At 41.2% G+C, this 64,842-nt stretch overlaps 1 protein-coding gene and 5 non-coding genes across 6 annotated transcripts; 3 read left to right on the top strand and 3 right to left on the bottom strand.

The window, feature by feature from the left end:
• Positions 1–42,364: 42,364 nt before the first annotated feature.
• LOC139930543 (gamma-glutamyl hydrolase) lies at positions 42,365–57,469 on the bottom strand. Its single transcript, XM_071923740.2, has 9 exons — positions 57,160–57,469; positions 54,818–54,932; positions 52,218–52,268; positions 51,116–51,200; positions 49,952–50,090; positions 48,609–48,715; positions 45,181–45,271; positions 44,278–44,415; positions 42,365–43,424 (listed from the first exon to the last, which is right to left on the bottom strand). The coding sequence occupies exons 1-9, from the start codon at positions 57,269–57,271 to the stop codon at positions 43,303–43,305; spliced, it is 960 nt and encodes a 319-aa protein (XP_071779841.1). The 5' UTR covers positions 57,272–57,469; the 3' UTR covers positions 42,365–43,302.
• trnat-ugu (transfer RNA threonine (anticodon UGU)) lies at positions 45,696–45,767 on the top strand. The gene has a single exon. It is a non-coding gene; the product is annotated as a tRNA-Thr (tRNA).
• Positions 46,395–46,466, bottom strand: trnat-cgu (transfer RNA threonine (anticodon CGU)). Its single transcript has one exon. It is a non-coding gene; the product is annotated as a tRNA-Thr (tRNA).
• LOC139930544 (U7 small nuclear RNA) lies at positions 47,325–47,379 on the top strand. The gene has a single exon (XR_011785472.1). It is a non-coding gene; the product is annotated as a U7 small nuclear RNA (small nuclear RNA).
• Positions 48,021–48,092, bottom strand: trnat-cgu (transfer RNA threonine (anticodon CGU)). The gene has a single exon. It is a non-coding gene; the product is annotated as a tRNA-Thr (tRNA).
• A 286-nt stretch (positions 57,470–57,755) lies between the features above and the next one.
• On the top strand, positions 57,756–57,837 carry trnas-aga (transfer RNA serine (anticodon AGA)). The gene has a single exon. It is a non-coding gene; the product is annotated as a tRNA-Ser (tRNA).
• Positions 57,838–64,842: the final 7,005 nt, after the last annotated feature.

Here is a 64,842-nt window from a genome sequence, read left to right on the forward strand (position 1 = left end):
ATTAAAACTGCATAGGCGGAATCGGGTGCTTTTGACTGGGGTCCCCCAGGACCCCAATACATTGGTATTTTTAAAAAAGCACCAATTAAAACAGAAACAGAAAACAATGATATGAAGTCATTAGGAACAAATTGATTGACAAAGTCATGAAAAATTGGAATGATAGAATAAAGCACCTGAGATATGACAAAAAGTATACCTCTGGGGTCTGCGAGTACCCCAGTCAGTAGGATGAGGGTTAAGCTGCTAGACCAGGTCTGTTCTTGTTCCGTTTGCAGTCTACTGGTTGTGTTGCTCTTATCTACATTTTACCCACGAACACAGTAAGTGAACACAGTCATCGAGTTTTGCTCTCCCTTCTCTCAGCAACATGTCAGATCAGCTGTCAGTAAAATCAGTCAGAAATGCTATGTGTTGCATTTTCACATCAACAAATTAACCAGAGCATCAGCGGTCAGCCTGTCAGCCTCTATCAGCCTCTACTCTGCATCCTCCATTGTGAGTTTCTGGCAGATGGTGGAAGGAGTGAGACGCTGATGGAAAAATAAATCACTTCACCAACATTCTTCATCCTCTTCAGAAAAGCAAAAGAGAAAAACCTTTGATTGAAACAGCAAAGATGCTCTTTGTGAACAGAAGCAACAGGGTTTATGGGAAGTGTGGTCTTACTTTGGAGAAACACTAGTGCTAACAATACTACTGGCGTGAGACAGAGGCTACCAATCATTTTGAATAGGTCATTTGTTTACAGTAATTATGCCAAGGTATCACAACTAATTTGACAGTGATAAAATGACAGTAAAACATGGGGGGGTGTTCCCAACAGAGATCAATAAAGTATCACATTATTATTACGTAATTATTGTATTGTCGTGTGTGGAGTAACTGTACAGTACAATTAGTGTCGGCAAATATGAGAGGAAGTTGCCTCCTGCTGTGTGTGTGTGTGTGTGTGTGTGTGTGTGTGTGTGTGTGTGTTCATTAGATCACATAGCTGGTGAGGCAGCGCTCTGCAGCTCCGCAAAGAAAAGTAACAAATACAAGGAGCTACAGGAGGGCGGCTGGTAATTGCATGTGTTTATGTTTTATACAGAAGCACAGCATGACGCAAATTGTGTGTGTGTGTGTGTGGGGGTGTGTGTGTGTGTGTGTGTGTGTGTGTGACAACGGGAGAGAGAAAAGAGAAAATTTGCCCGTGAGAGGGAGACACAAAGAGAGATTTTGTTAAGCGAGAGAACAAGAGAGAAAAAGAGAATATGTGCTACAGAGACAATGACTGTGTGTGTGTGTGTGTGTGTGTGCGTGTGTGTGTGGTCATAAAAACAGCCCAAAATGAAGCCAGTGTGTGTTCCCTCCCTTGTGTCAAAAGGCTTCATACTGCAATAATGGATGCCATTAGCCCTGCATTATAGCTGCTACCCTCCAGGCCTACACACACACACACACACACACACGCCCCCCCCCCCCCCACACACACACACACACACACACCCCTCCTTGGTGGATATAGTAATACGTTGCCACCTCTATGTTTTTTTCTTCTTATAACACGAATGGGGGTTTGGAGAGTAGAGGGGAGGGGATGAAAGGAGGAAAGTAAAGGAGAGGAACCAAGTAGAGGGGGAAGGCAATGAGGAGAGGAGAAGAAATGAGAGAGAAACAAGGAAAGAGGAAGAGAGGAAAGGAGGGGAGGAGAAAGGAGAGGAAACAAGAAGTGGGTAGGCTTGGGGAGGAAAGAGGGGGCAAGGAAAGGGAACAAGAAGAGGGAAAAGGAAAGGAAAGGGAACAAGAAGAGGGGAAATGAAAGGGAACAAGAAGAGGGAAAAGGAAAGGAAAGGGAACAAGAAGAGGGGGAAGCAAAGGAAAGGAAAGAGAACAAGAAGAGGGGAAAGGAAAGGAAAGGAGAGCAGATGAGAGGAGAGGAGGAAAGAAGAGAGGAGAGAAAAGAGGAGGAGAGGAAAGGAGATGAGGAGAAGAGAGGAGAGGAAACAAGAAGTGGACAGGTTTGGAGAGGAGATTAAAGGAAAATAGTGAAGGAGAGGAAACAAGATGAGGGGAAAGGAAAGAAAGGGAAAGGAAGGAGAACAGAGGAGAGGAGAACAGAGGAGAGGAGAGGAGAGGAGAGGAGGAAGAAGAGGGGAATATGAGATATCTGCAAAACTGAGACTCTTAAAAAATGGCTGAATAGGATGTTGGGTAACTTAAGTTCTCGACTGACAAAATGAGAACACTGAACAGACTGGATTCTCTGTATTTTCCAAATATGAAATGAATGATTAAATTCATAAATGATTAAATATGAAATTATTCACATTCCATTTTTTTTTCTAAAATGGATATGTAGCGTTTTGGTAATTAAAATGTCAATAATATTTTCAAAATAATATACATTTTTGTTTGTTGAATTTAAATTGTATTTTCATGTAATTTATTTATTTATTTAAATTTTTGTGTAATTTTGTAGCTCACATCAGTCTGATACTATTGACTATACACTAGTATAGTTGATAGTATAATAGTATAATTGACTGACAATATATATATATATATATATAGATATCATAAATATTCATATCAACCTAAAAAAAGATACTACTAAAAAAAAAGTCAAACCACACACTCTACCTGTCACAAATCAAAGAACACACACATAAACAGTAACACACACACACACACACACACACAACAAAGACAACCATTTCACAAAACATACAATAACCAATACACAATTCTACGCTGACACAAATACACACCAAACAGACACACACTAAAGACACACACAAAACAGACTACAAGCACACACTAGCACAAATCCATCTGCACAACACACACACGCCAACACACTTAACACACACAGAAATTCACAAATTTCACCTCCATCTTTGAGAGAAATGACACGTTGGGAGAGGAGGCGTGTTCACTGGTGAGTGTTAATGTTTGTCTCTCCTCATCTTTCCATCCATCCATCTATCTATCTGTCTACCCATCCATCCTTCATTCATTCTCTTTAATGATCTGTGAGCAGGTGGGGTGGTAGGAGGAGGGGAGGAGGAGGGGAGGAGGAGGGGAGGAGGAAGGAAGGAAGGAAGGAAGGAAAGAATAATCTGTTAACGCCAAATTTAAATGTTATATGTTAAATATGAACACAAATACACTATTACAATCATGGCTTATATTTGTTTTTGTTATATATTTGTTATTTATTCAAATTAGCTAATATTTCATTAAAAAAATCATACATTTGCCTATCAGTTATATTGTTTTTATTTTTACTCCTTTTCCCCTTAGTGGAGTCAGAATGCATTTTATTGCTTTATTCGATTTGTAAAAAAAAATGTTTTTTAATTAATTATTTAGAAAATACCATGTATATACCAAAAACGTTTGCTATTCTTTCATGCTAAAATACAGTATAACATAGAAATCACAGAAGATATCAAAAAAGCCTCTGAATTTTTTACCTGCTATTTCTGATAAGAAACAGCAGGTGAAATTTGATGACTATATATTCAAGAGAAGATGGGGGGGAAAAACAACAACAACAACAAAAAACATACAGGGAATATCTCATTTTGAGAAAATGGCCGCTACAGTTTTTTTTTTTTTTTGGTTCTTGGTGCACTTGACACAGCTGAGATACATTAACTAACTTTACTGTAAGTAACTTAACAGTTACTTTTGATGATTGTTTTGTATATTTTAACAAATTACTGTACAGTTAGCAAAATATTAAAATATCTCAAAATTGACTATAGTGCCTTGGCTTAAGAAGAACAGAAAGAAAGAAAGAAAGAAAGCAAGAAAGAGAAAGAAAGAAAGAAAGAAAGAATGAAAACACACACACACACACACACACACACACCTGGGTCATTAGCAGGCAGCATAGGCCATTACCTGCGGTCGGAGAGCGGCAGGCAGCAGGACAGGCAGCAGCAGAAAGGTTGATGGATGACATGAACACACCGCAGCTCTCATGACAGCCGCTTGTAAATGCAAATGTTTGCTTTGTCTTGATGTGATCTTTGTACTGGCAATAAATCAATAAAATGTCTGCTTAATGTTCCTCCTGGAATCACTTAACAGTTCAGTTTCAAAATCATATTTAGCCATCATGGAAATAAAAACAAGGCACTTGAGCTGCTTGGTGTCCCACCATAATCACATACAAACATAACCAATTATGTTAATGAGGGCATTAATTAAGATCATTAATTAAGATAAGAATTAATTAAGAACAAATATTTATGTCAACATGTCTTCACATAATGGTTGGTATTAATACAAACTTAATACGCATTAAGCATTTGAGTTATAGTAGTTGTGAGAAAAACAGTTTTCCCTCATTAATATGCAAACTTAGAGCCAGTTCACATGCCGCAAATCCATTCTTTTCAATGGGGGCACGCGGCAGACGCACGCAAACGCGAGGGCAATGCGGTCGTGACGCACACGTGTCACCATCCAAACGAAGGTCAAGGATCTACCGGTGATATTTCCATACTCTTGTATTTTTGGAGAGACGGATGCATTCATGGCGAGATCTTTTTCTGCTCCATTTCCAAGCGTTTTAGAGCGCTGCATGTGAATCAGCCCTTATGCAACAAGGTGCTCCATCATCTACTCTATACTCTACTCTCACAGCTACATCTATGGTCATTTAGGGGAATAAAAAGTAAACTTTGGTTCATTGCTGGTGAGTTGTCAAACAGCTACATGATCATAGCCTAACGCAAGTCGCAAAAAAATACGTTTGACTCACATCAGCTTAAGACATTTCTTTTAGGTGTTCTGCCTCCATGAGGAAGACGAGGCTCATTAGAGGCAGACAGAGATTAATTACACATTAATCTGAACTTTATGAAACGTTTCTATGTGGATAAAACTAGACAGCTGTCATCCATGGAGGAGAAGGAGATACTGTGGGCGAGGAGCCTCAAACACCACACTTCAAACGTCAATGTGTTGCAGGCGAAGATGTTCCAACTGACAGGACACGGTTCTTCTTCATCTTCTTGTTTCCCCCCGACCTTTAACCAAGGAGTCTTTATCAAGGACTCTTTATCAATATGTGTTCTTGTGCGTTCTTGTGTCCTCCATGACACGTTTTACATAATATCTAACTGCCAAAGCACGATTCCAAAACAAAAGAACGAACGGACGGAGGACAGATAAGGATCCCGGAAGTTTACTTGCCAGTCCAGGATGCATCGGATGGTGACTTGACCGATGAATGAATTGGCATTATTTTTTTTGCATTTTGCCTTTATTGGACAGAGCGGGCATGACATGCGACAAAGGTCCTGGGCCAGATTCGAACCTAGGGCGTCACGGTTACATGGTATACGCCCTAAACCACTGATCCACCAGGACACCCAAAGCCCCAACATTCATTGAGAGAAGTACAGAGCCAGTTAACAGGTGCGAAATTGAACAGCTGTGTCTTACATGTGCGCAATGTGAAGCACACAGTCCATCTCAAACTGCAAGGAAGCATCTCTGTGCTTACTTCCATGAGAAGATCGTTCTCTCCAAGACAAGGGGGGAAGAATGACTTGCCGTTCTTGGAATTGATAATCGGCTCTTGTCTGTATCTACCTGACAGCAGGTGTTGCTCATTAACTAACAGAGAGGAACAAAAACCTGTAGAACACCAGACCTTGAGGACCAGAATTGATTACCTAGGATGTAGAGCAGGAATAGGCAACTGGACCACTACAGGCAACTATAACCACTTCTACTAACTGCGTACAGATGTCAAAGCAGCAGCTTGTAAAAGAGCTCCACCTAGTGGTAGCATGAATGACAACTTAATTCAGCTGCAATGCCAGTTTTCCATTGCTTTGGTCCCATTTGGTCCTTGCTGCAAAACTTCTCGCCTCAGCGACAGCGACTTGCCGTAAGTTGGTCTATCCGTTCAAGTTCTGTGGGACAAACCAATCAGTGAAATCACCTGGTGAATTAGCATTGTGTTACAAAATTTGGACTACACAATACAAGAACTGCCCCTTGCATTGCCATTTGCGTTGTTGCCACCACTGCCACCGTCTTTCGCTTGGAAATGAGCATGTGTGCTGTGTTGATTAAACTGCTGTCCGCCTATCTGGCTCATGTCTGCTGTCTTGGCCTTCAGCTGACTGCTTTCTAACAGCCATTTTCATCACAGTAGTATTAATAAATGAGGAAGGAGGCAAAAACAACAAAGTTCTCAAACTAGCTCTTTGGTTAACACAAAAGCTGGCATATCAACTAATAAAAACATCACAGTTAATATGCATTATCAATACTGCTAGAACTCGTCTTTGACCATCAGATTGCTTGGCTGAATCTGCCCATTGTATAATTTGTGGTACTGTCCATCTCCATTGCCTGCCAACACTGGCCAAGTAGCACAGCTGTAAACAGCTGGCAAATGACAGAGCAGTGGAATCAGTTTAGACAGCAGGAAAATGAAGTGTTGGTGATTACTCCTGCATTTCCGAGGCAGAGAAATGGATTTATCACAGCCAATATTCCTCATTTCATGTTTCTGTGTGTGTGTGTGTGTGTCTCACTTCTCTGTGTGTCTTCTAAGTCTCTCATCTGTTTTTTCTTTTCCTCTATCCATCCCTTTTTCTATTTTTAGTCCCTCTCCTATACCACCCTTTATCTCTTTCTACCTCCCAGTTCTCTCCCTCCTCTGCTATACTTTTTTTTCCTATCTTCTTCCATCTCCCTCCTTATCTTTCTCCTAAATTATCTCTACCTCTTTCCCCTTCCCTTTTTTTGCAGATCCCCTATGGGATGCATGCGTTACTGCAGCTCAGAGGTAGAAAAATGAGAAGAGAAAGAAACTGACTCAAACTGATGGCAAGCATAATCTATATTATCTGATTTTGCATGGTAGCTAGTAGTGTACTACAAGAATAATTTTGCATGGCTGCCCCAATACTTTTGCCACTTCCGTGTTCATACTGTAAAAACCAATTTCACATGAGTACCCTGATACTTTTGCCACTTTGAATGCGTCTGTATTATCCCTTTCACACTGGACTAGTGACTTGGGAAATTAATGAGTCAAACGTCGGTATGAAAGGGTTGAGCCAAGTAAGTCCATCCTGCAAAACGACCCCGATCAAGATGAAGGTTGAGACCCGGGTTGAACTGTGGTCTGCTTGCTGCTTGGCATTCACTTTATGTCAAAAGAAGCAGAAGAACAGGATGAAATCTCATTGCAACAACTAAGATGCCTTTATATGATAAACTCCTTGGTATGCCCAAATCCAAGATGGCGATCGTAAGGTTGTAAGGTGAATTGTAAGTGTTTTAAGTAAGTACAGAGCCTACAAAAAAGAAAAATTCCCACATTCTACTTTTACCACTAGGAGGCTAACGTTAACACTTTTTCCCAGTTGGCAGCTCATATTTACAGTAAGTCCAATATGACGTGAAGGCAGCACTGACCCATCTCCAGAGTGTCATGTTGTCTGCCATGTTGCAAATAGAATCTAAACATGTCTGCTTTTGATGACAATATAAGATGACAGTCCATTCATGTATACAAGGGCCGGTGTGTATTGCCTCCTACACCAGAGTGGTGTGTTGAAAGGGTATTGGTGTGTATTGTGGAGCACCGCTGCTGGAGGTTTCAGCACCATGGAGAGCACCTGTTCTCAGCTAGAGCCAAGCAGGACGAGAATGAGACTGTGCCGTTGTCTCCCTGTGAGGCTGGGGACACACCACACAACTTTTAGGGTGATTATAGCCACGACTGGGTCATCAGGGCAGATTTTTAAGATCGGACCAAGTTGGCGCCAGTTTTACCACTGCTGCCGACTTGGTGATTGTTGTATATTTAGCAACTCTTCAGACCACTGCTGGTGATTTTATTTCTCATAAGTGACTAGCAACAAATGTAGTGACTTTTTGGACCATGTGGAACAATGTTGATGTGTTGACTCCCAAAGCATTTGGTGACAAATGGGTATGGCTGATGCTGATGCACCTACATTTGTACTACTTGCTTGTCTAATCCAAAAAGGCCTGATCACAGAGCTTCATGTACACAGCGTATCTACCTCTGCTAAGAGTGGGGGGATGCAAATTAGCACATGATGTCATCTGGCAAAGTATTTGACCAGCCAATAGCTACTTTCCTTAGAAGAAAGTTGGCAACACTGACAATTACAATGGACAGTCGGTACAGATAATCTTCTAGTGTGTGAGGGTTAAGGACTTTAATCTCTGGCTTCTCGATCCAGAAGCGACCATCACAATCATATCCAAAGTGTTTTATCTTTACAGTGCAAATCTGGACAAGTCTTGGCATCCTCCTGTAGTGTGAGCTGCTCAACTGCTCAAATGTGAATCTGCATGTCTGCAATAGCCCATGAGAGCTGAGAGATGAAAAAAAAAATACATAATGTCAAAAGAAAAATGCTCCACCTTCATGTTTGTAATGGTTGCACATTGTAGTGGCCAGTGTTGGGCGGTAGCGCATTACTCAGTAACGCGTTACAGTAATGTGATTACTTTTTTCAGTAATGAGTAGTGTAAGGGATTACAATTTCAAATTCAGTAATTACATTACAGTTACTAATCCCAGTAATGCTGTGTTACCCCGTCAACCTTTTATTTTCTCTGCTTGAAATTTTCAAAGGTTTTTTTTTCCAAATCCCTGTTTGTTTTTTTCCTCATATGTATCTTAAGGACATGCGCGGGCCGGTTTACGTCAGCTACTAGCTAAAAAAGCAAAACAAAAGATGAAGGGTGAGGGAGAGACGTAGACTTTCAGCAGCTGGAAGTTTTCCCATTACTTTGAATTTATCTCAGTGAAGGATGCAAAGAACATTATCGTCCGTTGTAAATGTTGTGTGGCAGCAAAACTTTTTCCACAGCGAAAAACACAACATCCAATTTATCAAAGCACCTGATACGACAACACAGCAATGCGAAACTCAGGGAAAAATAACCCGACAAGGAGCCTCCACTCCAATGACAAACGCACTCCGACTAAACAACAGAAGCTGGATTTCAGAGCAGGACGCTGGTGGACAAACAGCTGCTCAGCAGAAAAAGAAGTGATGGATTATTTGAGGTCAGGAGGATTTGGGATTGAGACCCTCAACCAGTTCTCAAACATCAAAACATTTACCCCGACCCCATCTAGCGCCTGTGGAGCGGCTGTTCAGTTTAGGAAGTTTGCTGCTCACCTCCAGAAGGAACAGACTGTCTAACAGGTTAAAGAAGCTTCTCCTTATGAGACACAATCGTTGTTTCACTTCTGAACAGGAGGCCTGGCTGTGGTCAGGAGCTCTGCTCTTACTAGTTTTTTCCTCAGTGTTTCAATAAAGGGGATCCGTTTTAAAAAGATTTTAGATTTTTTATTTGGGGAACAGAAAGTAACGAAAAGTAATGTAACTAATTACTGTTCCTGTAGAGTAATAAGTAAAGTAATGTGATTTATTTTTAAATAAGTAATAAGTAAAGAGTAATACATTACATTTTCCAAGTAACTTGCCCAACACTGGTAGTGGCGCACAAACTGTTGAAGTCGATTGATTTCTTTCATGTGGCGTGAGAACTCTGTGATTGTGTGTGTGATCCCATCTTTACCTCGTCATCAAGTGTGCGATCCACAAATCCAACTCATCCTGAAGTTTATGCACCTGCACCGCCATGCAAGAAGAAAAATATCTGCGAATGCCAGTCGTTTACATGGCAGCTGGCCGACACGCACCAGCCAATGGACTGTGCATGAGTCTGCAGCTTGTGGAAACTGATAAAGAGACTAGAAAACCTGCAGGATTAGAGGAAATGGTTTTGGCATTCTGGATGAACGGACAACTGACTCTCTCTACACCTCCCTCCCTAGTTTGTCTCACTTTCCACTCCTTCCTCTCTGAATTTCTGCTCCTCTTCCCTTCTTCTCTCACTCCTCATCTTTCTTACTACCGCCTCTCCACTTAGTCTATTTTTTTCCAACCCCATTCCCTTCCCCTCTCTTCTCCACTCCTCCATCTCCCATTTCCGCTCCTCCTGCTTCCCTCCTCATTTCCATCCCTGTTCTCTTTCCCTATTTCAGTTTCTCCTTCCCTCCCCTTCTTCTTCTCTTCCTCCCTAGTGCATCCTGACTTATCTTCCCTAGCCATCAATTCCTTCTCCTCCATTTTCTCCCCATTTCATCTCCTCCCTCCCTTCTTCCTCTCTCTTCTTACCCACAACCCCACTCCTCTGAAATGAATGATCTACCTGGTTCCCATTCTCATCAGCAGGCCCCCTGTCTGGGATGACATTTAAACAGCAGGCTGTGCTCACACACACACACACACACACACACACACTTGCTGAGTATGCAGACAGCGACCTTTGGTTTCGCACATTTCACATATGATATCAAACACAGAGAGACACCACATACACACACAGAATATTCCTCTGTCGCATTTTCCTGTGCCAGCCCACAGTGAAGAGAAATGGCTAAAGAGAGAAAGTACTCCTCCAGATCATTCTCCCTGCACAGACCTGCAGAGAGGAGAAATGAAGAAAGAGAGAAATACAGAGAGAAAGACAGAGAGAAAGGGGGGAAAAGCAAGAGAATATTCCTGCGTAGCGTTTTTAATGTGCAGGCCCACAGAGAGGAGAATTAGAGAAGAGACACAAGCTTTGTTTCCATCCGACTGTCAAGCAAATTTTACGCAAACTTTTGAAACTTCACAAAAACTAAAATGTGAAGTAAACGTTTCCATCAGCTTGGCTGCGGTGAATAAATCGGCTTCCTGAATGTCTAAAAAACCCCACATCCACGAGAAAGAGTTTTTCAAATATTGATTAGTATTGGGCAAGTTGTTAAGATACTGGATTATTGGCTATATTTCATCTTTCATCTGAAGCTGAAACCAAAGAAAAAAACTAAAACCACAATGGTCTCCTTACACATGTGAGTGACAGCAGGTATGACGTTTCTGGGAAGCAGACATATTTTTTCAGGATGTCTAAAGCCACTTCTGAACTATTTCCGTGTTCATGTCATATGGGAAGAAGTGTCAGAATGGGATGACATCTCGTTGCTACAACTTGGAGGCCTTCTTGTGTGTAACTCATTGGAACGCCCAATTCCAAAATAAATGTATTTATTAATTTAAAGTCCCCATGAAATGAACTCCCATTACTTTTACTTCCTGGGAAACACAATATCTTTCATGGTGACCTCATGCTGCACTAGTACGCGTAAACATTTTTGATCAGTCCTGCCCCTCTACCCCCCCATCAAATAATAATCATAAAACTGTCTTTCTCTCCCTGACTTATATTCCATTGGTTTAGACTTTTGAATGATCCCTCTCTGCGTTATGTCCCGCCCCAACATCCTGTTTCAACAGGAAATACATCAAATCAAGGAAGTAAAGATGCCATGTAGATATTTTTGATTTTTATTGTCTTGGACTGCCGACATCGGTGGATTTGCTGCAGTGTTTACTGCTTGTTTTGACACACTTTGTTATGCCAAGTGGGAGAAATCTGAGCCCAAGTCCCATTTATCCTAATTGTAAGGAGGTTGACATGAACGATTTTTCCCAGTATTTACAGTAAATCCCAATTGACACGAACATATGTACAATGAGTCTGAACCATTCATCCGGTCGATCATGCCAAGCCAACGTCATTATTTATTTGATAAATGTGTTTCCATCACCATTTATTGCACAGTCCTTTATCAACAAAAACAGTCTTTGCTTTGAGTGAGCATAAAAACTTATCTGCAATTATTTATTTGGTCACTTTTTGGTTTACTTGGTTTACTATTTATTTGCCGAATTTTATCCAGTTTTGGTGTTTCCACTCAGATTCTGTTATTTGATACATCATGATTTAAAAAAAAAAAAAAATACTTGGATGGAAACACAAAAATGCAAACAGCCCAGAAATTACAGTTAGCCTTGGTTAGCCAGTTAGCATTTTGTGACCCTCAAACAAATTGTTGTGCAGTCGTCTAACAGCAGAAACAGAAAGATGTGTCAAACACAAAATAAGTGATCACAGAGTCGAGGCCGACAGAAACTTGGCTTCTTAATATTGCTGGCAATGGTGAGAACTGATCTATACCCCATGGAAGTATGTCAGCCATGTTTATGAAAAAAGTCGTATTCCCCTTAGCACTTTTGAAGATAAATAGAGACAGAATGAGAAGCGACAGAGAAGCAGAAAGAGCGGAAGAATAATTTTTTCTTTTGCCAGCCCACAGTGAAGAGAAATGGAGAAAGAAAGAGAGACGAATCATTCTCCCCATGCAGACCTGCAGAGAAAAGGATTGGAGGAAGGCAGAGAGAGAGAGAGAGAGAGAGAGACAATGACGGAGAGAGAGAATATTCCTTCATAGTGTTTTTTGCTGTGCGAACCCACAGAGAGAGGAATTGAAAAGCAGGAGGAGGGAGCTGCGGTAGGAGGATCTCATTCCTCCTCCTCTCATTATCCTGGCTGGACGGGCCTGTAGTTAGAGACACTGTCCTGTAGCTGAAAGGTCACAGGTTAGATCCCTTCAGCAGCCAGTGTGTGTGTCCATCAGCAGACACGTTCTCCTGTTGAAGTGTCCTTGAGCAAAACACCAAACCCCTACCTGGTTGCTGTTTGTCTCTCTGGGGAAGAGCGTCATCTTACAGAAACAATCCATCACATTTTCATATAAACAAATGTCTGTTTTGTTACTCTCAATCACCAACTGATAAAACACAACAGTGATCCAACCTATATCCAGTTCATAAATCTTTTTCATTGGCTGTTCTAAACAGCCGGTGTCTGGTAGCTCTTTCTTGGGAAAAATCCTCTGCAAGTTTTACGATTTGTTTGGAATAAATAAAAGAAGAATTGAGTAGTTAGCATGAGCAGCGATAGCAAAGGGGGAACAAAACAGGTGAAACTTGAGGATTAGCACTTTAATGCCTAAAAATGTAAAATTCTCTTCTGATTTCTACCCCATTCAGCTTAATGTTTTGCCCCCGGTATTAATTCCTTACCTTTGTCTCTTTCTTCTGTTCTAATCTTCTTTGCTCTCTTGTTCTCTGCTCCTTTCTCATCCTCTTACATTTCCTCTCCTCTTTTCCTTCACCTTCTCTTCTCCTCTTATCCCCCCACACTTCCACTCCACTCCTTCCTCCTCTCACCTCCTCTTCTTCTTTTCTCTCCACTCCAACAGTGATCATACTATGAACTATTAAAGGACAAAATGTCATGTCATGCATAACACTGTTCATTGTGGATTATTTTAGGTTCCCAAGGCAGCCAATACCATAGGGTTCCCTCACTAAATAAAATACCCTAGAGGATTCATTAAAGAACCCCTATATGTTAAAAAGGTGCATGGAAGTACTGTCAGAGTTCATAAAAAGTCCCATATCATGTAAAACAGGACTCCCCTTGCCTCTGTGATGGATGGTCTATCTAAACATGGTGAAAGTATCAAAACGCACGGTCGCCAACTAAATCCACACAATCCATATTAGAAAAGCGAGCCTCTAAACGAGCCGTTTGGACTTCCGTAACTTTGTGGCGTCACAAAGGTTCGCTCATTATCATTTCTGTAAGAAATAATAGACTAACAAAGTGTTTTTTTCAAAGCGGCTGAGCGGTTGTCATTGTTTATTACCGGAGAGTTTTCCCTACCTGTAGCCACCGGGCCGCGGCGTCTCACGTTTCACTCTCGAAACGGTTAGCCAATCGGAACAGAGGGGTCGTTAATATTAATGAGCCTTAAAGACACGGCGACAGAAACAGCCTGTTCTTGGTAAGGCTCAGAGAGATGCTGGAAAATGAACGTGTAAAAATGGATTGAGAGTGTTTTTGGTACATGACACCACACACACAGCTTTGAATGGACCTCAAGACACAAAATAAAACACTGGAAAGTGGAGAATATGGGACCATTAACACATTATGAAGGGGTTCCTCAAGGAACCCTCTGAGGTTCCCCTATGTTTGCAACCTGAAGAAACCATAATGGATCCTCAAAGCCCTTCTATTTTTTTAGAGTGTAGGAATCAGAGGTCACAATTCTCAGCCACAAAGATCCCCTCATCTCCATAACTATAAAGGTGTGTTTTGTGCACTGTAAGAACCAATTTCATGTGATTGCCTCATTACATTTGCTATTTTCTTAGGTGTGTGTAAGGTAATTGAATGCCCACTGGTGTGTGAGAATGAACACAGCAATCTGCTGAGTCTAATCATTGAGGTTGAATAGCAACTCAACACCCAGGGGGTTTGACTATTGTCATCATAACCCTTTGCATAAGCACACACATACACACACACATATAGTATACCTATCATTTTTATGCATATACCTGTATACACATGCACACACACACATGTACATAAGCATGCAGGCACACACATACAAAAAAACCACATAGAGGCCAGTGACCCTGAATTGTTATGCCTGATAATGTGTGTGTGTGTGTGTGTGTGTGTGTGTGTGTGTGTGTGTGTGTGTGTGTGTGTGTGTGTGTCCGAGAAAGACTAAAATGAGTCGCAATCTCCATTAACATGCAGATGCTGAGAGTTGTGACAGCTACAAGAAAATTACAGTATTTACACATCTCAGCTGTCTTCCCCAAACACACAGCCACACTGCAGGAAAAAAAAAAAAAATATATATATATATTTTAGCCACTGTGGAGAAAATGTATTATTTGCCTCCTACAGATGCTCTATTTTTAATTTTATTTTAGTTATACTCTTTAATAGCGTCTTCTTTCTCTAAACTACACCTCTGCTGTTTGCTGTAATGAGCCAATATCCTGCAGGAAAACAAGTTTGAAAAGTGATTTTATCTCATTTTCAAGTCAAGCTTCTTCAAAAGATTTTGAGCCAAACTGTCTCAATGTGCTTTCTGATAGCCTAACACATGACACTGAGTGGACCTTTTATCCATCTTGGCTTACAAATGGCATTGTAAGTGTGTTGAGTGCATACATGTTTGTTTTAGCATGGGTGGGCCCAGTGGGAATCAAACTAACCATTGCTGTGTTAGTGTGCGTTCACACCAAGCATGTTTGGACCGGTTCAATCAAACTCTGGTGTGCTTCCTCCTTTAGACCGGTCCGTTTGTCCAGGTGAGAACAAAACCTTTCGAACTCTGGTGGCACCAAATAACGGCACCGAGACGCCTGAAAAAGTGAGTCTCTGCCCGCTTCGAACCGGACTGTGGTACGATTCGTTACAAGTGAGGATGTAGTTGTACCAACTACAGGAAACAACCCCAAAACATCTGGTTTTATGAGTATGTTATTCGTTGTTTGACCGTTGATCCATATGGTTTATGGGTATAAGGATGGATATTGACATCTGTGAAAGACCAGAGAGGGTAAACTATGGCAAAGAGCACAGATAAGTCTGTAGTTAAAGTTTAGGATTTGTTTTGGCTCCCCGGCTGCCAAAATCTTTAATCTCACAGGATAACAGGTCACCAAAACTCTGGCCAATAAACAAGCGACTTGTGACTCCATGTGACTTTTGTTTATCTGGTTAATTTTATTCGGGCAGTGTGAACCTAAACAAACCAAATACAAACATGTTACAAAGTAAATGAAAGACGAAAACGAACCAGTGCCATGTGCCATGCATTGAACTACACAGGACCACTTGAGCAGCAACGAATGTCAGGACTTGTTTAAGGTATAATCATAAAACCAGACAAAAAATATGCAATAACAAACCTGATTGAAGACAATTTCACTTGGTTTAAGGAAAGGTCTTGAAAGAGTTTTGTTACTATGATACAAGTGAAAAGTCTGCACACCGCTCACATGGAACAGAGCATAAGACAGCTGGAGTGGCAGGTCAGCCTAGTGGAGACAGGATATTCCTCTGCAGCAGTTTCCTGTGCCAGCCCACAGTGAAGAGAAATGACAATCATTCTCCCTGTGTGGGCCTGCAGAGAGGAGAATTGAAAAAAAAGAGAGAGGAGAAAGGTTGGTGGGTCACCGTATTAAAAGGAAAAATCCTCCCAAAAACTCTTCAATACTCTTAAAAAAACAGCTATTGGCAACCTATATTGTAGCTTGCACATCTAGGCCCATTTGGTTGTTTGGTGTATTTTTCTTCTTGATGGATAACTGGCCAATCGTAGACGAGGTGACGTCACCTCCAGATGTTTCCAGCAGCTACAACAGAGTTTGATATGAGAAAATGTTTCAGGATGTAAAACATCAGCGGTAAACGTCAGGTTTTGGTGTCAGTCCCTCAGAATCAAAGAGCGAGGGCTTCTTTCTAGAGCCGCCATTTTGCACCAAGAGACGTTCAACAATCATACAGGGAGAAATACATCGTAGAAGAGGAGAGAGACCAGTTTCTCCACCCACAGGAGCAGGAGAGAGACCAGAATGCAATGCAGCAGAGAGACCGGTTGTGTTTGGAGTAAGGGGAGCGACTCTAGCTTTTACTAGAACAGAAAAAACCTCGCTTCACTATCACTCTCTCCACTTACATGTACAGTATAACCAACAGATGAATGAAGTAGTCAATGCCCATTGTGTAGGGGATGTCAAAGGGCATTCTGGGAAATGTAGGAAATCACTAAGTGAAACAGAAGTAGACACGGCAGGTTGAGGGAAAGTAGGTTTACCACAAAAGTAAATTAGTCACAAAATAACTCCTGGAAAGCATTGCACATCACAGATTGATGATATAATTTGTATTCCATAAAATCAGCTTGATATTTGAATATACAGGACAAAAGCACTTGCTGAGCGTGTTATTTCTGCAGTGCACAGCCGTGTTCACCGAGCAGCCGGGAAATTCAGTTCCCACACGGCCGTTTAGTCTGCCTGCCAAGACGGCCGCTTCTTGATTCGATAATATGAGATTACAGAGCAGCTGTGCATTTATGGAAAAGACAAAATAAGTGTGTTTATTCAGACCAAGCATAAACAGATTAGGAGCTCTGACTGACAAATCCGGCACTGCCATGGAAGTAATTTCCCTGTGTACGTTGTGAGGGAATTAAAATTAAGATGTAAATAATCTTCTAAGTAGTTTCATGTTTCTCAGAGTCGCGGGCCTTAGTCAGCATCGGCTCTGCTGTGCTTTGCCTTGTAAACACACAGGATAGAAAGAAGCAAGGATCTGCTGCATCTTAAATTGATATATCCAAAGAACAGCAGGTTGGACCGTGCTGCTGTGTCAGCAGAACTAGGCTTGTAGCATCAGATAAGCCACACTTGTTTCCCTCTAACTTACCACATTTTAGTGCATAAAGCAATGTAAACACTCATAACTGTTCATTCTCACTATTCAGGACATTGTTAAGAGATCAGTGTTAGTCCAAAATCCTCCATAAAAGCTCCAGGAGGATCTGTAGAAGTTTCTGGGAACACCTGCACATTTACCTGATTTAACTACAATATTTACCTGATGTTAGCATATTTGTCTCTTTATTGGCTCAAGCCTCCTATTCTTGATTCTGAATTGACTGCTACCTGAGGCTCAGAGTCTGATTGAGCTCCAAAACCTTGAATACAGCTTCTCTACCCTTCAGGTTTAAAGTATATATCTTGTCTTATGAATTTATTTGCCAGGCATTAGCAACACTGTGGTGAAAAGGTGTCAGCGCTGGCCCTTCACACTTATATATAATAATATATTGGCATCTTGTCCTCTAAGTGGAGGAGCATACACAAACCAAGTCTCAATACGTTCCATTTGCTCTTTTCATCGGACAGAAATGTCATGTCAAACTCCAGGCTGAAAGCTTCGCAGCTTATTGTTGCGTTGCTCTCTGGCAAATATCCATGTCTACTGAACTTGACACCAGACTTTTTCTGAATCATGAGGGTGAACTTGTAAATTTGTCATAATTGATCCACCAAGCAGTGCTTACTTCAATAAAATAGAGCAGTGTTAATCAATTTATCAAATTACCAACATCCACATTCCAAAAACACATCATGCAGTTAGTGTTTCTCCCTTACCTGCCTCTTGATTGAAGGTTGTTGTTAAGAGTGTTTGAGTTCGGTTCAGTAGTTGAATCCCATTCTTTCCCCAAACAAAAAGCTTCACTCAAGCCTCTGAAGTTTAGGAAACAATCCAAGCGGGAAGGCCGAGGCGGACACAGCAAATACAGCGAGCAAAGAAATAATTTTAAACTGAGTTGAAAACTTGGCAATGGGCAGCGCACCGTGCACGTTACATTCAGTATTGGTAACTGGCAGCCATCTTGTTTCTTCTTCTTCTTCTTCTTCTTCTTCTTGTTTTACGGCGGTTGGCATCCAGCTTATTGGTGCATTACCGCCACCTTCTGCTCCGGAGTGTGGATCAGACAATAGACTTACAATCTAAATCCCTTCAAAACACACACACACACATACACACACACCCTAAACTACATTTTATCCTCCATGCTTTACAACCTAGTCCTACTATAAAATCCCTATCCATGTAAGCCACCCTAGCACCCTATCCCTGCTTATCCATCTTATCCTATAAAAAAAACCCTGTATCCCTTAAGAAAGCTAACAGTACCCTGATCTGTGCTCTCTCACCCATGCTCAGTAATCCTTTTAATGTGAATTCTTGCACCCCTAATGCCCTCAGATTAATCCTCATCATCTCTCTCTGTCTCTCATACCCCCTACAACTCAGAACTACATGCTCCACTGACTCCTCCTCCTCCTGACATCCCTCACACAATGCTGTCTGGTGTTTCCCTACCATTTTCAGTGTTTTGTTTAGTGCACAGTGCCCCAACCTTAACCTTGTCAACACAATTTCCTCTCTCCTGTGTCCACTACCTACTCTAGTAACTTTGACACTGTTTTGAATTTGATATAAATGCCTCCCTTTCCCCTCTCTGTCCCACCTTTCTTGCCACATTTGGTTGATTTTTTCCCAGATTACACATTTAACCTCTGCTTTACTGATACTAATTTGCATTTCTACATTTATTTTCTTTAAAGCCCTCTTAGCCAACTCATCCACCCTCTCATTCCCCCTCACCCCTACATGCGCTGGAACCCACAGAAATTTGACCAGCCCTCCCTGATTTGCTATTCTTGTGACTGACTGAAGGACTTCATATAGCACATCTTGACGGCTGTTTGAATGGAAAGAGCTTAAACTTGCTAGGGCTGAGGATGAATCTGAGCATATCAACACCTTATCTAGTCTAGTTTTTTCCACCCATCGTAGTGCAACCAACTCTGCCAACATCTCCACTGTGTAAACCCTTAACTTATTGGATGTTCTTCTGTTGATTCCAATTCCTTTTGCTGGTATTGCCACCCCAAATCCTGTCACTCCTGTCTCAGGTTTTTTAGCACCATCCGTATAAATCTGTGTAAAATCACTATATTCTTTCATTACATGATAGTTAAATGCACTTACCAAATCAATTTTATCTTTTTCTTTCCTTTTTACCTCTAACAAATACCAGTCTATATCAGGCCACACAAGCATCCATGGAGCCACCACCGGATAAACTACTGAAGGGCTTATCCTCAGATCAAACACTCCAAATTCTTTTGCAATGTCATTCCCTACCCGACCAAAGTTATCCCTCTGATACTTCCCAATCTCCCAGCACTCCTGCAACACTCCTTTTGTGGGGTGAGAATCATTGTGCCCCTGCAAATCAGCCCAGTAATTTGCCATCAGTTGCATCCTTCTTAATTCCAACGGCATTTCTCCCATTTCTACCTGTAGGGCAGGTACTGGCGATGATTTAAAAGCCCCACTGCACACTCTCAATGTCTGTGCCTGAATCACATCCAATTTCCTTATAAGAGACCTGGCTGCTGCTCCATATGCTACACTGCCATAATCCAACACAGATCTTATCAAGGCCACATACATTCTTTTCAACGATGCGCAACTTGCTCGTCATTCCCTACCAGTCAAACATCTCATCACATTTATTACTTTTTTGCATTTTTCTTCTATTCTCCTGATATGGTCTGCCCATGTTAACCGTGAATCAAAAATAACTCCCAAAAATTTAAATGTTCCAACCCTTTCTAATTCTTTCCCATACATCCTTAGCTTCATCCCTTCCTCAATTATTTTCCTGGTGAAAAAGACCGATTGAGTTTTTTCTACTGAGAACCTACACCCCCAATCATAACCCCACTCCACCACCTCATCAATTGCTCCTTGTACTTTCCTGATTGCATGCTCCATGTTCCTTCCTCTTTTCCACAAGGCCCCATCATCCGCAAACAATGACCTACCTATATCTACTGGTACCTTTGAGAAAACGTCATTGATCATACTGATGAAGAGTAGCGGGCTTATCACACTGCCTTGAGGTGTGCCATTACCAATCGTATACTGATTTGACAAGTCTGACCCAATCCATACTTGAATTTTTCTTCCAAACAGAAAATCCTTTATCCAGTTAAAAACTCTCCCACCAACACCCATCTTGTGCAGCTTAACTAACAATCCTTCCTTCCACATCATGTCATAGGCTTTTTCTATATCAAAAAACACTGCAATTACTGACTCTTTATTTGCCTGAGCCTTTCTTATTTCAGTCTCTAGCCTTATCACTGAGTCCATGGTATTCCTTCCCTTCCTAAAACCACTCTGATAACTTGCCAGCATTCCTCTCTTCTCAAGCTCATATGATAACCTTTCTGTTATCATCCTTTACATTATCTTGCATGTATTTGATGTTAGTGCTATTGGCCTGTAACTAGTGGGTTTAGACGGATCCTTGCCAGGTTATCGGAATCACTACTGCTTCTTTCCACGCACTTGGTAACCTTCCCTCCTCCCACACTCTGTTATAAAGGTGCAGCAACTTTGATAACGCTCCTTCCCCTAGATGCTTTAGCATAACATAGCATATCTGATCTTTCCCTGGAGAGGTTGGTCTTGATCTTTTTATTGCTCTCATCATCTCTGCCAAACGTAAATGGTTCATCAATTATATCATCTGTTTCTTACCTCCTGTCTAACACACCTGGATGCTGACTCATTGTTCTCTCCCTTCTCCTTCTCCCTTCTTCTGACACATTTTCTGAACTATGTATCTTTGCGAATGACTTGGCCATGATCTTTGCCTTATCCCTGTTGGAGACTGCTGTTTCCTCCTCAGATGTCATAACTGGATAATCCCATCCTCTTTATCATTCCCCATACCTCTCCCACAGGTGTTGTTCTTCCTATTTTGTCGCAAAAATGTCTCCAACTTGCCCTCTTAGCTTGACGTACTATTCTTCTCACCACTGCCTGTGCCTTCTTATACTGAATCAAATGCTGCATGTTATGGGTTCTTTTAACTTGTCTGAATGCTCTATTCCTGTTTCTTACAGCCTGACGACACTCATCTGTCCACCATGGTACCGGTTTTCTATTCATCCTATTTTTACTCCTGGGTATAAATCCATCTGCTGCCATAATAATTGCTGAGGTTACCTGATTGTTTATTTCATCTATATCTCCAGAAATGTCCATCCTTGTCATTGTTTCCTCACTCAACTCCTGGAACTTATCCCACTCTGCTTTTCCAAAGACCCACTTTGGTATTCCACCACCTGGTCTCACTTCCACTCTTTCTCCCACCGAGCATGAGACTGGGTAGTGATCGCTGCCTACTGTTGTATCTGTCCAAACTTCCCAGTTACTAACTCCAGCCAAGGGATTAGACACTAAAGTAATATTTAATGCTGACTCAGTACCTGTTGTTATGTTTACCCTCATTCCTCTACCATCATTCATACAGACCAAATCCCTATCACCCATCAAATCTTCAATTACCTTTCCATTTGAGTCTGTATGAGAGCCCCCCCACATTGTACTGTGAGCATTGAAATCTGCACACCATACTACTTTATGTCTGTTTTGTCCTTCCAACCTTTTGCATGGATTGTAGTAGTTAATTATAACCACCTCCTCCCCTCTTTCCCACACTTCCACCACTATGTATTCCTGATCATCTCCCTTTTCCAGTACCCTATATGGAATATCTTGTTTGATGAACGTAGCACAACCTCCTCCTCCCCCATGATTTCTGTCTTTCCTTATCACTGCATATCCATGCACCACAAAGTCTAAAGTTGGTTTTAACCAGGTTTCCTGAACACATACTACATCCGGTTTTACAGCCATTTCTTTAATGAAATGCTTGAATTCCTGGCCATTAGCCAGTAAGCTCCTGGCATTCCATTGTAAGAGAATTACCATAATTAGTACTAACCAACCCATGGTGCTTCCTGGCTTGACTGATTGGTGAGGTTCTCCCTCACTTCTTCCCATGTCAGTCCCACTAATCCTAAATGATTCACTGCTGCTTTGACAATCAGCTGAATTTTATAATTTTTTGACTTTACTTCAGCCGTACTGTTAATCACCCCTGCAATGAAAGTTACTAAAGCCCTTTTGTCCACATAAATCCTGTCACTTGTTCTTTGTTGTAGCTCTCGAACTCCCATTGCTCCTTGTTCATTAGTAGCATTGTTCTGTTCTCTTGACACTCTTACAGCTTCTGCATAAGTGATCCTTCTTTCCACTCTTACTTTTTGGATATTATTCTCCCTTCTCATAACCTCACACCCACCATATGCCACATTATGGGCTCCCCCAAAGTTACAGCATTTTGGTTGCACCCCTGTTCCAAACTTTCCATACTCATGGTCGCCCCCACATCTAGCACACCTCCTCTTCTCTTTACAGTTTTTGCCTATGTGTCCAAACCTTTGACAATTAAAGCACCTTAATGGCTTTGGCACATACACTCTCATCGGGTAACTCATAAAACCCAGGAATACTTTCTTAGGCACACTCTCTCCTTCAAATTCAATCAATACTGTTTCACTATCCTTTTTCACTCCTTTTGTTGTTTTCAGTCTTTGCACATTCATTATTTTTCCTCCTTTGAGATTCCTCTTTAGCTCCTCCATACCTACACTCATTGGCACCCCGTGATCACTCCTTTACATCCACCACCATTTCAAAATCCCACCCTCCCGGTGCTTGCCACCTTAAGTTTTCCTATCTCTTTTAGTTTGAGAGCTTTCTCAACTTGTTCTTCATTCGCACATCTCACCAATAGGTTACCATCATTAAGGACCTTCGCATATAGTGTCTCCCCTATCTTACTTGCCAGAGTTGTTGTTAGCAAAAGCGGGTTGACTTTCTTCATGTTTTCTTGAGCCTTTTCATTAAACCTTATTATGACAATACATTTCTCAGGTCTCTCCCTCTGAACTTGCTCATGCCCTTCTTCCTCACTTTCAGATCTCTCATCTTTGTCCTTTCTTATTCTTTTATTCCCTTTTGCTTGTTTGCCTCGATTTTCATTCTTCCATCCCCTCATTTCCCCCTCATTCTCTTCACCTCTCCCTTCATCATAATCCATTTCTTCCCAACTGCCTACCTCTGATCCATTCACAGAGCAGTCATGCTCAACTGCCACCAAGAAAGTATCTTCAACTCGAGTTGAATTTCCCGCATTTTGCCGATTATTATTTCCTCGTTCATGTCCTGCTGATGTCGCTGCCATTCCGAGTGTTCTCCTTTTCCGGTTTCCGACCGTCTTGAGCCATCTTGTTTCTTCTTCTTCTTTAGTTTTGAGGCGGTTGACATCCAACTGAAAGGTGTATTACGCCACCTACTGGGCTCGAGTGTGGGTAGAGACTTGGAGGATCTAGACTCTTGAACTCTTACTAGATTCTATTTATTACTGTGATCCTGTTTACCATTAAAAAAAAAACAACAACAACTAAAATGTGCTATGCTACTATTTAGTGGCTCCCCCTGTAACAGATTCTGCAAATTATTTGCTCAATTCCCCTCTTTCTCCTGGTAGCCATCTTCTTTCTTCTTCTTTACTTGGCTTATTCTGTGGGCATACCTTCACATTTTGGCAAAATTTATTTTTTCTATTACAATAGACTGTGGGAACTTAACTTTCATGGTTTGGATTACTGGTTTTACAATACAACACTAAAGCTAGGATGATTGCAACAGATGACTCCCCCTCACTTTCACTGGCATTTGCACAAACCTGGTGCAGAAATAATGATCTTTTGATGAGAAAGCAGATGGCTCTAAAGAGAGCCTTTGGAGCAGAGAGCAGGTTAGATCATCAGAGGTCAAAGGCCAGCGCTGTGTAAAGGTTTACCAGGAATAGCCTATTACTCTTCTAAATGTAGGTGTGTCAAGCCTCTCTCTAGCTGATTGAAGCCAATGTTGGGATGCAGTGATGCGACCCATACCCACGTCTAACATAAAGCAAGACAAAGACCCTGTTTATTCATCGTTTTGTTCTGTCAAACAAGCGAGGATGTCCGAAAACATCCATTCAGTACTGAGAAACAAATACATTTCAGTGATGTATGCCACCCTCCTCTGCCATCCCAGGTGATTTGTCAGTCCAACCCCTGGTTCTGGTTCCTGAATGAGGACGCAACCTCCCGATGGTCCAAACATGCAGGGCTGGCTGGTCAATCCTGCATGTTTGGACCGAGACACAGCAGTGCCAAGACACAGATAGAAAAACATATGGGGCAATTTATGGTACTTATGGTTTAATTATGCAAATGACCTATACCACTCCCTAACTGTAATTGGCTCAATGACATCGATGTTGGTCTACGGTTGGATGGACTATGTATCCTAAAGTTGTGAAGCCAACAGGATTTGATCAGTGTTATTCAGTACCAACACATTTGTCACACAAGAATGACACTGAAGTTGAGAGGGGCTAATTTAAAATAAATAAATAAATAAATAAAACAAACACCCTTTTCAAGCAACCTAACATTTGATTTGTTGTTTATTGATCATATACTATTACCTATGATGAGATATATGAATAAAAAGTGGTCAAAAGTGTTGGAGGCGGTAAATTAAGTTTGACCTTCCTACTATATATATATATATTGCCAGGCTGCTAACTCTTGACAAGAAGGAAGAATAGAGAGGGATTAGGGGGTGAAGGGAAGAGGAAAGGGAAGAGAAAATGGGAGTGTAGGGAGAGAGGAAGGGAGTCAGATGAGAAGGGAGGAAGAGAAGAAGCAGAGGAGAGGGAAGATAGGGACACAGAGGGGAGAGAGCAAGAGAAGAGGAAGAGAAGGAGAGGGACAGGTAGGAGAGAGGGAACAGTGAGGGAAAAAAAGAGGCAGAGTAGCTCTAAAGTAAAACAGAAAAGGAAGGACAAAAGGGAGAGAGGGAGAGTGAACAAGACGGACAGAAAGACAGAGGAGAAAATGCATTTCTCTCATTTAAATGTAATTGTTAGGCAATAAATTTGACAAAAGAGTTGGAGAGGGCAAGAGAGAGTCAAAAAGTGGTAGCAGCAGCAAGAAAAAACTAGAAAGGACGGAGTGACTAAAGAGTATGAGAGAGGGTGAAAAGAGAGTAAGCGAAAGAGGGGGATAAAGAGACAGAGAGAGGGAAAGAGAGCGAGAGGCAGGAGAGCAGCTCGTCTTTAAGCTCCGCATTGATTTGACAGTTCTATTATGAAGAAGGATGAGAGGTAGAAAAGTGGAATTTGAGCAGATCACTTTTCGCTCCCCCTCTCTTAGTTGTCTCTCTCTCTCACCTTTATTTCTTCCTTTCTTCTTTGCCCTCTTACTCTCTGTCTCTCTCCCTTTCCCTCTCTTCTCTCTCTCTCTCTCTCTCTGCCTCCTAAATGAAAAAGGAGAGCCCTAATCTTTCACCCCTTCTGGATGATTACCATTTTATCTTTCAATTACCAACAATCCTCCTCTTCCTCCTCCCTCTCTCTATTTTTATCTCGCCTTTTCTCTCTCCCTTCCCCTCTTTCGCTCTCTCTTTCTCAAACTCACTCTGTCTCTCTCTCTCTCTCTCTCTCTCTAGTTTGACCTCTTCCCTTCCCGCCTCCTCCCCGTTCGCCCCCACGCTGCCTCGGGAGCCCGGTTTTCTGAAAGTTTGTGAAATGAGCGCTCCATCCATCCGTTTCCCCGCCAGGAAAGGATTAAGAGACACAACTAGAAACAGAAAGTAGTTTGACATTGAAATATGTCGGGGGGGGCAGATGGGTGGAGACATTTACCTACCGGGGCTCAATTCCCAACTCCTGTAAAGACGTTTTACTTTTATAGCTTAAGTTTTTCTTATTTAACCATGACCAATCCTAACCCTTACCTCAACCTCGACCAAATGGTATTAGTTGTCTAACCCTAAGCAAAGTTGTTTTACTTGCCTAAACTTAAGCATTAGCTGACCTTTTCATGTTATGAACAGGTGAAAATGGCAAGTTCAGTTTGTGTTATTGTCACATATTCCAGTTTGTGGTGGAGGAACATAATCTTCACATAATTTGTGGAGCTCAATGGCACAAATTTACTCTCCAAGTCAATGGGTAGGCGTACATGCACACTAATAATCCAGTCTCAGATAGATAGATAGATAGATAGATGGATAGATAGATAGATAGATAGATAGATAGATAAAGCTGAAGAGAAACAGACAACAAGACTGAGACTAGCTTTGCTGAGTGTCAGTCGAGCCTTTATGCTCACAGACCCACCTGTTGCCCTGAAAGTTGCTTCCAATAAAAAGCTTTAAGCCAGACTTGAATGTGTCTGCAGCCTTCCTCTTAACACTTCCTGCTCTCCTCCTCTCCTTTCTTCACCTCCTCTGCTGTCTGTCTCAATGAGTCTTAAACCTTCTAAATCTGCCTCCCTCTCAACTCTCTCCTACCTGCTCTCTCCTCTCTCTCAGTAACTAAAAACCTTCCAGATCTGCCCACCCTGTTCACAATTTGCGTAAACAGCTCTGCGTTTTGAAATATGCAAATATGCAAGGTATAAGTTGTTGGTAGGCAACTTGGTTGATGGGTTGCTCTGTTCTTACTGATTGTGGGCAGTGCCAGATGGTCTGCAGTGCAACTTTTAAAAAGGCAAATCATGTATTTTTCACTGCTTTGGTATTGCCTTTCGTGCTAACTAGGTAGCATTGGATGGATGGTGGATTTTTCCTTGAACCTCTCAGTATTCCTATCTGTCAGGCTCCGTCTCTTTCTCTGAATTTCTCTGTCCAGCCCTCATGGTTTAGAAGTTTTTCTCTGTTTGTGTCACTCTTTGGTCTCCTGTCTTGCCCTCTACCTCCCTCCTTCCTCCCTTCATCTCTTTCTCCCTTCCTGTTTCCCTCTTCCTTCCACCTCCCTTCTTCTTCCCTTCTCCCTTCTGTTCCCCTGTCTCTCCCTTTTCTCTTTCCCTGTCTTCTCCTTCCCCTCCGCTCTTTCCCATCCTGTCCCTTCCCTCTCTCATCCTTTCTTCCTACCTCTCTCTTACTCTTTCTCCTTCCTCCCTCTCTTTATCTCCTCCTTTCCCTGTCTCCTTTCTTCTTCCTCTCCTCCTTCCCTCCTCCCTAGCTCTCCTCTCTCTCTTTCCTCCCTCTCTCTCTCTCTCTAAACACCCCCGGCTTCTCCAGTCGGTGTAATTTAGCTGCAGGTGTCAGTCTGGTTCATAGATTAAACTGAACTCAAACTCACAGGCTGACTTTCTCTCTCTTTTCTCTCACTACCCCCACCCCCAACATATATACACACACACACACACACACACACACACATACACACAACCACATCTCCGACCTCAGCTGACCTGTGCTTCACCTCACTTCAGAGGCGAGACGAGCTGCAATTACCTCCCGAACTATCTCGTCTTATCCAGACTTAGAGCCTGGCTGAACCAGGGCCCTTGTGTGTGTGAGTGTGTGTGTGTATGTGTGTGTATAGTGTGGTGGGTTGAGGTGTTTTGAGTGGGTGTAAAAGACAGTAAGAGAAAGACAGTCAAGCGCAGAGACACTGTGTGTGTGTGTGTGTGTGTGTGTGTGTGTGTGTGTGTCTGTTCTTGTATTTCTATACTATTCTATACTGTAGAGCACAGTGTCCTCTGATGCTGACCTTACACTGGACGATATTTGAAGTGATTTCACAGTTTTAGACAAATTTTCAAAGTCGTAGTAAAATCATGTCAGTTGCTGCTCGCTCCCGTCACACCAGTTGTTGGTGAAAAACTTTATGCAGTCTTTTTCTTTTTCTCGTCTTGACCGTTACAACAAAATCAAACATGTTTAATATTATCTTAAGTCTTTAGTCTTGGCTCAAAAGGTGTGTGATGGTCAAGTCCCGGTTCTGCAAGTCCCGGTTCCGCTGGGCCGTTGAACCGGAGGAGAAACTGGTGGAGCTGTGGAGAGAACAAGAGTTTATCTCTCTCTCTCTCTGTGTTGTGTATGTGTGTGTGTGTGTGTGTGTGTGTGTTTATTTAGATTGCAGATTTTGTCGCAATTCGATACTGCATTCATTCTTCCGTTGGAAGGCGTGGCTACCTAGCTGTGCGTGCTCCATGAATGCACGAGCTCGAGCAGGAGGTGGTGTTTCTTCCATAATGTTCTGTTACCCTCTGATTTGTTTTTGTATTTTTAATGGTTGGTGTTGCTCTTAAATGTTTTCCATTTATCCCTAAAGGGTCAATCATTTTTAGCTTGCTAATCCGCTGTCTTTTTTTCTGCCTGTCTTCTTTGGATCTTCAACCGATCTGCATTGCCCTCTAGTCCCATATATTGAAAATTTTGTTCTCTGTCGTCAACAAAGTGAGTACAGGACAGTGGATCTGCTACCTGTTCTGATATGATGTAGACGCTGTGTCAATCTGCATTTGAGTGTTTTATGTCTCTAATTTAGAGCTGAGCGAGAGCGCTCAACAGCACACACTGTATTAGTAATGTCTGGTTGACATTTCTGCCATATGGGTGCCCGCAAACCTGAATACTGTTTCACCACATAGGAAGAATATTTTAATTGCTGACTATCTGTTTCACAGATAGTTTGAAACAGCAACATTACTAAATGGTGTATGTACCAGGATGTCTTGAAGGTTTTTATTCCTGTATTCTGTAATCAAGTGGAAATTCTTCAGAGGGTCGTATTTCTCCTGATTTCACCTGCAGGTTAAGACCCTGCAGCAGGAAGGTGTCCACCAAAGGTTTAACGTCGAGATCGTCCCCGTTTTTCCTGTGAAATATTTGTTTAACTTCAGCTTTAATTTCTTCTAGGAACCGCTTGGAATAATCCCTCATCCTCAAGGCTCTGAAGAGGATTTTAGTACAAATGCTATGGAAACATATCAATTGTGATTTAATTAACCCTCTATAGGTGTGTTTTGTGTGCTACCTGCTTTTGTGGGCTTATCAGTTTACTTAAAATTCACTTTGGTTGCCAGTTGTTTGATTCATCAGGAAAACTTGTGTCCAAACATTCAACTTTCTCCTTTTGTAACTTATGTTTAAGCTTAATGAGCCAATAAAGTCAGAGTTTTACATTTCAGAAAGTCTGCTCCCACTCAGCGAGACAGATATTCCCTCCCCATAACACAGCCGCACATCTTGAAGCTAATGTTTACCATTAAAATAAAAATAATTTCTAGTGAGGGTTAATTATAATAACTTGAGGATCTCTTTACTAGGATGCCCAGTTTCAAGAGATATCTGTAATAAATAATACTTCAAAATGCCTCAATTTACAGGCAAATTCATGTATTCATAACATAACTGGGATGTTTTCTGCAATAAGGGATTCATATAACAATCTATATTCAGCAGTGTGATAGGATTTTGAACGATAATCACTGACTATAAGGCAGCCTGCTGGAACTCAGGAGGGAACCGTCCATGACTCAGGAGATTTATGTATTTTTGGGAGCAAATAAAATAGTCTAGGGCGAAGAGAATCAGGGACTGAATAGGTAAGTCATTTGTTTATTTGACAAATATATCTCTTCATGTAATTGTGCAACCATTTCCCCGACTATGTTCTGTGTTTCTGGTTGCAGGGAATGTGGTAAGGGGACAAAACAGGTTGTATTGCCCAATATTTTCTTCTAAGAGATAATGCAGTCTTGTAAGAATTGACCTCCTTTATCTGCAGGTTTTATAAAAATATCATGTTGTTTACTTAATGCTGCCAGAGCTTGTCTCTGGAGAGAGGTACAGGTGTGGCTCTAAATTGTGTAAAAGCAGCCAAATCTTTCCTTATAAGCTCTTGTATGTCATGAGAAATAGCACTCGAATTTGTAGTAAATGGTATATGAGGAAAATTGGTTGAATAATTATAGAAATCTATGATAGGGTCGATATGGAGGTTCCTTTGGAGTTGCTCGGTGGTCTAGGGGTCGGGATAAAGGTAAATTATTTCTCTAATGCTTCGTTCTCAGTTCGGTTTTATCTTAAGGAGGAACAGAGATTAGTGATGTTTGAACAGAAGGGGAGCAGGCACTTAACATTGCTCACCTCTTACAGGTTTAATTGCTCTAACCGATATTGTAAGATGTTCGATTCGGTATCTCTGGAACGGGGTCTCTAAGCTCCACCTGAAATCCGCCCTTACTGAGGTCCAGCATGCAGTTACATTTTGCCTTAATCCTCCTGTTCAGTTTTTGAATTAAGCTGTGCCGGTCCCTCTCCAGCCTATCTGAATAATGTATGAGGGGTTCATGAATCTGGGCATTGGGGAAAGCCATCTCTGTAGCTCTCAGCAACTTCTGCAACTGTTTGCCCGTTGCTCCTGGGGTTTGATATTGAAGACAACTGTTGATGCCCAGAGACAAAACTTTCTTGCTAACTCCAGAGTTTAGTTCTAGTTTCCCAAACAGCACTGTTATATGATGAAACTTAGCTCCTGGGAAGCGACTCACCTGAACCTGATGGTCTGGAAAATTCTGGGGTGTGTGTCAAATATGAATCATCTACAACGAGTACAGGTTTATTTACTTTAAATCTCCAATCCTGAATCTCTCTACCTGTGTGCTGATGTATGATGCATGGGTTCTTGGTGAGATTTGGCAGCAGACCCTGAAGATGAGTTTGACGGTAAAATATTTATATAGGACTCAGACTGGGAAGATGTTTTTCACAACGATATTTGTTATTAGGGGTGTGCTCCGTTCCCAGCCGGGACCCAGACAAGACTCGATCTGGAAGAGAAGCGGGAGAGATGGAATTATCCTCTGCCACTAAACCTGTCTTTTCTCTGTAGAGGCCCTTTCCTGTCAATCCTTAAATTGTTTGTTCTCCTGTCTGTGTTCATCTCTACGTTCAGAATAACCCTGTTCAGAGGGAGGAGGTCTGGAGGACACTAGGGACTTGAGACCAAGCGCTATCCAATATTGGGCTGAGGGTTAGGATCATCTATCGCCACCTCACTCTATTCTGCTGTGTAACTTCACCTTCTCTCTCTTCTCTCTAATCTAACATCTGTCAGAATAAAACGCTTGGTGTTGGCAAACTTAAAGGAATAATTCACTCATTAACTCATTAACTGCAGTCACACATGAAACCTACAGCCCTCTGGTGAAAGTAGGAAGACTCGCTGTGGTTTTGTATGAACTTCAATGGACTTTCGACTGAAATGGGGATGAGTGTGACTAAATGACTGAATTTTCATTATTGGGATGAATTATTCCTTTAAAATGGATTACTGTGATACGTTGTGCCAAGTCTCTAAACAGCAAGGTGAAGAAGCTGCAGGACATCTAAATTTAAGCTTGTTGAAGACAAAAAAAGCATCTATGTACGCTAACGCAAAGCATAAGTATGGTGCACCATTGCAAATAGGGTTTTCACTGAGGGCAGTAACTGAGATTATGATAGGCCAACATGTAAAGGAAGACATTGTGGAATTTCAAAAGCATTTAAAGTTTAAAGTTCATGGAAATTTCAAAAGCATTTAAAGTTTAAAGTTCATGGAAATTTAAAGTTCATGGAAGAAGAAGCCAAGGACAGACGGCAGGAGGGTGGCAGCCTGACAGCATACAAGAATCTGAGAGAGGCCCTTTTATCACAAATCATCCTTATTAATGGAAGGCAGCAAGCAGAAGCAGTTGCCTCTCCAAAACCACTGAAGTGCCTGGGAACTGGTTTGTTACAGTTCCAAAAGGAGCAAAAAATGACCATAAATTAATCCAAACAGCTTGTGCAGCACAATGTTGCAGCCAAATGATTGCACTGTGGGTCCAAAAGTCCAATATTCACCTCATTATCGCCTAGATTTTCCCCACTCACAAAGCCCTGGTCGCCCTACAGCGATCTGCAGGAAGAGTACTCCAAGTACTTTAGAGTCCAACATAACAAAACAGACCCTGAAACAAAAGTAGCTTTTTTGGTAACTGTTTTAGAAACTAAGTGCTGCAAAGGCAGAACAAAGAGCAGAATATTTGCATCAGTTATGATATGATTGATAAGTTAATACGTTTATTGAGTGAGAATGTCACATATTGGCATCTTGTCATATAAAATTCTTTATAATTCTTTATATAAAATTATTTACCACTTTATTGGGTGAGGGTGAGGGAAAATCTAGGAGATAATGAGGTAAAGGTATTGGTATTGGACATTTGGACCCACAGTGTGGTCGTTTGACTTCAGAACACTTGGATTACGCTGTTTGGAGGATCATAGGGTCATTTTTTGGCCCTTTTTGGAAGAACCAGCTCCCAGCCACTTCAGTCGTTCTAGTTTGGGAGACGGCTGACATTGAGCTGCGCTAGCTAACTCGCTGTGTGTTATGTGCATGTCCATATAACACATAGCGAGTTGAGGGTGAGTAGTGAACGTTTGGATTAACTATTCCTTTAATTTCACTTGAGTAGCTTCAGCCGAGGAACCTGATTAGTCAAAACTGTGTTTCAGCTGTGCTTTGAATGACAAGTAGTTAGCTTGTTAGTTTCATGAAGAAGCTGGTCGGCCCGCTAAAAGCATTCCCATGTTTGCTGCTTGCTAATTCAATCACGTACATGTGGAGGAAAAACATTTCACTTCAACTTTTCCCTCTTCTTTAAAAAGTGGAGTGTTTCTGTCTGTGGTTCTGTGTGTGAGCGTGTGCAGCAGTAACAGTAGTTGTAGTACTGAAGGCACTGTAACACTGCTGTACAAATACCGTTTATTGCTATTATTTCGAGGCAGAGACACCATGATTTATAATGATGTGCATGGTGTATAATACAGGCTAACATGCACTGATGATGTGCTGGATGGATAATGACGGGGTGGGAATGCACATTATGGATGAACGCTGCTCTGTACGCTGCAGGTGTCTCCGAGGAGGAGGAGAAAGTGTGTGTGAGTTTATGTTTTAGTGTGTATATCTGTGGTTGTGTGTGTGTGTGTGTGTATGTGTGATTAAGTGTTTGCTTGTGCATGCGAGTGTGTGTGTTTTGAGTTTTGTGCATAAGTGCGAGAGTTTGTGTGCGTGATTTGCATGATTGAATGCTTTCGTACATCACGGATGTGTGTATTTGTGCATATTTTAGTTTTTGACTGTGTGCGAATGTGTGTGCGTGTGTGTGTATGTGTGTATTTAGACGTCAATAGCCTGATGATCCCAACATCCTTGTCTCTTGTGGGTGTGTGTGCGTGTGTGTGTCTGTGTGTGTGTGTGTGTGTGTGTGTATGTGTGTATTTAGACGTCAATAGCCTGATGATCCCAACATCCTTGTCTCTTGTGTGTGTGTGTGTATGTGTGTGTGTGTGTGTGGGTGCGTGTGCGTGTGTGTGTGCATGTGTGTGTGTGTGTGTGTGTATGTGTATGTGTGTATTTAGACGTCAATAGCCTGATGATCCCAACATCCTTGTCTCTTGGTAAATGAGGCGTGAAGATGAATGTTGCTGCTTTTGAAATGCTGCGATGAAGATGATGATCATGATGATGATGCTGATGATAGGCCCTGCTGTGTGTGTGTGTGTGTGTGTGTGTGTGCATGTGTGTGTGTGTGTGTGTGTGTGTATGTGTGTGTGTGTGTGTGTGGATGATGGGGTAGGCTATGTGTTTGTGGTTAGTGGGTTAATGTGTACATGTGTAAGGATGGTGGATGGTGGGGTGAGACGTGAATGTGTGTGTGTGTGTGTGTGTGCGTGTGTGTGTGTTGGGGATACAAGGGTTAGGGTTGGAGTCGAGCGAGGCTCCACAGTGCCTCATAAAGCGTGCCTGATATCAAGATTACCCTGCTGATAGTACCATCACAGCCCACCGTACTCAATCATTTAATAAACTCCATCTAGATATTCTGATTGGATCCCATGTGTCCTTGCGCTTCAATAATGCAGGAGGAAATTGAGTTATTTCATGAATTGATGAGAAGAAAGCTCTGTGTAATTGATGAGTTTCAGGGAACAAATATGAAATTGGTTGCAGTCCTTGCTCCGATCTGCTGTTTAATTAAAAACACTGAGCGTCATTCATCAAATACTATAGTATTAAATTTGTGTGGAAAGCATGTTTAATAGATACAATTGGGGGGCGGGTGGGGGGCATTTCAGCTGCAAATTAGACTTTGAGTCATTAGGAACTGAGTCTCTCCTGCTGTGTCACAAGTTCAATTCAGTTCAGTTCAAATATTTATTGTCCGTTTGCAACCAAGGTCTAAAAAACATAACAAATCACATCGTTCACCAGGCAGATACAAACACAAGATCAGAGAGACAGTCAATAATGTTGACGCAGTGCAAAAATGTCGCTCATCATCGCAAAATAAGTTCTGATTGAGGCACAAGGAGCGACATCATTACACTTTCAAATTAAACTGTGTAACTCCGGTGGGGATAAATGAGCCCCTGGTTCTTTTATCATTGAGTTTAGGCTTTCTAGTGAAGTTTATGTGCAAGTTCAATTAGGAAGATTACCTAATACCATCAACCTCTCTCTAGTTTCAATCATGCTGTCTCTTTACCCAGTAAGAGTTGGCGAACACTTTCCCTCTTTTTTCAGAGAACCAATCAGAGTTAGCTGTCACTTTCCCTCTCATTTCAGAGAACCAATCAGAGTTAGCCGTCACTTTCCCTCTTTTTTCAGAGAACCAATCAGAGTTAGCCGTCACTTTCCCTCTCATTTCAGAGAACCAATCAGAGTTAGCCGTCACTTTCCCTCTCATTTCAGAGAGCCAATCAATCGAAGTGGCCGGAAGTATAAACACGTCACCTGCTGCGCTATTGTGCTACTCACGATGCTGTATGCTGCTGTCATTCCAGTCGCTGTGCTTACCTTCGCCCCTCCTCCACCCCCCCCCCCCCCCCCCCCCCCCCCCACCGCCAACCTCAAGACTCCAGAGGAACCCCCCAGGAGGGCGGGGCTTCCTTCCATCCATCCTTTGGTGTGTCCATCAAAAGTTTGGACACACCACATTTTTCTTTATCTTTACTATTTTCCACATTTTAGAATACTAAAGACATCAAAACTATGAAATAAGACAAGTGGAATTATGCAGTGACCAAAAAAGACAAAAAAAACCACATCAAAACTATCTTATATTTTAGATTCTTTCAAGTAGCCGCCCTTTGCCTTGATGGAAAGGCAAAAAGGCTTTGGAAAGAAATTCATACGATCAACTTCACTATTTATATTTGTCTACGAAACTCATTTCACGCATTTAAGCAGAAGCCTTTAGATCAAAATGGCTTTAAGAGAATGAAAAACATAGAACATTCAATCAGGTGTGTCCAAACTTTTGACTGGTAGTGTAGTAACCCTAACCCTAACTTCATGAATGGCAGGAGTTTCGCCATGGAGCTTACGCCAAAGTTTCCAACATGTTTCACTTCTGAATAAAGTTTCATTTGAGCATTCAACCTAGTCTCTCCCAATCTCGGAACCCATCGTCTATCGGTCTGACGACAATTAGACTCTGGGGGCGACGGCCAATATTTCGGGGTTTCCAGTGTAGCCAGCAGACATCCGGGCCAAGACTTCCTCTTCCGTGCGCCGTCATTGTTTACAGTCCGATTAGCAACTTGAGACGCGAGAATGGAGTTGGAGTTGAGAGACGACGTCTCATATCTGTTTATAGAGATTAGCCGAAATGTCGTCTGGACCTAAAACATCGGTCGTAGACGTCGTCTCTCAACTCCAACTCCATTCTCGCGTCTCAAGTTATTAATCAAACTGTAAACAATGACGGCGCATGGAAGAGGAAGTCTTGGCCCGGATGTCCGCTGGCTGCACCGGAAACCCCAAAATATTGGCCGTCGCCCCCAGAGTCTAATCGTCGTCAGACCGATAGACTGAGTCTCTCAGATTGAGTCTCTCCTGATTGAAAAGCAGCTCCCAGAGTGCATCAGCCCATACTGCTCTCTAAGGAAGTGACCGGGGCATTGACCACCCCATAGTTGTCAAAAGCCCTATTCAGACAGGATTGGTTTTACGGGGGGGGGGGGTGGGGTGGGGGGGGGTGGTAAGTCTGTCATTTTAGTCCCATCCAAATCTGCCATGGGCCTGCACCAGTAAGATTCCCAGTCTCTTTTCCCTCCTGTAAATTCACCTAGTCCCGTTTAAATCGACTTCCCTGAGATTGTTGTTGATCCTGTTCCCGATTTAGCCAAATATTTTTTGTGGACTTGTCAGACCCAAAGTGCTGGCTCTGGTTATGTATGACGCATGGTACATTTTTGGTGTGTTGACGATGCATTAATGCAGTAGACGCTCCCATTTCTGTAATTTTAGAGAGTACAGATATCTGTTATCTGTTATCTGTGCAAATTGTCCATTAACATTACAGATGTTCCATGTTAATTACTTTGCGCATGTTGTCCTGAAAACTAATCCAGTCTGAATAGGGCTTAAGACTCATAACGACAGCATTTAACGCAGTGTTGTGGACATAATACATTCAGGTTTTAATTCCAAAAAGCTGTATATATATTCATTATGGAAATCAAAATCAGTGAAAGCTGCTCCACTGCTGGGTTGTGTCTGTGTTGTGTCTGATGGAAGCGTCCAGGCTAAAAAATCGCTGAGGGTCACTTGCTGATGGCTGAGACGCACATCTATCCGTGTCATACGTGTCTGGCTGTGTTGTAGTTTGTTTCAGCTCAGCTCATGTTTACATTGTGAACAAACCCAAAAAATATCAAATCTATAGGCTACTTGGTGTGTGGCAAGTCAGCATCGATACACACTCGCTGTTGGAGGCTTCTTTAGTCCACTTCCCCTCCTCGCTAACTGGTTTGGGATGCGTTTCAATATGGCGAACGCTTCACGTAAACGAAGAAACGGAGGCGGAGTGGATAGGGTGAGGGAGAAGGGGACAGATAGAGACAGAGCCTCAATATATTATTCAATCAGCCAAAGGTCAAAGTTCAAGAATCAAAGGTGTAAAACTTTCATCTCTCTGTTCCCTTCTGTCTCTGTTGTCCATTGTCCTCTTCCTTTTGCCTTCTTTCTGCTTTCATCCTGCTGTCCTCCCCCTCTTCTCTCCTCTCCGATAAATTCTCCTCATCTTACCTTCCCCTCCTTCTAATCATTCTGTCCTCCAGCCTTCCTCTTCTCCTTTTCCTCTATTCCTTCACCTCCCTTGCTTACCTCTCCTTTCCTCTCGTCCCCTCTCCTCGCCTCCTTGCTCATCTCCTTTTTTTCTCCTCCTTTCCTCTCCCCTCTTCCCAAGAAGTCTCATAAAGAAACACTGGTTGGTTTTATGAAGTTCCTTGAACATTTGCTGCATCAGATAAAAAAGAATCACAAAATGAAAAGAGAAAGTGATCCTACAGACAGCTCAACAAAGCAATGAAACGGCAGCTGAAGTGTGTGTGTGTGTGTGTGTTTGTGTGTGTCTGTCTAGATATATCCCTACCTCTCGGTCAAGAGCTGGGCATGAAGCTGATCCACTGTCTAGACGATGCCTTATATCAGCAGTCGGACAACTGAATAAAACACACACAGTATCCAAGGATCAGTGGCCAAGGCCGCTAAGCGTCAAGTATCTCAGCAAAGCAGCGCTCACCTAAGAGTGGATTTATTTCTAAAGTAATATTTCAGGTTGTGTCCATGTCACTGCAATCTCGGAACCCATCGTCTATCGGTCTGACGACGATTAGACTCTGGGGGGCGACGGACAATATTTCGGGGTTTCCGGTGCAGCCAGCGGACATCCGGGCCAAGACTTCCTCTTCCATGCGCCGGTCATTGTTTACAGTCCGATTATCAACTTGAGACGCGACGAGTCGAACGTTTCTCCACACAATACACAAACATTGTTACTTTTTGTAGGTGTTTTAGGTCCAGACGACATTTTGGCTAATCTCTATAAACAGATATCTGCATATGGGACGTCGTCTCTCAACTCCCAACTCCATTCTCGCGTCTCAAGTTGCTAATCGGACTGTAAACAATGACCGACGCACTGATGAGGAAGTCTTGGCCCGGATGTCCGCCGGCTACACTGGAAACCCCGAAATATTGGCCGTTGCCCCCAGAGTCTAATCGTTGTCAGACCGATAGACGATGGGATGAGCACAAACTCTGAAACGCAGATTCACGTGCTGCGGACACAAATTATGTGAAAATTATGTTCCTCCACCACAAATTGGATTCTGTGACAAGACCATGGATTGGACACGACATTTTCAGCTAAAGGTTGGCTAACGGTGAAGTTTAGGCAAATAACTTTGGTTAAGGTTAGGGAAAGGCTTTGGTCATAGTTAAATAAGAAAGATTTTAGCTAAAAATAAAAATTTGACTCATGGTAGAAGCTGGGAACTGAACTTGAAGTCAAACTCATCCGCCCGTCCACCACCCGACCACAACACCCTGACTTTCCACTGAGCTGCTTCAATGTGACACTGCTTCCTGTTTACAGCTGTGTCTCCTTCTCCTAAGGTTAGTGTAAGGTTTTGGTAAGGATCCAATTTGAAAAACTTTCACTGAAAATGTGAACTTCACTCACAGTAGAAAACTAGAAAAATTGGATTTTTATGTTTTAATGTCTTCCTCTATGGGTTGATTTTATGACCCTTGGGCTTATGAAACCCTTTCAAAACCCACTGGATAAACTCAAAAATACATGGTGGTCAAGCTAAAAACTAGCCTGTTTTTCTCAGTTCCAGAAAAGTTGACATTTTCGAGATTGGGATAGGTTTTCACCCGACAGTGACAATATGCAAAATTCTACATCTTTAAAAAAAAAAAAAAAAAATCATTAGGCTACCTGAAATCCATCATTCACTATCTCTAAACATTTTGAGGATCAAGTCTGTTCAGTTTCCTATTATCCTTTAACGAGTACTATAACTTGTTTTAATTGTGTGTTTTCAATCACTTTGTAAGGGTGGGTGTCACTTATTTCAAATGTTGGATGTCTCATTGTTGAACTCAACTCTATAATGTATGCATAAGACCTGGCTTTTTACAGCTACAGTTAGTGTTTATTCAGTGGTCTCATGGCTCCACCTAGTGGAGCCATGAGACCACTGAGGAGTTGTGTAAGTGTTAAGTGCATGGACACTTTGCACCATGTGTGTCAGCATGTACTGTGAACCAGTGTCAACAAAATGCCTGTGCTTTTATTGTACTGGGCAAAAATAATTCTGATTCTTTACTTGTACCTCCAAGCTGGTACCAACTACATTGCTCCTGTCCAGTGGCCTATTGATCCAGATGATTGCTTGCTGTACAGCCAATTGTGGTTCAGTACAAATGTCAACACTCTTACATGATTGGTTATTGATAGGTCATGTTGCCCAGATGCTCGGGCATGCAGGTCAGGTGAACTGAAGACTCTAAAAATTGCCCATAGGTGTTTGTGTGCAGTATATGATGTAGTATGTATAGTGATGTGTAAGTATTTATAATGGTATGTTAAGCCCTTGGAGACAGGCTATATAAATAACCTAGACTATGTTCTCATCACTTTACAGCTAAGTGGACCAAAAATTTCTTTAAAGCATCATCTAGTGGACAATTCTCTAAAAACTACCTGATAAATGGAGAAATCAGTTCATGGGTGTGTGTGGTGCCTTATAGCCCCAGTATTCTCAATGTAGTCTGCACAAAACCATATCTTTTTCTAATTTAATTTTGATTAGATATTTCATTATCTGCTTTTACTGTGGAAATTAATTTGACCACTACGAAGAGTAGGTTTGAGTAAGTATTTAAAATCTCTTGAGGACATTATGTTTCTGTTAAAGTAAATTGTAAGCCTTCTTTGCATCTGGTGGAGCGAGTGTCAATCATTTCTGTAGCTGGAGCAAGTGTAAAAGTCTCAAGTACGTTTTTTCCTCTGGTTGTTGCCTTGTTATATGAAAACAATTGTCTGTTTACTTGATTAAGCCCCTCCCCTTAGCTTGAAGAGGAAAAAATGTTTTTTACGCGCTGCCTTTCAAAAATCAAAAACTTGCTTTACTGCTTTACTGAATAAGTCAACTCAACTCTAAATTTAGACATTGGGCAATGTATTAGAATATATAAAATCAAAAGAGTGAGGGAAACACTCATGTTACAATGACCCGATCTAGTGTGAATAAATATATATATATAATAAATACTCCATAAAGGACACAACAGTGAGGTTCAATTGACTTATTTTATTGTCTGAGCATCTGGCACATGGTTTAGCAAACAAGCAAAACTTGTACAATCAAGTGTGCGGTCAGTGAATCTACCCAAAGCCACTGAGTTGATCACAAATAACAACTTGTGATTAAACACTGATTCATTCAGTTGGTAATTGATTGATTGAAAAGCTACTCTCACACAGTAGTGCTACCATGACAAATTACATATTGAGGGTAGTTAAAATGTAATTTAAAAAGTAGTTTGTTTGGTAAACTAGTTTTAGAATGGTTACCCTGAAAATGACAAATCATTTACAACTCATACCATGATGTCACGCGACACAACAAAACATTCACTGTCACATTTTCAAACCAATCATGAACTGAGCCGGACAATCCATTTTTTTTCACGAAGAAAAACCTTGTACCTGCAATTTTCATGTTTCTCAGTTAAAATTAAAGTTTTAATCATTTGTGTTGAGCAGGTTTTACACAGGTTTTGAAACTGGTTAATAATAACATTGTATAATTTAAAGAATACATGGGCGGCAATGGGGAAATAATCATTAATTTCTTCATTTATCTTGAAAAACGTCCTCTTTAGAGATACATGATGTTCACTGACAACAGTTATACAAAATACTGCATTTCAACTTTCAAATAAAATAAAATGTTTCAATGCCCACAGAAACCCACACATGTACAATCATGTAAAGATGAACTCTTTCTCAAGACTCATCTGAAGAGTTCTGCTCCAAAATAAGACATCCACCATTAAAAAAGACACCTACTGTTACAAAATGGTTACACAACTTCAAAATATGATACTACTTCCTGAAAGATAAGTAGGTAAGAGTTACATTTTGTCTGACAGATGTACAGACTGGATGCTCTGTATCTTAGAGATACTGAATTATCAACTACAGCATTGTGGAACAGAGCCAATCATAAAGACTAAAAATTAAAAAGAAGAGGATAAAGATGGCAAAGTGATATAATTGTTTTCCGTCTCCACAGAAGGAATGTCAAAGAGTCACATTCATTAACTGGCAGATATTGGAGCAGCAGCTAGTTTACAGTCTAATGGCCTACAATAGCCTCTTCCTGACAATCACACTGAACTCAGTAATAGAGGTGAGTCAGTTTACTGGTTAAGCCGAGGCTTCAGCGGGGTTTCCTTCAGGTTTTTGCAGGGGCTCATACCACAAAGGCTTCTAGCTCCTTCCAGCCCCCTAGACTTTTTGGAGCTGAAGGAGCCTTATGGGCTCGACATTCGATGTCACAAGCGTTTGATTAATTTTCTTTTGGCATTTTCACCTTTACTGGACAGTTCAAAGTCAATAGAGACAGGAACGACTGGGAGAGATAGAGGGGGATGAAATGTGACAAAAGTCTTGGGCCGGATTCAAACTCTGGACGTCAGCGTTTACATGGTATGTGCCTTAGACCAGTGGTTCTCAACATGGGGTCCGGGGACCATCAGGGGTCCCTGAGGGGGTTCCAGGGGGTCCCCAGCAAATTGATAAATTGTTAAACTTCATCATTATTTCATCTACAAGAAGTTAACACAATTAAAGAATGTAGAAGAATGACTGTTTTGATCATAGTTTCACTGTTATCTCTTTACCTGCAATACAGACTGTCATGGAATTCTGGACAAAATCATATCCAACAATAAAAATATTCTCTTATCAAATGGGGGTCCGGGGCTCTAATGTGTACTAAATTAAGGGGTCCATGATTTGACAGAGGTTGAGAATCGCTGCCTTAGACCACTGAGCCACCAAGACACCCCGCAGTTCATTCATTTTTAATGAGAGGCGAGCAGCAAACGAAGATTCGTGGGATCTTTCCTGGCAAAGCAAGACGCGATGCATGAACTTGGGAAGTTTTGCGCTTGTGCATGTGAACGCCACAGACTAGGACATTTGTTGACCAACATCACTGGAGGTTTTTCAGCATTTTTTCTGTGTTGGTAATTGCAGCATGGAGGAACAACTAACTGTTGCAGTGGCTGATTTTCACAAGTTACTTGACATATGGAAACATGTCTGCTGAGACATCAACAAAAAGGCAGTTTGAATGGAATGAACACACACAGACATGCTTCTGGTTCACTTGTAACAAGTAGACAAAATAATATTTCAAATAACTGAAGCAAGAGTCTCCACAGCAGTCCATGGCTGATTTTTACATGCAGTAGACAGACATATACTATGATTTGATAGTAGATGAGGTAGCTTAGAAATGTAGAACAAATGAAAACATAAGTAGTTACATTTGCTGTTTGATGTTTCACTTCTTGGCTACAAGTGGAAGGATTGTTGTTGGCTTCCACGGCTCCCAAATCATCGCATCTATTAAACATATTCACTCATGGCACTGTACGGCGCTTTGGATAACAGTAACTAAATGTCATATGTTAAAAATACAGAAATCTTCTCCACCAGACAGTTCACAATGTGGGAAGTAAATTAACATACAGCAATTCAGAATGTAACAGTATTCCTTTAGCGATGTTCAACGGACTGGATGTAGCACGTGGAGCCAGACTCAGATGATTCAATAAGTTTTGCTGCTCCGTAATCTAAACTATTTCACTTTGGTAGATCATTTCCTCTTTTTTCAACTAGCACACCTCTACAGGAGTATAAAAACCTACTTCTAACACATATAATATTTTGCTCAGTTTGTTTCATTCTTCCTTGTTTTCTTTCTTGTCTTTTTTGTCTGTTCTGAGGTGAGACATTTTTTTATAAGCCCCTTTTTTTTCTATAATCTCATGTGCACAAATTTGTATTTTTTTCTCTTCTTTCTGTATTGTTTATTGTTCATAACTGTGCAGTTGGCACTTTGCTTCTGCGTTTCATATTACTATGCACTAGACTAAACTAAACTAAACCGCTAATGATTGACTTAACATTTGAAGCCAAGCGGCCACTCCATCAAGTGTCGACTGGTTTTGAAAATGGACCAGGATGTTCTAGAAAACAGAAATTCGAATTCTAATTCAGACCAGGTGTGTTTAGTCTGCAGTACTGTACGTCAATCGAAGTAGTAATTCTGCACAAAGATAGCGTCGATGCCTCTGTAGATAGGAGAGAAGTTGTAGATGAGAGCCCTCTCTTCCTCCACGGGACTGGAGAAATGGTGGTGATTCTTCATGGCTGGAGGAGGGGAAGAGTGGAAGGAAGGAAGGAAGGAAGGAGGGTGAAAGGAGACAAGAGAGTGAAGGAAAGGGGGAGAAAGGGATCAGAGAGAGAAAGAAAGGGTTTAGAGAGGGAAGGCACAGAGAGAAGGAGGGAGCGGAAGAGATTGACATAAAATTGACAGAACGAAAGAGTTTGGTGTGGAGAGAGAGGGAGGAACATATAGATGGAAATGGGGAGAAAGTGGGAGAGAGAGAGAGAGAGAGAGAGAGAGAGGGAGGAACATATAGATGGAAATGGGGAGAAAGTGGGAGAGAGAGAGAGAGAGAGAGAGAGAGAGAGAGAGAGAGAGAGAGAGAGAGAGAGAGGAAAACATATGAAAGTAGTAGAGGATATAAGGGACAGAAATCACTCATCACACACACATTCGCTAGACTATGCTATACACTCACAATTACTATACTTGTGAGGATTTCATTGGCTCCCTCTCCACTACAGGTCTACCACTAACCGTAAATTAACCTTAACTTTAACCCTAACCTAATCCTAATTTTAATCCTGATCATAAACCCAAACCCTAACCCTAAAATAGCCCTTAAAGAAGTGTCCTCATATTGGAGAATTTCCCTCATCTTTCATTTGGCCCTTATAAGTGTAAAAACACAAGACATTTGGTCCTCATAAGTCAAACACAAGACATTTGGTCCTCATAAGTGTAAAAATACAAGATATTTGGTCCTCATAAGCCAAACACAAGACATTTGGTCCTCATAAGCCAAACACAAGACATTTGGTCCTCATAAGTACAAAAACACAAGACATTTGGTCATCAAAGTGTCACACCAACACACACACAGGAACCCCATCTTACCCTCGGAGATGAAGAAGCTGGCAGTGTAGAAGGAGGCTCTGACAGCGGAGCTGGAGTGAACCATGCCGGGCTTGTCTATCCACTCAAAGGGGCTTTTCTCCGGATGCCACTGCACCGCGTAGAATGGATACCGGTAGGCTGGGTGGGGGGTGAGGGGGTGGGGGTGGAGAGCAGACACACACTCAGCAGACCAAAACACCAGAAACTAACTCATCTACTGGAAAAAAGGACCCTCAAACTAAGTCAGAATCAACATCATCATCCGAATCACTGTCATCAACATTACCATCACCATCCTTAGAAAGATCTTCATTCTCATCATTAGAACATCATCATTTTGTCCTTTATCATCTTTATCATCATCAGAATAATTAGCATCATCTGCATCAGATTAAACATCATCATTGTCACTATCATCATCGTCATCAGAATCACTTTATTCACCAAGTATAATAAATGTACAGGGAATGTGGTGCAAAAATGTTGAGCTTTACGGTTAAAAAATGTCATTACCTGAAATTCATAAATTTGTAAGTGTTAAATTGTCTTTGATCCTTTAAAAAGTGTCATAACCTGTTTTAGTTTTGTGTTCTGAATCATTTTACAGTGTCACTTTTTTTCAGAGTGGATTTCTTGCAGCACAGGACCTCAGTTTTGCCTGTTGGAGTCAATTTTTATTCAGTGGTTTCATGGCGCCGTCTAGTGGACAGTACCTTAAATGGTAAATTCATAGTATGTGTTGCACCACGCGTGTGACGTCCTGATGTCCTGTCAACATGTGTGTTGATGACAGTTGAGAAGTAAATTTTTGAGAAATGCCATGAAGTGTACCAATTTTGTACAAAATAGCCAAACTCTTCCTAACTATGGCTCTACTTTTGCCCATACAGGAAAGAGCAGTACCTTCCATGGTGGAGATGAACTCCTTCTTTCCATCGTTGTTGGTGGACAGGATCTTGTAAAATCTCTTCAGCTTGGCATTACGGCTGTAGTTCTGTTGGTCCAAAGACACAGATATTATATGATTATAGTTGTCACAGTCGGTAAATGAGCTTCCATGTGCTCTGCTCCCTCTGCATGGAACAACTGGAAAATGGGTTTGCAAAGCTTCTGGGAGACATTGGTCACTGCTGTTGACTGATGCGTGGCACTTCGTTGCTAAAAGTTGAAACCTCTTTTTACCTCTAGAAAGAATCAGATCAGCATATCTTTTCCATTAAACTGCTACATTTTGGGCATTTTGCAGATGCTTATGCAGAAGGTCCAGAAAGAGCTGGCAGACCAGTGGATCTCAATCTCAATCCTGGTCCTCGGGAGTTTGCACAGAGTTAGAATGACAGACATTCCTAAACCATGTGTTAACTGGGAACCTTTCTTTTCAGTACCTATTTCTTCTTCACGCTGCTTTCAATCATGATGGCATGGTGGCCAAGTGGCAAGGTGTTGGTCTCGTAAATCAAAGATCATGGGTTCAATCCCCATCCATGCCTTTAAAAGTTTATGCGAGTCCCCTGTACACCATGTGAGCACAAGCTAGAATTTGTTGTTGTTCTTCATGGAGCGATAGAAGAAAGTAAGAAAGCTTAATGAGTAGATATACATGGGCCAGCAGTCTGGCTTAGTGGTTAGCATGCCTGTCCCATCATGGTTAAGTTACAGGTTCAAACCCTGCGACAGTGATGTGTCTTGTTGATGTTCACTAGAGAAAGACACTGACCCCCCTACTGCAGTGGTTCTCAAGCCTGGTCCTCAGGAGCCAGAGCCCTGCTGGTTTCTGATTACATTCACCTGGTGTCCCAGGTCTCATTTAGCCCCTGATTACACCAGGTGAATGTAATTAACTACCACCTGAAATAGAAAACCAGCAGGGCTTTGGCTCTTGAGGACCAGGCTTACTCAAGTCAACATCAACAAGACACATCACTGTTGCAGGGTTTGAACCTGTAACTTCCCCATGATGGGACAGGCATGCTAACCACTAAGCCAGACTGCTGGCCCATCTAGCCTTCTATTTCAAGTCATTATATTTTCTTACTTTAGTCTATCGTTCCATGAAGAACAACAACAAATTCTAGCTGTGCTTGCATGGGGTAGCGGGGACTCGCATAAACTTTTAAAGGCATGGATGGGGATTGAACCCATGATCTTTGGTTTACGAAACCAACGCCTTGCCACTTGGCCACCACGCCCTCACGCCTCACTGCAAGGTGAAGAAGAAATAGGCACTGGAAAGAAAGGTTCCCAGTTAAAGCGTGGCTTAGGAATGTCTTTCAGTCTAACTCCCTGTGACCAGAAACATGCCAGAAGTTTGGACATGCTAATTTGATTCCCTCATCACAGAGTGAACTTTTTATCACATGGAATTCATTAAGCATCAGTTGGCTCGTGGCACACATATCTGAGAAAACAGACTACTTTGACTCTAACACATGGTGAATAATGTCTGTTTTAACACGTCGTTTAGCAGGAGGAACACCCTTCCCTCCTTAAACAATTACCTTTGAGGTGCCCTTTAGCAAGGCCCTTAATTTGCAATTGCTCCATTGGAGTTGCTCAGTGCAGCTCTGCTTGTGTCCATAATTTGAGGGACATTTTCTTGACATAAGTGTGCCTTATTTCAGAAAGTGAAACTGCTTTGGGAACAATTAAAGTCGTCTCATCCAATCAGCAGATTTATATTCACTTATTTTTGGAAGAGAAGAGAAGAGAAGAGAAGAGATAAAGTGAAGTAGGTAAACAGGAAAAATAGAAGAAGAGGTGAAGATGGATGGAAAGTGTATTATAAAAGTTTTGATCACTTTATTATATATATAATTTTTACATTTAGCGTTGTTATTTCTGTAAATCTATCAGAGTCAGCTGGGTTAGGGAATTCACCACCAGTTTTAGTTCTGAGAGCATCCGTCTCCATTTTGCTGAAATGCATGTTATCTGTGTGCCGTCCCTCTGATTTGCATAGGACCGGCCCACTTTGTACTGAAGAAACACCATGACTGATGTTGCTGTGGGCCAGATCAGGATACGACTTTGAGTCAACAAAGCTACAGGAATATTTACTCTTTGAATGTTTTTCTAGTAGGATTTCTATAAAGGAGATCCCACAAGTTTAATGTGTAAAGTAAATTTAAAGCTTCTGTTGGTTTGTTTACATTCAGAAGTAGCTATTTTTGTTTCCAAATTGGGGGTTCAACAGGTACAGCATTGTATGTAAAGCTCACAAGCAGTGTGTTTGCTGCACCGGATTAAGTAGTTGAGATCATTAGTTGTTGATTACGGCAGTAGAGGAGATACCTGAATTAGAGGCCAATGTAGAATTGAAGATTTTTGTTTTAAATTGTATATGTCTGCAATTTGTGGAAACTGAGACTTTCTCATTGTCTCATTGCTGGCATAAAAGTCATTGAAGTTCTGAGCCAAATGAAGAGCTTTGCTTTCGACATAAGAACATATTTGAGGATTAAATTATTCTTCTAGCTAAGTCAATGCATGAATTAAATTTTTTGTTCAGTGATTCTCTTAATTACACACTGTGCTCCCACAGCACTTTGGTGTTACCAGGTGGAGTTTTTAAAGTCAATTTAGTTTAATTTACTCCAATCATGCATACCCACCACCTCCAATCCAAGCATATAAAGCGCTGACACGCATGTAGAATACTATATACTACTGAATTTCAAGTAGTAATGATTTTTGAAACTGTTAAATGTTTTAGAGTTGAACCTTTCACTTTCCACAAATTTTAAAGGCATGGATGGGGATTGAACCCATGATCTTTGGTTTACAAGACCAACGCCTTGCCACTTGGCCACCATGCCTGGGACAGCATGATGTCAGCACTCAAAAAAGAGGTTTCCTTAATTCACAATTGCTCTAACGAAGTTGCTCAGTGGAGTGGAAAATGTTTGTGAAACAAGTGACATAGGGTGCCTTATTTCAGAAAGTGAAACTGATTTTGAGACAAGTGCAATGATCTCACCCCATCAACAAATTTTAATGACTTGCTTATGGAAGAGAAGAGAAGAGAAGAGAAGAGAAGAGAAGAGAAGAGAAGAGAAGAGAAGAGAAGAGAAGAGAAGAGAAGAGAAGAGAAGAGAAGAGAAGAGAATTAGTATACCTACTACATCTGTGGCAGTTGGTGATGTTTACTTCTGAGAGAGGAGAGGAGAGGAGAGGAGAGGAGAGGAGAGGAGGAGAGGAGAGGAGAGGAGAGGAGAGGAGAGGAGAGGAGAGGAGAGGAGAGGAGAGGGGAGGGGAGGGGAGGGGAGGAGAGGAGAGGAGAGGAGAGGAGAGGAGAGGAGAGGAGGAGAGGAGAGGAGAGGAGGAGGAAGTACCTGCAGAGACAGACTCCAGCTGTGGAAGTTGGAGGTGATGTTTTCCTCAGCCAGAGACAGCAGCAGATCCCTGGGAAAACTCCGGAACAAACGACTGGACTGGGCCGCTAAAGGATGGACACACACACAAACACACAAACACACACACCGAGTCATGAACAAGACAGAGATTGACAGACAACAAGACAGACAACAAGATTTATAGTGAGAAGCGAGTGAGATCTAGACATTGAGAGAAAGAAAGTGAAGAAAGTAAAGAAGAAAACCAGGGGAAGAGGTGAAGATGGACAGTTTTGAGTGCATCTATCTCCATTTTGCTGAAATGCATGTTATCAGTGTGCCGTCGCTCTGATTTGCATAGGACCCGCCCACTTTGTACTGAATCAGGATACGACTTTGAGCCAAGAAAGCTACAGGAATATTCGTTCAGTATTTTTCTAGTAGGATTAAGGTCAATGTGCAAAAAAAAAAACGTTAAGATTCAGTTGATTTGTTTTCTTTCAAAATAGTTGAGTAAATGTACATTATGGGAGTTGATACTTGAGTTACAGGCCAAGGCTAAAAACACTGAGTTTCATTACAAAAGTGAAATATTCACAAATTGTAAAGACTGTCACCTCTTCATGTCTACAGAAGTAAAACTAATACTATTGAAGTTCTGAACAAACTAAAGTCGGAACATACTTGAGGATGAAAGTATTCTACTCATTCAAAAATTTTACAAACTTTACTGATTCCGATTGGGGGAATTCTCTTCTCTCTTTCGCCCTTCGTCAGGGAGGTCAGAGGTCAGGCTCAGCTACAGATGGGCAAACGCTTGCTGTCATGGGGACTTGAACCCGAGTCCAACCACTAGGCCGCTGCTGCATCTTGATTGTAGAATACTGACTAATGAATTCCGGGTAGTCATTTTTTTTTTTCTAACTGTATAGTGTTTTTGGAGTTAAAAAGCTACAGAAATACTTGCTCTTTGAGTTTTTTTTCTAGTAGGATCTCCATAATGGGTATCCCATAAGTTCAATGTGCAAAATAATCTTGAAGTTTCAACTGGTTTATTTACATTCAAAGTATTTAAGCTAATGTGCATTATGGGAGTTGATACTTGAGTTACAGGCCAAGGTTAAAAACGCTGAGTTTCATTACAAAAGTGAAATATTCACCATTTATAAAAACTGACACCTGACACGTGAAGACTAGAGGAGAAAAGAAGAGAAGAGGTCCCCCGCCTGGTGTGAGAGGTGGGGCCACAGCCTTAGTACTGATGGAGGAAGATTGAAGTGAGAAGAAAAGAGAGCAGAAGACAAGAAACAAGAAGAAAGAAGGGCAGGGAAGGAGAGGGATACCTGGTGTGAGAGTGAGAGGTAGAGCCACAGCCTTGGTGTCGGTGAGGGTGAGCAGGTTCTTGTTGGCTGTGAGGACAGAAAGCTGCTGGAAGCCCTGGCAGGTTCCCCAGAGAGGGAAGTAGTCTCCAGCATCGTTGGCCTGGAGGGGGGAGGAGAGGGAGGGATGAGAGGGTGGAGGTGTGAGGTGTGATGCCATTTTTTAACATTAAATGATTTACAAATGACCTCCTTGAAACATTTACAAATGCTATCTCCTTACTTTAATAGAATCAGACCAGTTTCTATTTTGGATATTCCCAAAAAATCGAATAAATAAGCTAAATAAAAAATGAAATAAGCTCGATACCCCACTTAGTCACCACACATATTGTATATACTGTGTATATGTTCAGGACTCTCTTCTTTCTTTCTTCTTTGTCTCTGATGTTTGATATTTAATTCAATTTGTAAAGCTTGACTGCTGCTTGTTTATCTGTCTAAATGTCTGTATATTGCACTGCACCAACCTCACCAAGTCAAATTCCTAGTATGTGAAAATGTACCTGGCGAAAATACATCTGATTCTGATTCTAAACTAAATGAACTGTGAGAAAAGTTCTCATTCTAACAATCCAACATTTTAAAACCTTTTGATACCTTTCAATACTTTTTTGATACTTGTTGATGCCATAAAATACCCAGCTCAAAGATGGGATGTACTCTGTATACCCAGAAAAAGGGAGCGGATACCAAGAGTATCCTAAAAAAAAAGTGTTCTTTAAAAAAAGTGGCAGGTTAATTTAGTGACCAGCCAACATGACCTGCTGACATAAAATGCTAATTTTCCGCCCTGCATTTGAGATTTGAGATTTTGAGATTTCTGATGAAGATAAGACAAAGAACAAAGATGTTTTAGTGGATAATTTCCCTTGCTAAGACACAACTGTCCTAATCAACAATACTTGACTAGGGACACTTCACATGACTAAGCCTAAGCACTTAGTACATGTCAGCCATATTCTGATCTGTGACTAGTTTGGGTCAAAGTAATAGATTAATTAGGTAATTTATGGTTACCTAACAGGACATACCTTTTTTCAGCATGACATCATCTCACTTTTAGTTTAGTTTAGATTCACAAATGAGAAAAACAGAGATGTCAGTCATACAAGTCGAGGATCTTACCTTCAGAGCCAAGTCATAAAAGATCTTGGCGGCTCGGCTGAACTGAGACGTCTGGAGGTCTACATCTCCTCCTGGGAGCAGCACCCTGAGGAGACATTTACATTTACATGCAACAGTAGAGTAAGTATAAATCAGTAGATTACCAACATTAGAAGCAAGCCAGAGCGAGGAAATGCACAGATCGAAGCCACAGACAATAGATAACATTTCACTGTTGTCTAAATCAGTGTCTCGTTTTAAATCACATCTTATTTTTGTCTGATGATTTGCTGTTTGTTTTCATTTAATATTTTTTCTTGGTGTCTCATTTTAAATGTATGTATGTTTTCATTTTATTATTAAAAAAAAATCTCTTCATTGTGAAGCACTTTGTAACTGTTTTGAAAAGTGCTGTAGAAATAAAGTTTATTATTAGTAGTAGTAGTAGTAGTAGTAGTGGTAGTAGTAGTAGTAGTAGTGGTAGTAGTAGTATTATTATTAGTATTATTATGTGAAAACCTCGTAACTCCAATCAAAGTTGAAGGATTTCATGCTCCTCCATGGATTGAGAATATTCTACACCACTTGTTCTGATAAAAATGTTTCAAACCTCATTGGATAAACTGAGAAATGCATCCTGATCAAGCTGAAAACAAGGCTTTTATTCTTAGTTTCTGAAAAGCTGACATTTTGGAGATACAAGGTTTTTACACGACAGCGACGATATGTCTCTGTCCCTGGGATATTTATGTATAACAGAGGGCTTTCAGTTGACATAACACACCCTCTGGCGGCCATATTGGAGGTCTTCAGCTGTTGGCTGTGAACAGCTGCTTCTGTTTCTACACATACAACTTGTCTGTCTCAACAGAACTGAAAAGTGTCTTTTTAAAGCTGTAAACTGATCATTTCACCACTGACACATCTGATCCATTTATTGTTTAGATAATGCCAGCTTGTTAGCTTGAAACCATAGTATCTAAGTCAGTTAACCGTCACCGTCTGAGAGGCACAAAGCCCATCAGCGCTGTCTGTCAACGCTGCGACAGACAATACAGCTGATAACATTTACAGAGCTGAAGAGAGAGCAGAGCAGAAAACAACACAACCACAGTCAACTCACCCATTTATTGAGTAGAATATCTTGGCATATTCTTCTTCTGTGCGATTGATTCTGGTGAACCAAAAAAAAAAAAGCAGAGAAAGAGAGATAAGATGGTTAAATACACAGTTTATATACACAAATATCCAAGGCACTGAACCCCTTCCTGCTCATTCATTATAAATCACTCTGGATTAAAGCGTCAGATAAATGTCTACAAATAGGAGGATTTTAAGCGTGGTGAAAAATTAGCTTGAATAAATACGAATTTAAAAGTTATTCATCAAATGGAGGAAATCTCAGCACTAAGGAGATATTGAGTGTGGAGGGATGGCTCAGGGCTTGTAGCCTTTTTCTATCAATATTCATTTACAGGACAGAGAGGGAGGGAGGAGAAGGAGAAGGAGGTGTGGACCAAAACACTTGTTGTTTCCTAAGTACATCAACTACAATCAGAAGCAATCAGAAACAACTTTATTAACTATGAAGAAGAAGTAAAGGAGGAGCAGGCAAACACTCTTTCGTATTTCTCTAGCAGGATTCCTATAAAAGGAATCCCACTGAAACTGTGAAATATAAAACAGTCAGAATGATTCTCATCCGTACTCATGGTTTTTGCTCTCTGTCTTCTTCTTTTCAATTTTTCATCAGACTCTACACATTTTGGTGCGTTACTGCCATCCTCAGTTCTTTCAATGTATTACATTTCACTCTGACAAAACGTAAGTCTGACACCTGTACATGCAGGTGAAGCTCTGACAAACACATCCGAGGAGTGTTTTTTTCAGAGAGAAGGACATGTTGCACCCACAGTCACAAAGTCTCTGTGATATCATTTGTACACTTCAGTCCTCTCTTTCCTCCCAGGATCATCTGTAACTACACGCTTCATCCAGTCGCCCCCTTTCATTCCACAGTGGCCATAAAGGCAAATAACCACCAATATAAACAAAATTCAATCATATTTTTTAGAAAAGCATTAATTTATGATTTTTTTCCCTTTATAGTCCCAATCCTCATATATCTTACAACACTTTGATACAGCTGACTGTGATATATACTATGAATTAATGTCATGAAGATTTATGTCAGCCTAAAAAGGTAGATAAACTATTCTGTAAATAAAAACACGGGTGAACTCAGTTTAGGTGGAGTTACTCTATTACATCCCTGCATACACACACACACACACACACACACACACACACACACACGCAAGGTCATTCGAGGACGAGTGATTAGGCGTTTAACAGTTCCTGCTCTCTAACATCTGATTATGTGGATTCTACATGTTGGTGACACAATCCATGGTGAAACACATGTTGCCACCCAAAGTCTTCATCAGATGTCAGATCAGTTCTTCCTGTTGCCACACATCCACCTACCAGCTGACTGTGCTCTTATCTCCCTGGGCGCGTGAAAAGAGAATATCACACTGCAAAAAATGTCCATCCTAACAAGTCTTTTGGTCTCATATTAAGCCTTCAAATCTAGAGAAGAAGAAATATTCTGCCAAGGGGGTGAGATAACACTTTCCAAAGCAGTTTCACTTGTTTCAGGAATCGTCTAGAAATAAGTGTCAGTATCTGTCAGAATAAGGCAGAATATGACACTTGATTCTAAAAGTTTCTTGAAAGAAGTTGATTTGCATTGGAAACAAGTGAAATTATCAAACCCCGCTGGCAGATTTTTTCACTTGTTTAAAGAAAGATAAGATTTTTTTGGAGTGCAATCAGCACTATATTGGTTCAGTGGGACGCCCCTCTATCACTACCAGTTTTTGGAAAAATTAGCAGAGCTCTCCAGTGTTTGATTGGGCCAATAATGGAGGGTTTACCTCTTGTTTTGTTGCTCACTTTCAGTTTCAGTCTGATGTTATTTAGCCAAACTAGAAAAACGAGTTCTTTGCCTGCACCTACTGAGGTTTAATTCAACAGTGAGATTATTTCTGCCGACAGGGCGGCTCTGCCTCCGAGAAATGTTTGCATAACTAAAACATAATCTTCAATCATTACAGCATCAAGCCATTATCATCGTCATCCTCTCTCTCTCTCCTATCTGTCCTATCACTCTCTACCGCATGCTGTCTGATGAAGCTGATATGTCTTAAAAACAAGTTGTCGGACACTCTGAGTACAGGAGGGGGACGGTGAGTTTCAAACCTGCCGGTGTAGAAACAGGTTTTTTTGCAGAGAAAAAATATCTTTCTGTTGTTTCTACCATTTTAAAATAGATCCCATATTTACTTCCCACTTCAATACTTCCCATAGCCGACTCAGGCTGTGCCACATTCCCATACCTGATCAGAAATTTGAGCGGGAGCTGAAAAGCACATCACCCTGTTGTCACTAATTATTACTTAACTTAATTTTAGGGGGAAACTGTCAAAGGAAATACATTTTACTGCTCCACTACCAGCTTGTTGAATCTGAATAACTCCAGTATTGGGCACAACCTGGGCCTTGTGTCTGGTTCCCCTACATTACGGGGACCGACTTGTGTCTGGTTCCCATACCTCATTGGTTTATGGGTAGTTGGGTTGTGTCAAGTTCCCATGTCTGATAGGTACCACCAGGAGTCATATTTAGTTCCTCTGCCCTCTATTGTCCGGTTCCCGTTACCTGATGGGCACGGCCCTGGCCCCGGCTCCCTCCAGGTATTTGATGTAGGAGGCAGCGATGTAGGAGGAGCCACGGGCAAACTGGTCTCCTGGGAGGTTTTCCTGGGCCAACACGCCTAGGGAAGAGAGACAAGTTTAAAGTTTAAATTTGTTATATTTTTGGTCTTTGTGATGAATGCATTTTTTCCTGAGAAAAAATGCAGCCTTGGCACATCTTCAAAAGATGATCCAATAAAAAGCTTATAAAAGCTCATGAAGTGAGAATAAAATATCATTCTGTAGTGTCAAACTTCACCGTTCTGCAGGTTTACACCTGAAACAGGAGCTCATGAGTAGGCATCGCTTTGTCTCTGGGGGTTGTGAGTCAAAAAAGTTTGAGGTTGAGAACATCTGACACTGTTGACACCGTTTCTTCTGCATGGGAGTGAAACATAATGCTAACACTCGTGCTATTTTGTTCAAAACCACAAACCATGAGTCCTGGTCTTGGATTGGGAACCTTCTCAGAGACCTGACCACAAAGATACAAGCCGTTTTATTCCAAAGTGAGATATCCACCATTTGAAAACACTGACACCTGTTCTTATAAAATATTTTATTGATACAGCATTGATCTATGTTGGAAAGTAGGGAGAGAAGGGCAGTTTTATTTGATGGGAGGAGTGATTGGAGTGTTGATAGTATTGGTTGTATTTTTTATGTATTCCTCCTGGTAGGCTACAGCAAGAGGTAACCATTAAAGATATAGACTACTGTTTTCCAGGAAGCAAAAGTAATGGGATTTTGATATAAAAATACAAGAAAATGAAAAATAGTTTATACTTTTGACATTTATTGTTAAATAGTTGTATATTATGACATAAGGTGAAAAAGTGATTTTTCATGTCATCGTGGCTTTAAATCTTTATGGCCCCTCCAGGCACTGAACAGGTGACCTCGGCATTATTAGCACCAAGGCTGATGAGGTGTGAGATATTATGGGTCACTATCAGGGACAGTGGAGGGTAAACACACCTAAACTTAATGTACCCCACCCTCCTTTTTATCTACGGTATCGAGGTTACCTGCCTTTTCAGGCTGATAAAAGTCTTTATGGGGCAAATTCAGAGTGCAGATCATAGTAAGTATTATGTAGTATCAAACTGATGCAAGTTATATGAAGTTAGGGTCTTTTAATGGAAATTGCACAATTTAATGCTCTTAATAAAATGTAATTGATTTCTCTTTATTTTGGTGATTTTTTTTGCCTTATGATGACCAACAACTGCAGTTCATAGTTTACCACCTTTTTATTTGCCATTACATCACTGGTTTCTATTCAAGTTATGAGTCAAATCAAGATCTTTTCTTACAAAGTGGTTTTGTGTTTGAGGTTGGATTTGTCTGCGTTTTTGAAAGCATTTTTTTTTTTTTTTTTTTTTTTTTTTTTAAATGAATGCATAGTGTGTTAGAATGAAACCTCTCATATTATCTCCATCCAACACTTACACTTGTCTATTATCTTATGTACAATAAACATTTGCATTTGCCGGCTTGTATGAGACAGACTTCCTGTAAAGACTAATAAGCCATCATTGATTCCCCAGCAAGCTTTCATTCATTCACTCACATCATCATCACATCATCATCGTCTTAAATCATCATCATCATCATCATCATCATCATCCCTTCATCTCATTCATTCATCCAACTCACTCCTGCTCAGATACATGTTGTCATCAGCACAAAAAAATATATATATTTCCAGTGTTGTATGTATGTATTTCTAATGACAAATACATTTTAGGGACATTTTTTTTGTAGATTTTAAAACTCACCTCTACATACATATTCTGGAATATATGTGGAATGCATTTTTTTGCAGTATGGGGGTGTTAGCCAGTAATAACTGTGGAAAGTGAAATGATCATTCACATTGATTATGGTCCCATAGATTATAATTCAATGAAGCATATCTGTCTCTCTCTCTCTCTCTCTCTCTCTCTCTCTCACACACACACACACACACACACACACGAGACATACATAAGACACACACATACAGTATATAACAAATACATACAACAGCCTATATATAGAAACCACACACATCACATAATAGGATAATAGGAGACACACCACACATTCCACACACCGGCGACACACACACATACACACACACACACACACACACACACACACACACACACACACACACACAGATACATATCAGACACACCACACACGCTCCTTTTCTCGAACATTCTCCACGCGAATTACATAAGTACCATGATCCAGAATTAACCCCGGTCTCCCCACGGAGCCGACGGATAAAGAAACCCATTCATGCGCTTGTTGTCTTACCGATGACGGGCCGGTAATTGAGCTGCTGGAGGCTCCCCGCCGCCACGGACAGAGGCGGACCGCACAGACAGGCGGTCAGCACCGCGAACACCGCTGCAGCCGGCCGACACATCCAAAACACCCGGCCGGCAGTATGACAGAAAGACGACTGCGAATGACAGATGTGGCCTGGGTCTGAGTATTAACCTGCAGGATGACAGGCAGCGGCACTCGATTGGTTTTAAAAAAAGGGGCTTATGGGGGAAAATGACTATAAAAATGGATGCGGTTTAAATTGATCCCTTCTAGGTGATGATGCTGTGATGTAAAGGTGATTCTCCAGGCGCGTGTCCTCTCCTCTCCTCCCTCTATCATCCGTCCACAGTTATGTAGCATCAAGTCAGTCACGTGTGGAAACATCAGAGTAGGCGACTCCCCTCCATAGAAATACATCAGATAGAGCAGATTCCTCCCTCCCACAGAAATAGAGCGTATGTATAGGGACTGGAGGAGATATTAAAAAGTAGCCTATTGCTGGATGCAAGTTATGGATCAAAGTCACTGCAGCTATCTGCAAAAGTACATTTGTTTTGGGCAAATTTAGAGCAGTGCATTAAGTAGTCGTGGCCGAGTGGTTAAGGCGATGGACTAGAAATCCATTGGGGTTTCCCCGCGCAGGTTCAAATCCTGCCGACTACGGATGACTTGATTGTCTCCAAAATCTCTCTTCTGCATGTGCATGACTTGATATTGCTTGTTTCTGTTCAAAAGAAAGGATCTGTTACCGCTCCCTAATAACAGTTATATTCTGAATCCATGTGACTTTACATAGATTTGTTCTGGCATTCCTACAAGTTGTGGTGACCAAGCTGTTTGTAAAGCAGTTGCCCTTCTGCCTTATCCGACTTGTTCAACATGCTGTTCATGTGAAATTTTCAATCATGAAATTCATTTTTCCAATATATCTGATAGCAAGTGAATGCAGATATAGATCAGCTAGAGCAGTCTCCTCCCCCTTCAAAGAAATAGATCAGATAGAACAGACTCCTCTTTCTTCATAGAAAAAGATCAGTAAGAACCGACTCCTGCCCCTTCATAGAAATAGATGAGCTAGAACACTCGTGCCCTTTAACAGAAATAGATTGGTTAGAACAGATGCCTTCCCCTTCATAGAAATAGATCATCTAGAACCGACCCCTCCCCTCCATAGAAATGTTGTGCGTTCACGTGCAGGTGGGAAGATCCGACATCCAGGAATTCCAAGTGAGCTGCTGCACAGCGTTTTGTCAGAAAATCAAACCCAGAAGACAAACGTTAAACAAACATGGACGCCCTGCAGCCTAACAAGCTTATTTAACAATTTGATTTAAACAAATATTTGTTAGTCTGGCTAACTATAAATGTGTTATAAAGGTGCATATGCACGTATGTGTTTTTGTAGCATTGACTGACTGAAAACTTGATTTTTTTCGGCATGTTGAGAAGGTTAAAGGTCATGACTGCATGTGACTCGGGCGTTTGGGTTGCAAAAGTTTTCTAACTTTCCAACTTACTTTTACTTCTGACTTTGCTGTTCATGTGAAATTTCCAAGTAGGAAATTTGTGTTTTCCAATACATCCACTAGCAAGTGAATGCAGAGATAGATCATCTAGAACAGCCTCCTCCCCCTCCATAGAAATACATCAGGTAGAACATATTCCTCCCCCTCCATAGAAATACATCAGGTAGAACAGCCTCCTCCCCCTCCATAGAAATACATCAGATAGAACAGACTCCTCTGTGTGCTGGTGGGAAATAACAACATCCAGGAATTCCAAGTCAGCTGCTATTTTGTTGAAAAATCATCATTAAAAAAATACATTTCTCACTCTCATGTTTCATTGTTTGTTTCTGTTTTGTTGTTTTTCTTGTCCTGGTTGATGACCACCTCGTTGTGTCTGGCTTTTGTACACTCTGTTAACTTCAATAAAAGCTATTATGAAAAAAAAAAAAATCTGACATTTACAAGTCTGACATTTGCAGTTTAATGTTTCTCCATAAATGCAATCTCAGTCAGTTTTTCTGAAATACTGTCTATATTGAATTATGTGTCAAAACAACAGGCATTCTTGAAATATTCAACCCCCCAGTTAATTTAAAGATGAGGAGACATTTGATTCACATACATTTGTAGTCATGTGCTGTGTGTTAGTGTTTCTAGCAATTCTCATACAGTAAATGTAAAAATATAAAAATAGAGATGGGAATTCCTTGGCATCCACCTAGTCAACACAAACACGCTGCCTGCCACTGCTAGACTCAACACAGATCTGTCCAACATGTCGCATGCTGCTTGATCGCTCCACCAGCTGCACTCGCCTACTCTCGTCTAGAAGCTCATCTGAAACAAGCCTGATGACAATGTGCTGCAGATTGGCATGTTGTTGTCGAACGCCACGTTAAGCAGCACTCAAACAAATGATAATGAGGTTGCAGATGTTGAAAGAGGTAAAAAGGCCACTCTGCCCAAGGTGACAAACTGACTTCACATCTATCCAAACCTTCAAAAGTGGCCTATTGGAGGCTAACAAAGTAGGAAGCAGCTTTTGTTTCTAAGTTGTTCTTCCTTTTGTCTAAATCACACTACTCCTGTTCAAATGCAATAGGAGTAAAAACTCCTTTGTTCCCTCTGCAATAACTCTGCTTAATCTACACATGTAATTTAGCATTTTAGAGATTTGTTGTACTATTGTGTTCTGTATATTGTATGTACAGGAAACATTTTTGTACTTTTTGTTTTTTATCTTGTGCCCCTTACTGCAAGTCAAGTTTCCCATCTGGGATAATAAAGTGACTGAACTGAACTGAACTGAACTGAACTGAACTGAACTTGCACTGAAAATCTCCCCTTTCCTTTTCTCAGGTTTCTCCCCTGGAACATTCTGCACACACTGCATATCTGCTGCAAACTGTAGCTGTGTAAAGTGTGAAACATTGCTCGCCTGCAGATCTGTCAACAGAGACACTTTTATGTGTTGCATTATCTCAGTGTGTTCTCTCAGTGTGTTTACATGTATTATCTTTAACACACTCTGTTCCTATCCTGAGTAATACTGAACATTCGAGGGACAGAAAGTTTTTAAATGTACCAACTGTGGCTGATCCTGCTGATAGGAGTAGAAACTTATTCTACTGTTGCACTCACTGTCACTCTGGAGAAGACAATCTGCTAAAAGCCTAAAATAGAAATTGTAAAATGTAGTGTTAGGTACGCTGAAGCAATTTTGGAATACCTTTGTTTTTAATTTGCGTTACTTCCTTCCTTCCTTCCTTCCTTCCTTCCTTCCTTCCTTCATCTATCCATCCATCATTCAGTCATCCTTCAATCACTTACTCACTCACTTCCTTCCGTCCTTCATCAATTCATCCATCCATTCCTCACTCACCTCCTTCCTTCCTCCACTCCTCCTTCCTTCCTTCCTTCCTTCCTTCATCCATCATTCAGTCATCCTTCAATCACTTACTCACTCACTTCCTTCCTTTATTAATTAATCCATTCATCCATCCATTCATTCCTCCACTCCTCCTTCTTTTCTTCCGTCTTTCCTCCCTTCCTTCCTTCCTTCCTTCATCTATTTATCCAACTATGCCTTCCAATCACTTCCTTTCTTCCTTCCTTCCTTCTTTCCGTTCCTTCTTTCCTTCATGCATCCTTTCCATCCAATCAGTCAGTCACTTCTTCCCTTCCTTCCTTCCCTCCTTCCTTCCTTCAGTCATCCAATCATCCATCCACTCACTTATTCATTCACTGCCTTCCTTCCTCCCTTCCTTCATTTATTCATCGAACCATGCCTTCCAATCACTCACTTCCTTCCTTCCTTCCTTCCTACTTTTCATTCCTTCTTTCCTTCATGCGTCCTTTCCGTCCAATCAGTCAGTCACTTCTTCCTCCCTTCCTTCCTTTCTTCCTCCCTTCCTTCCTCCCTCCATTCATTCCCATTACAGTCTATATAGTGTTGGAGTGGGTGAGGAGCCTGATGCTAATCCGTTAAAACTATGGCAGAGTTTTGGCGCCTCGTCCCAGAAAAAGCTGCTGTGAAGAAAAAATGTTGGCTGAGTTCTTTACTGTAACACCTCTTTGGCAGAGAGAGAGAGAGAGAGAGAGAGAGAGAGAGCGAGAGAGAGGGGGAGAGAGAGAGAGAGAGAGAGAGAGAGAGAGAGAGAGAGAGAGAGAGAGAGAGAGAGAGAGAGGGAGAGAGAGAGAGAGAGAGAGACTAGTAATGACAAAGAGCATAAAGTGTGTGTGGGGGAGAGAACATAAGGTGTGATAAAGAAGCTGTCTGTGTATGTTTGTGTGTGTGTGTGTGTGTGTGTGTGTGTGTGTGTGTGTGTGTGTGTGTGTGTGTGTTGTTGTTGTTGTTATCAGTGTATGTTTTCATTCCAGCCCACACAGTCCTCACCCAGCTTTATTTTCTCCTTTTCTAACATCAGGTCACTGGTGGCCATGAACTGGGAGGGAGAGAGAGAGTGTGTGTGTGTGTGTGTGTGTGTGTGTGTGTGTGTGTGTGAAAGAGGATGTGTGTATAAGAAAGACTCAGAAAGACAAAGAGAGAGTGTGCGTGAGAGTGAGTATGAGATAATGTGTTTAGAGAGAATGACACTGCAGTAAAGAGTAGGTGTTTTAGAGAGGGGTGTGTGTGTGTGTGTGTGTGTGTGTGTGTGTGTGTGTGTGTGTGTGTGTTAAACTGATGAAGTCAGCAGTTTGTAATGCAGGTAGCCCATGGATCAGTGGGTTTAGTTGTATTGCAGGGGGAAGAGTTTTATTGCACCTGTGCTGAAAAAACACAAGAGGGCGCACTCCTCTGCAAAACAACACTCCAATTTTATACCCAGTTTCTGTGTGTGTGTGTGTGTGTGTGTGTGTGTGTGTGTGTGTGTGTGTGTGTGTCTCCAAGGACCATAAATGTACAGGAATTTGTCTCGGTGACTAGAGCTAGATCAATATCTCGGTTTGCCTTTTATTACAAAATGTGACTGATGAAATGATAACGGTTCCTCTCCGAACACAGGAAGTCCAAGTCGATGTGTCTAAAACTAATTCTAACACAGATTCAGATTTTTGATCAGATTCTACACAAGTATACATGAATGTTTTTTTCATTATTATTATTATCTATAGGTGGCGGACCAGAGAAACCACTCCAGTGTGCTGTGAGAGGATTTTACTTTGCCTGCCTCACCCTGCCTTGACCCCTTGTTTCCCCTTAAATTTCCTCTTAAATAGCTTCAAAGTTTTCCATACTGTACGACAATGTCTAATACATATTCTGTATCTGCTCGTTCCAATGCTTCATTGAAGCTGTAGCTGCTTATACTGAGTGAAATATTCAAACCCATGTTTTTTATGGCTGCACCATTACAGCAAATGTAAAAAAAAATCTAGATGTTTGTGCATCATTTTCTGCACATTTCCCTGTAATTCAGCCTGACATGTTTGGTATCTTTGGAAATCTTTGGATCTTGACTAGAATTTAAAATAAAGTTTTGTGGGTTTGAATGAAGCTTTGCTGCGAAACATGTTTGTAATGATGGTCTTAAAGTGCTGCTAAACCACCTGAACCTATTTCATTTGTATGGGTTTTATGGGAGATTTGTAGTGTCACATAACGGTCTAAAGATGTTTGAGAGAATTTATTTTCAGTGAGATTTTTGGTTTCAGTGGAGATTTTTGGTGTCACCTGATGGTCTAAATGTAGTTTCAAAAGCTTTTACACGGAGCCAAGAATAAAAATCAGAGGTAAACACTGAAACCTTGGAATTGTTTGGCATGAAAATGGCCAAATTTAAAGGTACTCAATGTCAGCACAATATATCGTCTATCATCGGCAGTATCAGCCTTCAAAAACCCATATCAGTCGAATCCTATTGGTTATTTGGCTCAGGATCATATCAACAGTTCATGTAACAGTCCATATACAACAGCACATAAGTACATGACACATGGTGCATCAACAGGACCTCACAAATAGTGCAAGAAACCAGAGCAGGACATACAATCAGCTTCAGTACAGTTTGAATTTAGTGTGCTGAACAGTGGTGGAAAAAGTCCTCAAATCCTTTACTGAAGTAAAAGTAGCAATACCATCATGGAAAAATACGCAATTAAAAATAAGAGTCCTGCATTCAAAATTTCACTTAAGTAAAAGTATAGAAGTATGGGCAAAAAATGTACTTTAGTATCAAAAGTAAGTCCTCATTCTTTCAGAGTGTTAAATTATTGAAGCATTAACCTGTAAGAAGTATTTCAATGTTGTCGGTCTAACTGCTCCATATACTGTTGGGGAGTTTAAACTCTAACAATGCAACATATTTTATGAGCTTATCATATGTTTTGCATGTAAAACCTTATTCTGCAAAGTAACTAGTAACTCCAGCCGGCAGATAAATGTAGTGGAGGAAAAAGAACAAGATTTCCCTCTGAAATGTAGTGGAGGAAAAGTAGAAAGTCTCACAGAATGGAAATACTCAAGTAAAGTGCCAGAACCTCAGACCCACCTCTGGTGCTGACATACACTCATGCGGCATGCTGATATTTCTCACACATACCGTCAGTATACGCTCGCACGGTGAGGTTTTTCTAGTTTTAATAGCACTTACTGATGAGGATCGATTTTAATCCAGTGTGCAAACAAACAGTTTCTTTGTGTTAGAGAGAGAGAGAGCAAAGCTAGAATGAGGATGCAATGCACTCAAGGACAAAGAGAATATGTAGGCCTTGTGTGTGTGTGTGTGTGTGTGTGTGTGTGTGTGTGTGTGTGTCTTTTGCTGTCTTCCACTGTGATTGCAGTCCAAAAGCCCACGGCTGAAGCCATTGAAAGGGAAATGCCACTGAATTTCTGTATTCAAATCTGCTCTTCCTACGCCTCAGGACAGTGCAGCTTGTACTGGTGAACGCTCACTACAGAACACCAGGCATGAAAGGAGAAGAGTTTGTCCCGCCCCCTCATCTGTGATGTCACACCCATGTACAGCTCCTTAGAGACTGAATTAGAGAAGTCTGGAGAAATTCACAGATTTTTAGCATTCAACGTAGAATTACATTATCATTTTAAGTTACTGCAAAATATCAGAAAACTCTAAATGTACTCGTGTCTTTTTATTTAATATGTCACGTTTACTTGTTTGTTGTTGTTGTTGTTTTATTCATTGATTATATATACAAGTAATAAAAAAAAAGACTGAAATAGAGAAGATGAGTGAGACAGTGGAGCGATAGCAGGTGATTTTCCTGATCACATGGGCAAATATTCTAGTTTCGAACAGTTACTGCAATAAGAAACAGCTTATTTGAGCAGAAAGCTGTGTCTGTCAGCCAGAATCATTATATTTACCCAGTAAAATACAGGAATTTGCAGTCTGGTCTCCGGAAACTTCGAGAAATTACCACAACATCTTAAAATGCAAATTACATGCTCCGTGCATGAAAAGAAATATGTTTCCCCACCATGAAAGGATTGTATGGAGGAGACACGACTAGAAACAGGAGGTAGTTGGAAGTAGTAGGCAGACGGGCGGAGACATTTACCTTCAACTCCGACGACCCAGGTTCAATTCCCAACTCATGCACAGGAAGTTCAATGAAGTTTAAAACCTGTAATAAGCGATATCAAACTTTATAACCAATCCTGAAACTAACATGTGTGCTATGTGGAGATTTCATTGAG

Source organism: Centroberyx gerrardi, chromosome 5, assembly GCF_048128805.1.
Source record: "Centroberyx gerrardi isolate f3 chromosome 5, fCenGer3.hap1.cur.20231027, whole genome shotgun sequence".
NCBI classification, from domain to species: Eukaryota; Metazoa; Chordata; class Actinopteri; order Beryciformes; family Berycidae; genus Centroberyx; species Centroberyx gerrardi.

What these genes read in the sequence shown, in the direction of transcription:
- LOC139930543 (XM_071923740.2), bottom strand. Translation starts at nt 57,271, where the DNA reads ATGTGTCGGCCGGCTGCAGCGGTGTTCGCGGTGCTGACCGCCTGTCTG. An exon ending in TTTATGACTTGGCTCTGAAG is followed by an intron (nt 50,091 to 51,115) that starts GTAAGATCCTCG and finishes TCCCCCCTCCAG; the next exon opens with GCCAACGATGCTGGAGACTA. An exon ending in CAGCTTCTTCATCTCCGAGG is followed by an intron (nt 43,425 to 44,277) that starts GTAAGATGGGGT and finishes CCCCTCCTCCAG; the next exon opens with CCATGAAGAATCACCACCAT.